The following is a 72,089-nucleotide window of genomic DNA, read 5'->3' on the forward strand; positions in this document are numbered from 1 at the left end:
CTCAAAATCATTCAATTTTTTAATGCACTTTGCTAATTAAGTAATGTTTAAATGCATTCCTGAAGAATACAGTGTCTCAATAGCTTCATCATCCAGTTGTACCCTGAAACATTTCTGCAATCGGACACTTTTTGACAAATCACCTTCATATTTTCTGGCCAATTCAATTAATTTATCATATGTAGTCGCTGCACGCCTAGTAATCTCCTTGCACAAATACATCAGCTGTTTTTCTTAGTATTGATTCCCATATTCAAAATCTAAAAGTCCTGTAATAATTTCTTCAAATTTAATCTTTAACTTTGGAACATTTAGTGGTCTCTCTTTCAGGTTGTAGGTAGATTGGCGCTATACACTCTGTCTTTTTGTTCCCTGTAGGTTCTTTAAACCAGTGGGTAAAAATTCCATCCTCCAATAAATTTGTCTCACCCTGTGTCATGGGTGTTGTCAAGACAATCCTTCTCGCTTCGCTCAATGACTGACATTTTTGTGGTGTTGTCCAGGCTACAATCTGTGAATTCTCTGATTTCGGGATAAACCCTGTCACATGTGCTCCCCCAACAGCTCTTGAACTGCAGCATTTGGGACAATATTAGTCGGAGAAGTTGCTGTGCAAATCTCTAATGGCTGTGCTATTATAACTCTAGTAAGGTTACAATAGAAGCAGTAACAGCTGGAGGTATCACTGTAGAAACATTCTCTACTCAGACAGGCACAATATTTGTTATAACAGGTTGTACAACAGACTGTGTTATCTGTAAAGGTCTTTCAAATTGAATAGTATTCGGGTCAACGGTGCTCTAGCCACTGTGACATCAAATGTTTAAGTACTATCAGTAGCAGATACCACAAAAGATGGTTGATATGCGGTTAGCAATGCATCCAAAATCTCACCCCCTGAATCACTCTCAGTGTCTGATTTCTTTCCATCTTTTTCATCATTATCTCCCTGAGTTATTTTTTGTGGTTTTTGTTTCCAGATTTTTTAGTAGTAATTGCTTAATACATTCTAGTTCCCTTGATTATGGCTTTTCCCCACCTCGGCTGTTGCTCATTTTATCTAGCATCTACATAATTGCACACTGCTTTCCTAGCCTTAATCTTATATTTTCTCTCAAGTAGCATGTACAGTTTTATCCCAAGTATTTAAAGCTTCCAACTGTGTAGGTCTAGGTGGTGTGTTAATTTCATATAACATTTCTCTCAACATTTTAATGATTCCCAATTCAAATGTTCTATATGTTTGAAAACTCAAAGGACCCTCTTTTTCAGTGAGCTTTCGCCAATGTTAAAGCCACAAACATGTATGTAATCCCACATTTGTTGCAATATAATGTGTTAGTGTACCCTCAGGTGGTGGTTCTTCCCCTTCTGGAATTCTCACATCTCCTCTCACAAAGCTTTTCAGAGCTATAAAGAATTTCATAATTTCGAATTATTCAGCAAACAATAAAAAAATGCAATTAAAGTTCTTCAATGTTTTAATTCTGTTCTGTACATGTCAATTTCTTAGTAAGCTCATTTCAAATCACAGCGAAAGTATGCCCACAGACTATCTAATCACTACTTGACGATTCACACCATCTAACCAATCTCAGTGCCCTACATGATGACGCAGCTCCTCACTCCTAACAGCAGTTCACCCTCCTTTACAAATCTCTCATACACACAATTCTACAATTTCTAAATGAACACAAAATACACAATCTTTGTCTGTTCCTCTAAAGAAAACCAGAAGCAATTCAACAATCAGAATATTAAGGTTTTGACACCCTGTTATCTTTTCCACAAAGAAATAAGTTCATCAATGTGAATGAAATCTCGACCAGCAGGAAATCACACTTGATTCCACTAACATCAATGAATATCAGCACAATCGTTATAGTCCCTAGTTCAATTTTATTAGATCAGCATATACATTCATCCGTATTAATCATTAGTTTTGTAAATAATCAATATAAAATAATAAATAAATGGAATAGAATGTATTAAGCTCATGCCTTAAAGGTAATTATTTCTATTCTAGGAATGGGTAAAGAAAAAAGGTGTCAGTTAGAAACCCTTAAAGAGTTTCAAATTTGAGAGAGTGGAATCATAAGCATAAAGCTTTGGCATCAAAGTCAAATAAGTAAATCAATAGTCAATAAAGCAGAAGTCTTGTGATGAGAGGTTCAGGAAACTCAGTAGAGTCTCAAACCAGCATATATGTGGGTAAAGTGGCAAGTGGGCACATGGTTTTTGGAATGGAGTAGCTTACTCTTGTTACATGCATTCTTAAAGACGTCACAACCTAAGATTTTGCAACATGTTGCATCTCCATCTTCAGTCAGCCAATCAACTTACAATGTGTTCATGAGAACAGGATCGCTCTCACCCTTTTCACCAAGAATACAATAGCCCACAGACAGAAAAACTGAGTGAAACATTTCATATCAAATAATATGAAATTTTCTTATACTGTCTCACAATTCCCTTCTCTTAGAAATGCTGCATCTTCATGTGTGAACCCTTCATTTCCTCACTAAAATCACTTTCTATGTCATTAGCTAACAGTGATCATTGTGTAAGTAGAAACATTTTGCAGAGTTAAATGAAAAAATGAATGCAACTATTATTCATTTGAAAGATATGTCCATAGGAAGGTCAGGAAACAATAGTTTATACTAAATCAGCATCCTTGAGCCATGTCAGCTTGTCAAACAATTTAACTTCAGCTATCCAGGCCTAGTACGATTAAATATGAATAGCTACTGCAATTTTACAATTATGTTGCACATTATTATTCAAGATGCATTATTTTGTTGATTTTGTAAAACACTCCAACAGATGTATACTTTAGATGGCATCGCTACCCATCAGATCTCACAACGCTGAAAGGCTACAGCAACAGGCATTTCAGACAACGCAGAATTTATAAGGTAGGTACTTTGACAGCAAAGTTTCCATTAAATGGTACATCATTTGCAAGCTCAGCCATCGTCCATCAGTGCTATCTCACAGGCTCAGTCTTTAGCAATAGACATAGGTCATATTTTACAAAGACCTGAAATGGAAATCTGAAGCCTTAAACAGAAAAGCTATACCTCAGGTTAACAAGACCTACATTGTCTGGAATTAGTCAGCAAACATATCTTTAGGATACACAAAACTGACTTCAAACAGATCTTTAAGACATTAATATTTTATAGAAGAGCTATCTCTCATGTTCACAGATTCTGCCGGTGTTTTCTTGTAGTTGCTGTACAACATGGCTAAAAACTTGTTGGCAAGACCTACTGTCTTTGCTAATGCTTCTTTTACGGGGCAATGTTCCTCTAGCTGGTTGTTTTAGATCGCCTCCAAATAAAAGCAAAATGGTGGTAGACAAAACCTTGTGATTTATTGTTCCTGTGTTCTAGACAGGCGCAGCTCCTCCATTAGGGCAGATGAGCATCGCCCCACTGCTTTCTCGCAGTGCGAGAAGCAGAAACATAAAATGGTATTTTATCTACCATTTTATGTTTCTGCTTCTCGCTCTGCGAAAAAGCAGAATGGTATGCCTGGTTGGGCGAGTCGGTTGGAATGGCTTGCTCAATGGAGTGGTCCCTGACTGTTTGGTCGGTGCTCCGGGGCTGACCAAACAAGTCATGCGCACTCTGAATTTTCTCTATGTAGGCTGCATGCAGCCTATATAGAGAAAATGGCCTTCCCATAGGCGCCTGGTTGGGAGATGTCTGCACCAATCACAATGCTGCTATTGCAGCATTATGATTGGCTTAGGGGAGGGGAGGGATCCTGCCTGTAGCTATTTCCCGTTCAGCAGGAAAACTCGAGACCCGGCAAGCGGCTGAAGCAGCGCGGGACCCGGCAAGGTGCGTTTTAATTTTTTCTTTTAATTTAGCTAAACACCCCCTCCTACCCTCCCCGGCAAGCCCCACCGCGCGCCCCCTCGCATGACCGCCTGGCCCCCCACCCACGAGTCATGCCAGCAACAACTGGTTCTAGAGGAAAAATATCACAAATATGCATGCTTCTATGAATCAGATTAAAATCAAGAAGGAGTGGTGTTGAATTACTAAAGGCAGTAATGGGGCTTAACAGATAACAAATGTTTCTGTTTTTCCCCACATCAAAATACTTAGATTTATGATTATAGTTTTAACATCTGGTGTCTTATACAGCAGCATTTTTTTTGCTTTTTAATAAGAAATAGTTGTCGCCACAAAGATTTATTTTATGTTCTTATTTTTGCGCATCCCCCCTCTACACATGTGAACTCTTATTTTAGTCCCAAAAGGTCACTGACATCTTGCTTCTGCATGACCGCTTTCATCAGCTTTCTCCACTGTAGCCACACCAAGCATGTGCTAGTAACAGAATTTTAAATGAGGTTATGCTTTGGTATATTCTTGCTATTCATAATTGGACTGAATATGAATTTACTTGGAAAGTTTGTGGCATGGTCAAAAAGCATCTAAGAAGCTTGCTATCTTACAGGAGGCATGTGGTACTCCTTTTCTTAAACGTATACTAGCCATTGCTTTACAAAACCCAAGATTGTTGCAGAGTCTAATTTTCCCCTTTGCATGTGCAATACAATAGAACCCATGATGACGCCCAGTTGCACATAAAGCCAAATGACTGACAAGACATACCAAGAGAAGACTAGCAGCAACCATTATGACATGACAGTGCAGACCACGTCATAGTGCTTTTTTTGTTATGGCTAGTGGAGGGGGGGACAACACGGACAATGGAAGGAAGGTGTGAGAGCAAGCAATAACATGGGGGTAGGGGACAGATGAGAGAAACAGTTGCACTCTCTCAGAGTACTTTAACAAAAAGAAAAAGTAGCTTCTATATGCAAGTAGTGGAGGAACACAAGTACTTGGCCTCTGCTGCATGGGAGGGTCAAACAGAAGAAGAGGTGTGAAGCTTACACATGCTGTCGACTTCACCCCCAGACATTCCAATGAACGCTTGCATATCCTGGTGAACTGAAATCTTGTGAGAAGGATGCCATTGGCATGTAATAGCACTCTGCTGCCCCTCCCCCTGGTCTAATCTGGAAAAACCTGTTGGCTATGGTGCTGGACAAAATGTGGCCCCTGCAACTGACCCCAACTGGACCCATGTCCCCTTACCCAACCGGTCTGTCTCAGACCTCCGTACTCTAACCTGCAGGGCTTCCCCAGTCAAAATTACATCCTCCAGGCGTATGCCCCCTTCCTTGTCTACTTTGAAACCGGTAGTAGTTTCGAAATTCTAAAGGCCCAGAAGAAGGCCAATGAGTATGCTAATCTTAGCAGTTGTGTTTCGTAAGGTGAGAAGCAGATTTGCGGCAGTACTTCCAAGATGTTGGCAAGTCTGCTAGCATCAATGGTCCTCCTATTGTCTTTTACCCCTGGGGCCAGACGCTTCCACCCTCTCATCGCTCTTTTGACTCTTGAGTCTTTTGTGGGGTCCGCAACCCCCCCAGTTGTCTCCTAACCATGGTCAGTGACTTGCCGCTCCCTTTCTGGTGAACTATAAATACGAGGACACTTTCGGGTGACAACCTCTCTCTTGCCTCTGTCCCTCCAATGATTGACAGGTATGACTGCCACGACCTCTCATACATACTCTTGGTCTTGGGGGCCAATGACGCGGTTATCAGCTCGGGGGCTGTGGGGCACCAAGCTTCCATTATCCCTCTGGGAAGTTTGTCATCTGTCTGTCTGCTTGAGGCCATTGGGTGCGAAACTCTGTCAACTTAAAATGGGACAGGGCATCAGCAACTGTGTTGTCCACCCCCGGCACATGTTTGGTAGTAAAGTATATATTACGCTGAAAACATCCCAACACTAGTTCTATCAATAAGCGCAGACTCCAGGGGCATTTTGCCCTTTGGTTGTTAATAGCCATTACCACTGACATGCTTGTTATTCAAAATGGCACCCCACAAATGCAGCGCCACAATGATTGGGAATAGTTCTAGAAAGGTAATATTGTTGGTGAGCACTGACACAACCCATTCCTCTGGCCAGTGCTGCATGCACCACTTGGTGCCCAGCACCAGCCCATATCCTACGCTGCCTGCTGCATCAGTGTACAGTTCTAACTCAACGTTTGCTTGACTAGGTTGTTGCCATATTACTGTTCCATTGAAACCTTGCAGAAATTCTTTCCAGATGCTAAGTCGTTTCTGACTTCATCAGAAAGCCTGGTATGATGATGTTTGGCCCGCAAGCCAGACATTGCCTGAGCTGTACTTCTAGAGAAGACCCTGCCCATAGGAATCACCCTGAGCGCGAAATTAAGCTGCCTCACCAGGGCTTGTAGTTGATGAAGCGTCACCTTGCGTGTTGACAAACAGGCCTCTATGGTGGCCACAAAGGCAGCTATTTTCTCCAGAGAGAGTCTGCACACTCCCTCCATGGTGTCAATTTCAAAACCTAAGAAAGTTAGCTTTGTCGCTGGCCCCTCCGTCTTTTCTTCGGCCAAGGGTACCCCCAGTGCTTTTGCCAGATGCTGGAAGCCCAGCAGGGCCTTCCTACACGCCGGCGAGCCCTGTGGTCCTAGGAACAGAAAATCGTCTAAATAATGTACCACCTCAGCTGATGTTAAGAGTTGCTGCACTGCCCATTCCAAAAACCTGCTGAACGTTTCAAACACTGCACATGCGATAGAGCAACCCATTGGCATGCAGAGATCAATGAAGACCTACCCGTCAAAAGTGAAGTCCAGAAGCCTGGTGTCGTCTGGATCGACTGGCAGGAGGCGAAAGGCGGCCACGATGTCTGATTTTGCCATTAACGCTCCCTCTTCTAGCCCCTGTAGTTTTGTATTGCCGCATCAAAGGTGGTATAACGCACCGTGCACAGTTCTGGGTCAAGTTTGTCATTAACCGACAACCCTGGTGGACTTGACATGTTATGGATCAGCTGGAATTTCCCTTTCTCTTTCTTAGGTACCAACTCCAATGGCAAACATACTAAGTCAGCCCTTGACAACTGTTAGAAGGGACCTGCCACCCTCCCCAAAGATACCTCCATCATGATCTTTTGTCTATTCACCTCTGGATTCTGCAGGATTGAGCGTTGGTTGCGCGGCGGAGTCGTGGAAGGAGTAGCAACTGATGGGATGTGAAAGCCAAATCTAAAACCCAGGTGTAGAAACTGAGCCTCTTGCGTCTTGTCGTATTTACTAAGGTGGTGAGTCAGGACATGAAGTTGGATGGGCATGGGTAAGTTTCTAGGGTGCTTGAGCGTTGCGTCTCTTGCCCTGTAATTGGGTATGTGTAGGCTGTTCTTTTGGTCTTCCCACCCTTTTGTAGCACTTACTCTCTGGGTGTCCTTGCATACCATAGAAGGAACACAAATGCTTAAACTTGCATGCTGTACCTCAGTTGCACTCATTCTTATTGAACTTCCAGCAAGCCTGTTTCTTATCCCCTGACCCTCTGTCCCTTTGAAAGGGCTGATTCATATTATTAACTGGCAGGGTTGAATAAAACACTTGCGGCCATATGTTTATCTCACGCTGATCCCAGGCTACCTCGGGGTGGAGTGCTTTCATTTGCCGGAATTTATTGTCATACTGGAGCCAACCTGTACCTGGGAATTCTGATGCTGCCCCGTGGATCATGGACATGTAACTGAGTAACTGGGCTGCCACTGTGGGATACCTTACCACCATGATTGCCGTATAGATAGAGAACCCTGTGACCCAATTCTTAATGGACCAGTCCACCCATATTCTCTTTTGTTTCATATTACCCTCCTTCCCAATCCTGCTTTTCCCTGGGACTACCCCCGTGTCGATGAGATCAAAGACATCTACAAACTCTCCTCTGAATCATTTTTCTTTTGTCTCAATTGGTACGTGCCAAGTGATCCCCGCTGATGAGGCTACCGCCAGTTATGCAGACTTGTAAATCAGTGGGCTATGTGCGAGGAGTGGCTGCCCTGTGAATACTGCCCCCATGGCTAGTGGAGGTGTTGCTAAGGGTGACCACCGGTCCTGGTGTCCCATTACTATTGGCTGTCCCATGGGACGTTGCTGCCACTACAACTGGGGATTGTGCCACACCCCCGACTGAACCCAAACTTGTGCTATCTCGCTGCCCTGGTGTGCTACCACCAGGGGAGCGACTTGTGTGGTGGGTAGTGTTGGGGCCCCTACTCCTGATGTCACTGGGAGCCCCACGGCCTCTGTTACATTGGTTATCATTGGGGTTTCTGCTGCTTGCGTAATTGGCCCACTTGACTGCACTGAGGAGGCTGAGTTTGTAGGCTGTACTGTGTCCGCAACCAATGCCGTTTGGTCCATCACCCCTGCCTCACCTGTGGTAGTGGTCTGAGAGTCCATATACTTCTTGCGCTTGTCTGGTTACGCGTCTTTAAAAAATTCTGCGTCCGCCGTGCCCGTTTGGCCCGCGTTGTGTCTTGTTGCGTGCTCGTCCAGGCCCCTTGCGACAAAGTCTGTAGCGCCCAATCGAAGCCACCTTTTTTTGCGACCTCCCTTAGTTCTGCCAGCGAGCGAAAATCGTCCTTGGTGGCTGGGGCGTCCTTACCCTTTTGGGTCCGTTTTGGAGGCATTCTGCACTAAAGGAAACAAATAACAGTTATACAATGTTCCTTTTACCCCTTGCATCCTTTGGCCCTGGCCCCGGAGATACTCACTGCCCCATTGTCCCCTCAGCAATCCCCCCCACCTCAAATAGCATGCCAGTACTTCCACTCATGCATTGCCCGGGGCGCCAACGATACTTACTACGCCAGCGTTGCCTTATTCGTCACCACATGCGAGCCTGGCAAGGTAGCACTCCATAGCTCTATACCACATGCAAGCTTGCAGCAGACATGCTACCCCACACCCCAGTAAGCATGCAGCAGCGCTGTGGATACTCACCGCCCTGGTAGAACATAAGCATAACCTATTCCCCAGCGTGCCCTGCGTGCGCCCTTAATCACTCTTAAATGCGTGCAGTTATCAACAACATAACATTGTACCCTCTGCTCACATATGAGCTGGTGAGCGCGTTAATTAAAAAATGGTGGACCAAATTGGCCCCATTGTATTGCCCGCTCTTGTAGCGGCACGCATTTTATCCCCCAAAATTAGCCACATTGTCTTCCTAGCCTGCATACGTGGCGCTCGCTTCACCTCCAGGTTCTCACCAAACTTAGCAGCATTACTTCGCCCGCCTGCACTCGCGGTGCACATTTCACATCAAAGCCCCAAAACCTTTTTAACGTGCGCTTTCACATCAAAGAACAACATTGTAACTGTGCGCTCTACCTCAAAGCACTGTCAACTCTTCCTAAAGGCCGCGCCCATTGTAAGGTCGTGTAACGCGTGCGCTTTTACATCAAAGCTGCCAACTAGCAATGTTGGATCCGTACGCTTCATAAGGCGTGCGCTTTTACATCAAAGCCTCAAAGTCGCAACATTGTATCCGTACTCTTCGTAACACGAGCGCTTTTGCATCAAAGCCTCAAAGTCGCAACATTGTATCCATACTCTTCGTAACGCGTGCACTTTTACATCAAAGTCTCAAAATTGCAACATTGTAACCGTATGCTTTTATTTCAAAGCCCGTAAACTCCTCTTGAAGGCTGCGCGTATTGATAATCGCACTGAGGGTTCTAAGCTGCATCCTCTTACTGAATTCAAAATCAAAACCCATAACCATTCGCTTGTGATTGCTACGCTCATGTGAGGCCTGCTGAACTGCTCGTGCGCCTGACATGGCTTCGCCGCTGTTCCCCTGTGGCTAACTTCTGCGACGCTCTGATCTTGTTTTTTCCTAAGGCAAGGGGACAAAGCGGGTGACTTATTGCCCCCTGGCCTTTTAAACTGACCGCCAGTTCGTGGCTTCCGATGCCCCCACATGACGATTTTCCGGTGGTTCCAAAACAAGGGAGGAAGCATAGAGGTACTGATAGAATCACCCTCCTGGCAGTATCATATAAACAATGAGAATCTATCAATGTGAAGAGGTGATAATTTTTGGTATTTTTATTCTTATGGGGTCTAGTGAGATACTAGGCTCTCTCTTAGATCTAGAAAGACAAGAGCACTGTGTGCTTTTTAAAATACCCCTCACACACTAAAAAGTCCTTTAGTGTCATGCTTCATCATAGGGGTCTTCCCATCCCTATAACGGGGCGGGGTGTGCTACGACCAAACGGGCTACGCGGGAGCACTTAAGTTGTGACAGAGGCTATGTGTAGGTGTAGGGGTGTCAGTGAAGTGTAGGGACCTAATAAGTGAGTGCAAAAATACAAAAGATTAAAAATTCCCTGGCTTAGTAGAAAAAATATATTTTATTCACTTCTCTAGCTGGGAACATTAAGAAGGGGATTGTGAGGTAGAGCAATAGCTTGCTACCTAGTCGACATGTTTCGTAAGCAGTCCCCTACTGCTTACTCATCAGGACCATATAGTGATCCCTACTACTAATAGCTCAGTTCTACAGTGGTATGCCTACTGTCCTACAAACAATGCAGCACAAATAGGCTGACTGTTTGGGCTTCAGGGCATGGGCTGGCCCAAGTGAAGCATGGTAATTTGCAATGAGTACCAAAAATATTGATCTATTGCGGTCTTTTTTTCATAAATGTTCAATGCCCCATGAGCTTGCAGGCGAAGGGTGTTCAGCGTGGTCGAATCACCGGCATAAGAACGTCTCCTTATTCCTATCCCCGTGCTGTCCTCGGAGCAGCACGGGGTAGGAATAAGGAGACGTTCCTATGCCGGTGATTCGACCGCGCTGAACACCCTTCGCCTGCAAGCTCATGGGGCATTGAACATTTATGAAAAAAAGACCGCAATAGGTCAATATTTTTGGTACTCATTGCAAATTACCATGCATCACTTGGGCCAGCTCATGCCCTGAAGCCCAAACAGTCAGCCTATTTGTGCTGCATTGTTTGTAGGACAGTAGGCATACCACTGTAGAACTGAGCTATTAGTAGTAGGGATCACTATATGGTCCTGATGAGTAAGCAGTAGGGGACTGCTTACGAAACAAACATGTCGACTAGGTTGCAAGCTATTGCTCTACCTCACAATCCCCTTCTTAATGTTCCCAGCTAGAGAAGTGAATAAAATATATTTTTTCTACTAAGCCAGGGAATTTTTAATCTTTTGTATTTTTGCACTCACTTATTAGGTCCCTACACTTCACTGACACCCCTACACCTACACATAGCCTCTGTCACAACTTAAGTGCTCCCGCGTAGTCCGTTTGGTCGTAGCACTCCCCGCCCCGTTATAGGGACGGGAAGACCCCTATGATGAAGCATGACACTAAAGGACTTTTTAGTGTGTGAGGGGTATTTTAAAAAGCACACAGTGCTCTTGTCTTTCTAGATCTAAGAGAGAGCCTAGTATCTCCCTAGACCCCATAAGAATAAAAATACCAAAAATTATCACCTCTTCACATTGATAGATTCTCATTGTTTATATGATTTTCCGGTGGTCCCTGCGTTTGAGGCGCCCGCCTTCTTCCTGGTCTCTTGACCCGGAATAGCTCCTATGTGTGTTCCTGCCTCTTGTTACCACTAAAGGCACCAAGCCCCCTAGGTGGGGTGGTGCCCGTCATTGCCTTTGTGTGTTTATTTGTTTTACCTTCTAGACATCAGGTCATATAAGCCTGGAAATCCCACATTCTCCAGAAAGAGTGAGTGGTATGGCGCATGTACTCTGGGGATGTGCACACTCACAGCTGCCATATTTGTTTACATAATTTTCCATAGCACTTCTGCACCTGGGGGGATGGTAGTGCTTTATATAGAAGAGGGATTATATAAGCAATGTTTACAAAAGTCACCATCAACAAGTCACCAATCAAGGGAGAAGGGTACGGAAGGGAAACTGAAGGGACAGAGAAGAATGGGTATGTTAGCATAGTTTCAGAGAAAACTGAAGGGAGGGGAAATTAAGAAAGGGGAAGGGTACTATGTAGCGGAGCAGAGGGAGAGAGATTTCCAGGATCTAAATAGCAGATTATTGTATTCATAAAATCCTGCCTTGGGATGAAGAACCCAAGGAGTTGTGCCAAACCATGAATGTCCGTGGAGTTAAGGAGTGATTTCACTTACTGGATCCAGGGTGTCCTTCAGATAAATGCATTGGAAATTCGTTGGCGTTGAGCTTTTTTGGGAATTTGGCTGTTTTCATGAAGTCCGCAAAGTACACAAAGACTACAGAACCTTGGAACAGCAGGAGTATGCTGTTAATTTCAGGAGACATAACATGAGAGTTGAAAACAAGTTCATCAAGGAGGCTCAGGGTCCACTGGCTGTAGTTTGATCAGTCAGACTCAACCTCAGGGAGTTCCTGCAATTTCTAACCTTCTTCCTCTCTTGACTGTGTTCTGGAGAGTGGCCATTATAGCAGCCCTCCATCTGTAGTTGTTTCTTTTAGCCTTACTCAATGCTGCAGGAGCTGATGTAAATAACGTACATGTGCATTGAAATATACGGGATAAAGGCTCCTTCTGCATTCTTGCAAATCATTCTATAGAGTATGAGCGTGCTTAATGGTATATTACTGTGGAACAGTTCTTTCTCTAATATTTTTCTCTGCTATTTTCGAACATAACATTTGGCCGCTAGATAAAGCATTGGTAATATTAGCGATATACAATACATACTGACTGCTGTGTAATTGATACTCTTTGAAAGAATCTTAAAGCGTGCCTTGCGTGCTCACTATTTTCATCCCAGTCCTCTCTCATTAGTCCAACCTTACAAGGAAGAAGTACATATACTAAATATATATTTGACGGTGCTATAGTAAATATTTTAAATACCACCTGCCAAATGTCTGACATTTAATAGTGTTTTAAGGGTTAGAAATTATGAGCTGCGGAATCTTTACGTTGGTAGAATGCACACTATAGTGTGTGAAGCGTCTAGTGGTGCTCAGATAAAAAAAAGCGTTCACTTGCACCATATCAAACAATAGCCCTTCAAAAAAACGCCAGAGGTTCACTCTAGGCCTTATACCTCATGCACGCGCATGCACGCTCTCTACAGTGTGGTTCTTGTTCTCATTCGTCAGCTTTCAAAATGTTTTCTAAAATCATCGTAATTAGGAGTTACGTCATCCTGAAACTGCAACAGAGAACACGCCGCATATGTATACAGTGCCGGTTCTCACCTTACATTGAAACTCTGCTTTTCCCAGGTGATCCATCAAGGAGGTGACCTCACTCACTGTGACATTTTTGTTAGAAATGTGTGGTGTGGTTTCCTCATGTCAGATGTGGTCTGTTCTCCAAACAATGACTGAGCAGAGAGAGGGGGGAGGTTTGCCACACGATCCTCAAGTTTCTTCGAAGTTATGAAGTTGGCGTTCTTTTGTGCGCCATTCTCTTGACCGTGGAGTAGACAACGCTAGACTGACGAAATGGCCTTTGATGGAATGATGAAGGGACACTGTACACTGGCCTCACTTCTACTGCGTCTATTTTTCTCAAAAAGTTACTTTTTACTCGATGGGTAGAAACTTTATTTAACAACAGCCAAACTTGCATAACGCATTTGCAAGGATTTCAAATGAAGCATTAAATCTTGATTCTGAGAATAACAATGTTGTAATGCTATCTGGGCAAGGGAGCGATTTCTCAGCCTACGTTTATATAGTTTTCAGCCTTGATTTCGCATTACTTGTTGCCCAAGAAGGCAAAGCATGGTAGCTGCCCCACCCCCAGGAGGCTGCTGATGCATAAGAGAGTAGACACCCACGGGCCAAGATGTGCAAACAAGCATATGTAATACTGATAGTGAACATTGGTTCGAATTCGAGGTACAACACAAAATGATGGGGGTCCTGCAGAGGGTGATGAAGGGCCCTAGAGACCCCCACTTAGTACTAAAGCCCACTGTCGATGCATAGTAATGCAAATCCTGGGGTAACTTTAATGCTTTTTGCACTAGTGCTCGCACTACAGGGAATGTCAAATACAATTTCAAACCACATTTTAAAAGTGTTAAAAAATCATAGATTCGACTTAGAAAAAGTGGAAATGTAAATTAATTATATTTAAGCCATCAAGCTATAGTGATCTGGAAACATAAAATGTAATTGGTAAAACATTTAGATTAAAGAACACCCCAAACCATACTATTAAGCAAGAGACCCTCAAAAACGAAAACACTAGCAGTAAAAAGAGACGTTGTGAAAAAAAAAACCTTAATCTTAACTGTGAAATACAATTTAAAAAAAAGTCCCGTGCTTGGTGGTCAGGGCTGTGCATCGCATTGGCGACGGAGTTCACTTTCAACCAAGCTGTCTGTCCGCACGGATAATTTTGAGTCAGTCGGACTGGCAGGTTTATGCTGCCAGATTAAAATGTACTCTGTTGATGCAAACATTTCTCGGCCCAAGGTAGTACTCGGTGGTGGAGGTAAGCATCCAGCCATCCTCCCTATTCTAATGAGAGGTCAGATGTTTTTTTTTTTTACTTTCTGTCACTGCAAGGAATATCCTAGATGTGAGAGACAGCAAAAGTGTTACCCCCACACCATTGGGCAAACACCATGGTTTTGGGGCCACTCGTTTTTACTTTCCCCCATAAACTTGCACACTAAACTTTTCAGTATGTTTGTATGAGCGGGGGGCGGGGGTGGGGGGGGGGGGGGGGGTGATTTATGGTTCAGATAAAACCATAGAGTTGACCTTAGGGCCTGAGGCATACTCTAAAATCGGAGGGAGGGGTAAAGCAGACAGGTGGACAGAAAGTACTCTGCCACCTTGATTGCCTTTACTCCGTCATCCTTTAAGTTAGGTCCCAAGTGCCCGCAACAGTGGGGTGTATTGTGTGAAGGAGGCTATAGCAAACATGCACACATTGAATTTATTATTGAACAATAGAGATAGAGGGCACTGGGAAACCATACACATTACAATAAGCAAATATGAAAACAACAGACGATAAAAACTAACATAGAAGCATTGCTAACAGAACCCATCTAACGCCCATGTATAGCATATACCATTCATTTGTGATATGGCAAAACCAGCACATTTGGCAAATAAAGATTATAAGAGAATGTGTGGCTTCACATTCACGCTGTAGTCACAGTGAGTGAATAAAGAATGCGCCACAATAAGGAATATTGTATGGAAAGGCAGAGAATGATCACCTACAGTGTCTACTTATGTCGGGTTGGCAGTCAAATTAGACACAAACTAGATGGCAACATAGAGTGAAAATTCTGAAGATAGACATTTCACAAATTTCATTGCCCATACATTTTTGAGGGGACACAATAATTATAGGATGTAGAACAAATTTGAGAAAATAATCAGAAGATACCAAACTGTTGCCATTGATAACATCAGGTACAGAAGACCCCGATATAACTAAACTGCTGAATTAAAACTCGGATGCACATTGAGACACGTCACCAACCGACCATTTCAAAGGCTTGTGGAAAGAATATATAACTTCAGCCAAGCTTAAGTCTCTGAGATGAAATAGGAAGAGAACATAGCAACTACGAAGCAGGTGATGATGCATGTACACCTGTTATGTTATGTTATGTTATAAACCGTTTTGTAGCGCGCTCTGTTACTGGTGAGTATCCTGGCGCGGGGAACCTTCTAAAGAGACTACAAGAAATCCATGAACTGAATAGGAGACTCTATAACTACAGACATACCAGTGGTGCACAACCTTAAAATTGTTGAAAAAATATAATTAGACACAAATATTGAGTCGAAAATATTGTGATGTGGAGTATTTCTTGGGACAGAATACAACTAATGGAAGAGTTTGATAACTGCAAATAACTGGAATGTATATGTCCAATGTGTATGTAGGTTTGATTTCAATGTGTGTAACACAAAGACCAGTGTTTTACACACACAGTGTAGAGTCTTTTTGGTAATGTACGCATTATGCTGCAAGGGTGATGTGGTGCCAACACTTTACAACTGACCCCGAGGATCAGCCTGACTGCTCTGTACCAAGCTGCATAGGGGTAAGCACAGGTTGTAGAACAATGGCCTTTGAGGATGAGATCAGTTCAAAAGGCCACCTTTGAAATCCACTGGCCCTCCCTAAATTGTGTCCGATCTGACATCCTACCCTGGAAGGATTGATCGGTATCATTAGTGGGGCCAGGACCCTGCCCCTTTGGAAGGCACGTGCCAATTCCTCGCCCTCTTATCCATCCCAGGGAGGACCCTCAGAGTCAGAGGTCTGCAGTTTCCCTTGAGCCCCTAGTTTATGACAGTGTATCAGAAATGCACTGATGTAACTGTCCCTGCAGCACCCAGATGTGAAGTGGAGACAGGCTGACAGGCACACAGAGCCCCAAGCATTGAAATTTTCACCTTCCTAAAAGTGGTATTTCCACTGTAGTCATGTTGAATCCTCCCGCACCACCGGAGAGGATTTGCCATTACTAACTCATTGACAGCAAACACAATACTGCCACTCTTCTGTACGTAGGAAATACAGTTCAATAGCTGTTCCACAGATCCCTCATGCCAATCCAATTGTCAATTAGATGATCGTTTATGTAATTTTATTTATTTTATTTTAAATCCTTTTAGTATTACTTAATTTCATTATGATTTGGTATTTTTTAATTAGGAATGCATTTTATATTATTATTAGTTTAACAAAAAGTTATCTAGAATTATTTTAATTTCTTTTTGTGGGTGCTGGATTTTACAGTAGTAGGGTGGGAAGTATTTTAAAAATATATATTCTTACAAATTTTTAAGTGTCAAGTGGATTATAATCCTATTTTATTTATAATCCTATTTGTTAATGTTGTAATATTAATGTTTACTTATTAACCTAAATTCAAATGTTACAAATATGTATTATTTTTTTGCATTATGTTCTATGTTTCTTTTATGTATATTTAAGTCTATATTTAGTTTGATTTTGTTTTCTTAGGTGCAGGAATGGTAACCTGTCCAAAGTGTAACACTTTCTCTATTGTTCTGTACGTTGCAGATGGAAATGGAAATTTGACTTGTCCGAATTCCAACACTTTCCACTCAGCTTTTGTCTGGACAGGCAAGAAGGTTGCTACATAAGATTATGCTCACTGGCCAGTTTAGTCCCCGGGTTTTGCTGCCACTGATGCATGCTTGGGTGATTATATTATCCTCTTGAATAAGAACTGGTGTACCTTTGAGATAGATTTAAATAGCTGCAGTGCTTGAAGCATGACCAGCCAGATACTTAATGACCAGCCTTTAATCAGAACTATAGCTATAGAGCAGAAAGATCCCCACAGGTGGCCCCCAAAGACTCTAGTGCTGGGATACATTGTTATTGTGATGTGTAGTGGGAGAATAAAAGGAACTTATTTCCTTAGCAGGCATAGCATGGGGGATCCATTCATCACTCCAGTTGTATTTAAATGGCTGAAAGAACCAGAATTGAATCTATCGAACTGTCATGTAAAGGGACTAAAACTAGTGCACAAGTTGAGCCAAACAGTGCAGAAGCAATCACTCCCATCTCTGCGTGTCTTTTTACCTCTGCATCTCGTCCTCGACTCATTACTAACTATACTCATTTGTGAGAAAAATCCTCACTACAGTCACTTAAACTTGGTAGCACACTCCACACAAAGACACTACACGCCATGCCAAATAATTCCAATCAGCATAATTTCACACAGCGCCACACAATTCAACTCTACATATTTCCATTCCACCCCACATAATTTGACAACAAACCACATATTTCAATTCAACAACACAATTACACAGCACACCACACACATCCAATCCACACCATAGAATTGCACATCATGCCACATAATTCAACAGCATACCACATAATTAAACTCCACAACTTACCACTCGAACCACACAGAATGCCATTCCACATAATTACACTCTGACACACACTCCTACACATAATTCCATTACACTCAATACCACATAATCACTATCCACAAATTTCCATTACACCCCATGCTACATAATTTCACTACATACATTCACTACTCACAATTCCACAACTAACAATTCCAATCCACATAATTCCACTCCACACCACATACATACACTACAATCCAAAACACATGGATAAAAGACATTCTCATTGATAGCACCAATACCGCTACCTCTCACTAATGCAAGAACAAATTGCATTGCAAATGCTTGTTTTTAATGTGAGAATACATCTTTTCCCTCTAGTAGAAAATACGATCTGAATTATTTATCTGTCTTCTCAGTATGATGGTATGTGCCTGCTTTGAGAACTGGCAAAGCAGGCCGTGTACAATTGTTTCCATACTCGCTTTCAAATGTACAGGAAGTGTTTGATTTGGTTGCTATGCTGTAAGCCTGTAATTAATAAATCGCATCTGCACACATATGGCCATTGACAATGGCAGTTTCTGCTCTCTTCCCAGATCTTCAGTAACACTGATGATAATTGGAGTTGCACACTATACGTAACAGCCTGGTTCTTGATCGTCATAGACAAAATAACCTTAGGCAGCAGAAGTGATTTCAATGTGAAAGCACTTAGTTTAATCGAGGTGTCCTTAGATCAATGTCTGACCCCACACCACATCTTAATAGTCCGTAAGTCGGCCCAGGTGTCTATGTGTCCTCGGAGAGTGGAAGGGGTGAAGTTCATGATGTTTGTACCCTGAGTTAAAACGTAAAAAGGTCGACCCATGTGTTAAGTGATTGCTGTTGCAGTCTGTGTTCCAACTGGCAGGGCCTAATCAACCATTTATGATGCTAAAGTCGATAAATCACATAGAATTCAACTAGGTGATGGAAACAATTGTAATTTACAGCGCCATGAAATAGCAAAGCAATGCTGTCAGACCTACCCACAAAGCAAACTATTATTATATGTATTCTATAAAAAAGCCCTATATCCATCATTTTGCAAGTTAAGCACTGATTTACAAATGTACCTTGAAACATTTAAAAACGGTGATTTCAGTTTTACATTCTTTTTGATTTATTCTGCTTAAAGGTCAATTAAAGATTATTTAAAATGTATCACAATAAGAGTTCTGCTGAATATATTCCATAATTGGCATGTAGAGACAGACTGAGGACTCAACAGCAGTATCATGTAGTGTGTGACCTGGCAAGTTAAACTCAGTAAAAAGAAGGAGGTAAGTTGGGGCAAACCATAGAATCTCAGTTAAGACGTTTAATTACCGCACACTTTGTACATAATGGCAGTGAAAAGGTGGTGAAGAGCAGTACCTGCACACTCCACTGGAGTTCACCTTGTGCTCCTAAAAGTGTTTCCACACTCCTGTTGAAGTCGCACCTATAAGTGACTTTGCATATTCATCGAATTTTGCAAATAAATGTGATACTACAATGCTGCTTACATTGTACAAACGGTGATTTGGCCCATTAAACTAGTTTTGCACTTAAAAGTGTTGTTGCACCTGAATTTGATATTTGGTTTCTATTGCCATGCTGGGTAACTTTGCATCTCAACATACTATCAGCTAACTACTGGTGCATATTTTGTACACCTAATGTGACATCTAACTTCTGCATTGCCTCCATCGAATGTGATACTGTTGCGTAGTTTCCACAAATTAGTAGGAACTGCACGTTTGTGGATGACATAAACTTAGGATCATGCCAGACTAATTCCATGCACCCCCGTTGGATATGTTGTCCCTTGGACCAGCTAGCTCACAGTGCCAAAGTTATCCCCTCATAAACATAGACAGGGAGCAAACAGTTCTGGCATCTACTGAACATAACAACCCTATTCCATCAGGAATCATGGTGACAAACCTATAACTTTTCACTCAGTCACTCGGGCTCTCTTTCGCACAGAGAAATATGCAAAGAATGCACGAAGGGACGTTTTGCAACATTTATTGCATTGTAGTGATTCTTGTATAGAAAATATATGCTGCAATGATTATTAGACAGAAGCAGACATAAGTTATAATGCACGTCAAAACAGTGAATAAAATAAAGAGTTACACCATCTTGTTGAGACACCTTATGTATGTATACCTATACAGTATCATAACAACCTAACGTACTACTACGATGCTAACCTATGTGTCTAGGGTGTGCATGTATAGTCTGCCAAGAAACCCCCTCCTGGATGGTTTAACCCCTTTACCACGTGGGTAAGAGTGTAGGAACGCGTCTTGGTAATGAACTAGACACCCCACACGGAGATGTTAGTCAACTGCTAGGTGAAAGCTTCAGCATGCAGGAACCCCTTGAAGTCAGCAGAAACGTCTCCTCTGATTTAATGCTCAGTGTTTTTAAACTGCCTATTTGCACCAATTTTTAGAAAGAATGCTCATTTGCACATTAGCTGTATAAAACTTTATTTAAAATTGTCTGTCTTCACCAGTTTTTGAGAAATACGCTGTCCTGCACTTTAGTTTTGGAAATCTCATTTACCTACCCTCATTTCCCACCAGACTTGATCCCGCATTGTTGAGCTTCCCGCCCGACACCAGCGGTACCCGGAAGTTAGACTGGACCGCCCTGCACTTGGGGTTGGTGGTCTAGTCATTCCTTTGCCAACACCATTTAAACACACGCTGGGGCGTCCGCACAGCGGACGCGTGCAGTGGGCGCGCCACTGTCGTGCCGAAGGCGCGCCTAAGGCAAGCCAGTCTGCATTCGTCCACGCCTGGTCCGTGCCTAGGGCCAGGAACCCTGGTGGCATTATGTTCTATAACTATAGTCGTGCCCAGGTCCTTGCTCTTCAGAGCAGGGTCAGCATGTCTAAAAGCTTTCGAGAGGGTCAGGATGCCGACCACTGTTCCCATCCCCTGTCAGACATCATAACTTTGTCTGTCCATAATAACAAGATAGGGATACAGGATGTGAGCGAATCAGTGGAACGGAAAAATAAGGAAGTAGGGGATAGAAAGGGAAAGGCTACCAAAGGAGGGGGGTTGTGTAAGGATCGACAAGGGACAACTCAATGCAAAGTCAAGTGCACTTTACTAAATGTTCGCTCAATGGGAAAGCATAAATATGAAATAGAGGAACTGATTCAGACATCCTCCCCAGATATACCTTTCCTGACAGAAACATGGACGGATAACACTGCTGCTCCTGATTGGAACATTGCGGTCCCTGAGGGATATGCTATCCTGTAGCAGGACAGCGATAAGGGGCGAGGTGGGGAATAGCCATCATATATCGAAAGCACCTGAAGATACGAACAGAATCCATATCAATGCTGCAGGCAGAAGCATTACGCTTCTCCATAAAATTAAATAATTTTACTTTATTTCAGGGCATCCTTCTCTATCGCCCGCCAGGAGTAAGGCTAGCTTTTACCCAGGTCTTGCAAACATTGATTGAGTCCTGTACCAACTCTCTGCCTCTCACTATTCTGAATGATTTTAACTATCACTTAGAGTTGCTAAATAACCCAGAATCTGCTAAATTGCTAGACATTATGGAGGCTTTTGGCTATGGACAATGAGTGATCGGACCGACTCATAAAGCTGGCCATACCTTAGATGGCATCTTTACAAATAATCCTGACATCGAGATGGAGGATATAACTACCTTGGCATGGACAGACCATAGGGCGGTACACTTCACTATTCGAACCGCGCAGACCATTCGAGAACCCATCACTAAACCTGGCAAAATGAGGGTCCGGGCCTGGAATAAGGTTCAGGGCATAGATTTTGTGGCAGCCCTGGATGCTGGCCCTGAAGTGCCGTCTCTGGACAATAATGCTGCTGCACTCCAGTTTAAGGAGTGGATTGAGGTGGCGGCAAGGCAGGTAGCCCCAGAGAAAGTGCTAACTGTAAGAAGACCTAGGATATCTTCCCCTTGGTATAGCCCCCAGCTTAAAGCTCTAAAAGTGGAATGCAGGAGAGCAGAAAGTCTGTGGAGACTAAACTGTAGTAGGAGCAGGAAAGTAGCTTATAATCAAGCACTGCAGCGATATAACATTGCAATAACTGTGGCCAAAGAGCAATATTTCACCACCAAAATTGGCGAGGCGGTTAACTCTAATAAGGAGATTTTTAGAGTAGTTAACCTACTGGCAAAACCACAGCAGGAAACTGCTTTTAAGGCAGATCAGGAGATATGCAATAACTTGGCCCTATTTTTTCAAAATAAGGTCCATGCAATATATGATGATCTCTTAAATATGCAGGGATCCAGTGACGCCAATGGATGTCCATAGGAGGATCTGCTGCCTATGCAGTGCAGGTTATCCTATTTCCCACAAATGACAAATGAGGAGGTGCAGAATTTACTCCTTGCTATAAAATCTGGTTCTCCTTGGGTCCCATGCCCGCCGGCTATTATGCATCTTGCTTCTAAGAAGATCTGTGAGAGGCTGACGCCTCTCATTAATCAAGTGCTGGAGACTGGATCATATCCTGCACTATGGAAACAAGTGGCTATCAGACCTTTGTTAAAAAAAAACAACCTTGATCCTCTAGTGCTAAAGAACTACGCCGATTGCGGGACTGCCTATGGTAGTGAAGGTCATTGAAAAATCAATGAACTAGGTGCTCAGTGACTATTTAAATTCTCATAACTTACTAGACCTGACACAACATGGCTTTCGGGCCTGTCACTCTACCGAATCGGCCTTGATCGTTGCATCTGAGGAAATACGGAAGGTGGTCGATGAGGGGGGCAGGGCGGTCCTTATTCTCCTGGACCTATCGGCAGCATTCAACACCGTGAATCACACGGTGTTGGTGCAGCGGCTGAAGGATCTAGGGGTTGAGGATACCGCCCTTGCCCTGCTCGCCTCCTTTCTGGAGAATAGGGAACAAAAATTGGTCTGGGATGGACTTGTATCTAAGAGCTTTTATCCTCCATGTGGGGATCCACAGGGATCTGCTTTATCCCCCTCACTCTTTAATATTTATGTCACCCCGTTAGCAAGGCTCATCAGAAGGTTCGGCTTTGCGTTGTCACTCTACCGAATCGGCCTTGATCGTTGCATCTGAGGAAATACGGAAGGTGGTCGATGAGGGGGGCAGGGCGGTCCTTATTCTCCTGGACCTATCGGCAGCATTCGACACCGTGAATCACACGGTGTTGGTGCAGCGGCTGAAGGATCTAGGGGTTGAGGATACCGCCCTTGCCCTGCTCTCCTCCTTTCTGGAGAATAGGGAACAAAATTGGTCTGGGATGGACTTGTATCTAAGAGCTTTTATCCTCCATGTGGGGATCCACAGGGATCTGCTTTATCCCCCTCACTCTTTAATATTTATGTCACCCCGTTAGCAAGGCTCATCAGAAGGTTCGGCTTTGCATTGGTATCCTATGCGGATGACTCACAGCTTGTTATTTCCATCCACAAGCAGCCTGAGGTCACAGCCGCAAAATTCCATGCTTGCCTATCTGATATCATTACCTGGATGAACCACATTTTTTTGAAGATCAATACAGATAAGACGGAAGTGATGGAATTTGGAGGGGAACCCCCTGTGTGGAATGATTCATGGGGCAAATGGAGGCTGGGAAGTGTCCAGTTCCCGTCTCCAAGATTAGAAACCTGGGGTTATCTTTGATGACAAGCTAAACTTCTCTTCCCAGGTCAATAGCCTGACCTCTTCTTGCTTCTTTCTTTTAAAAACACTAAGAAAGATTTTTCCATTTACCTCACGTGAGCTTCAGAAGACAGTAATGGTGAGTCTTTTTCTATCTAAATTACATTACTGTAATGATCTTTTTTTGGGCATAGATAAAGTACAGATGGGAAAGCTCCAATCTCTCCAGAATGCAGCAGCAAGGCCGCTCTTGGGCATACCTAGGGGCTTCTCAACATCAGCGGGTATTAAATCACTGCATTGGCTTCCAGTACAGCAGCGTGTGGAGTTCAAGGCCTTGTGTTTGGTTCATAAGGCACTGTATGGAGGTGGTGCAGACGAGATTTCTAAATAATTTACGCCTTGTACCCCCAAACGCCTTCTAAGATCGACCAATCTAGGTCTGCTTAAGATGTCTAGGGTCAAGTGGACCAGATGGGGAGGCAGGACACTATCCAATGGGGCAGCCTATCTATGGAATAGATTACCTCTGGACTTGAGATTTCAAGCTAATAGGAAGATGTTCAGGAAGAACCTGAAGACGCTTCTTTTTGTCACTTAAACTGCCGATGAATCAATTTCTGTACTCCACACACACACCAGCGCCAAGACGCCACGCCAATCGAGCACTTTATAAAATTGTATCCTATCGTATCCTATTGTATTTGGCTTCAAATGCATCCTTGCCTCAGGCCGTGATTGTGATCAGGCAGTCTATTGTTTGTATTCCACAGATAGCTGCGTTGTCACATGGACAAAATAACACATTTATGTCATGCATGTAAAAGCCTTGCACATAATGCCACAGCAAAGTGATAGTGCTCTCATGAAGTTCTAATGTGTCAACAAGGTCAGTGTTTCTTAGAAACTAACCCAAGTGTCACAAATGGAAATGTGTGTCAAAAGTTGATGTGATAAAGGGAAGGCAACTTTAGGAGAGAACCCTGTACATGTTAATTGCTACTAACACCTACTAGGCCTAACTCAGGCACATGACAATGCTGCTGTCAAAGAACACTCTGTCCCATATGTAGGTTAGTCTAAAAAGTATTTTTTGCACAAAGGAATTGTGAGCAAGTTACGGAAAAAACTTAAAAGGGGATTTCTATACACCGTTAAAGGAGATAAGGTCCCTGAAAGAAGGCAAGAGGAAAATGTTTGCCCTGTAACAGAAGTTTATAATACTGATCCCCTGACTAAATGTTCACTATTACAACAAGGAGGTGCAGAGATGATGTAGAAGTCTTCATACATGCGGACATAGACTTGTCCGAGAGAGTCAGGCTGCTGGTGCTCTCCTGCCACTACCCTACCTCTGACCCCCTGCCTCTGTGAGACATCTTACCCCGCTCTGAATGTTATAGTGAATTCAACGAGCCGGTGGAGAAGAATTCCTTGCCCTTGGTGAAAAGGCTGGCTTATCGGCATATTCTATCCTCGTGCATGGTGGTGTGGCTGGACTTCATCAGGGCTTCGCTCTCTTTGAAACTTTTGGGGCGTAATTAGACAGACTCGGATAAGGACACAATAACTTATCTTATCTCACCCTGCTATGCTGAAATGCTGAGTTTTTTCACTCTGTTCAGAGCAACCCGCCAGAAACCCCGATTCCAGCTGTTACTTACTGTCGGCTACTGGCGTGTTTGCTCTGGCCTTCTCTCAGCTGGCGATTTTGGTGGAGTAAGTGCATACGCATACGAGCAGAGCATACGAAGTAATGCTACAGGGGTGGTCTGTCTACAGCTTGGCCCTGTAAACAGAATGTTTTTTTCAGAGAGAATAACGCGATTCAGTAGAGAGTTGTTTTTTCTACCAGGGTGCACTTGGAGGGTTCCTTGCAAAATCGGGAGTGAAGTGGTGAACTACTCACAATGAGACCCAAGAATACAGGCTCTAACAAAGTATCAAAAGGCGCAACTACAAGGGCGGCGGCTGCCGCAAATACTCCTGTCTCAATCGCCTCTACTGTACATGCATTACCTGGTCTTAGAAGTTTGGATATTAATGGGTACCTGCAGAATGGAAGGAAGGCGGATAGATTAAACAATGGAGATAATGGCCGTAACGAGAGCGTGAATCATGTAACTTCCTAAGCCGGACCGTCTGGGACAGTCGATTCTAATGCCCAAAGATGATAATTCGATCCATTTTCAATAAGAAAAAAAACTTGGCATGAGAGGAAACTAATGAGCCGTTGACTGTTGCTGAACTGCCCAATACAAGTGTTGATACGTTACCTGGAAACATACTGCACTCCTTGGCCAATAATGCCCCCGGTTCACCCAGGTCTGAGTCTGCTCCCACTTATTCTGATACAAGAACAATCTCTGATGTGCTGAACCCCTCCATTGAGAAAGAATTATTAATGACCTAGACTCTTGTGATTCAGGAGGGAAATTTTATTCAATGTCTGATGTCTCTGTGCTGTCAGAGGGTGAGGCTGAAAGTGTTGACCCTGACCTTGACTGGGCAGATGACAGAAGCTGAGCAAGTTTTGCTCTTATGGAGGAAGAGGAAGATTTCTCAAATTCACCAGGTGGCGACAATACAGTATTAACTGTACAGGAGATTGGTAATACTCTACCGTTACAGGTCTCCACTGATAACGGATTTCCTCAATTAGGCCCCGGGACTGTAATGCATGGCCCTGATGTGAATGGGGAATGCAGAGAGTCAAAGACTCCTCCTTGATGAAACAGATAGCAGTATCACTCTCTCCACAATTCATCAGGCCAATATGTCACATCGGGAGGAGACGAAACACTGAGAGTCTTCGCATTCATGGTGTTGTGCGTAAGCTGCAGAATTCAGTGCGTCGCATTGCAAAAACAAGTTCTAAACTTTCTTCTAGAGTGGCTGAGGCTGAAGATAGAATCTCTACAATAGAGGATAACTTTTCTGCTTGCAAAGCCGATGTCTAAGCCTTGCTTTCAGTCCGGGACGATATACTTTGTAAATTGATCGATATGGAAAACAGGGTGAGGAGAAATAACCTTCGAATACTGGGGGTTCCCGAAGGCTTGGAGGGGAAAGATATTCATCAATTTGTTATTGAGTTGTGTATGGAAGCCTTCCCCGAGCTAAAGGAATGCCAATGGGAATGGGAGCTCCAAAGGGTTCATAGATTTCCCTTCCAGATTTGGGCGGGGTCGAGGGGAGCCGAGAATAAACCAAGGGCAATCCTCATTTGTCTTAACAATTTTGTATTACATGAGCAATTATACGATCTGGCCCGACCTGACCGTAAACGTAAGGCTAAAGGCTGTGAATTTTTTGTTTGCCCTGACTACTGTCAGGCTACGGTACAATTAAGATGGCACTTGCGCCAACTCATTTCAGCTTTCCAAGGGAAGGGAGCACAAGCATTCTTATTAAACCCTGAGAAGCTCAAGGTTATCTCCAGAGATACAACAGTGTTTTTTACATTGGAGATTAAGGCAAAGGAGTTCTTAGATACTCTATAATTAATAGCCCAATTTTTGGAATGTTTGTTTTTCTTGTAAATTGCCTGTGTCTCATTTTCTTCTATTCAGGTCACACATGATGTGTCTCTTTTTTAGTTGTAAAGCTTTCTTTGTTGTAGGATTTCTAGTTAGAGCAGGGGGGTGGGTGGCTTGGAGAGTGCTCACTTCTTTCTTTCCATCACATATAGGGACCTTCAAGTCCCTTTGCCTCACATGGGTGGGTTTGGTGGGTTGCTGGGGGCGGAAGGGGGGTTGGGGGTGGAAGGGCTTTTGGGGTGCTGGGGGGGCATGGGGGTCAGCGGGCAAGGAGCAGAAGGAACAGAGGTGTGAAATTGGGTTATTTAAATCTGCAACTGAAGCGGTGCAACAATGAATCTTTAGTGTTGTTATTTCGCTTCTTGTATGACAATGGATACATTTTCTATTTGTTCTTGGAATGTCTGTGGGCTGAACAATAGAAAAGGGGGTTTATGGCACAGATTCCTAAAACTATGGGGGTTCAGCTCCTTTGTATTCAAGAGACACATATTGTCTGGAACAACAGGGCTTGTTTGAAAGATTTGGGCTTTGAAGTTTTGGCATGTACACGACAGGGATCCACAACAAGAGGGGTGGCCATTTAAAAAAAATATGGTTGGGGAGAGTGTAAACGGGTAAAAGCAGATCAGCATGGGCGATGGGTGATTGTTGAACTTAAGGTTAATAGTTCCCCAATTACCATTTATTCCCTATACGGTCCCAATTTGGATGACCCGGACATGTTAAACGATATTAGTATCGAATTGGCTTCTTGGCCTTGAATGAATGAAGCCTGATTTATATAGCGCTACTTAGCCCAACGGGCGTCAAGGCGCCTAACCAAAGGAGTATACGGTCCGAGAGCATGCTTACTGATATGCCTTATTGAAACACCATGCTTTTAGGGCTTTTTTGAAGAGGGCCATAGAAGGTTGGGTTTTAATCTCAAGGGTCAGGGCGTTCCACAATTTTGGGGCCACAGCAGAGAAAGCCCTTCCTCCCCATCTGACCATGATTGTCCGGGGGATGGAAAGAAGGTTCTTATTAGCAGAACAAAGACATCTGCTGGGAGAGCAGGGATTCAAGAGAGAGCTTAAGGCTTCAGAGCAACCAGCAGATAAAGCACTGAATACCAGGCATAGTATTTTGAAGGTGATCCTTGAATGGATCGGGAGCCTTCATCCCTTGTGATTTGTGGAGATTTTATGCTGCATTTACCCGGAGATTTTGATATTCGTAACAATTTTCGTTATGCTGGTAGAAAGCACAAGATCTTTAGAGCTACTAAGGGTATTATCAATAAGTTTGGGTTAATGGATGCTTGGTGGTTTAGAAATTCTGGAGTCCCTGGTTATACGTTTTTCTCTGCTCCACACCAAAAGCACGTTCGTATTGATTATTTTTTTGCCCCTTCAGAATTATTAACCAATGCCAAAATTGATATTTTCCCTAAAATTATATCAGACCACAATCCAATCATCCTTGAACTAGTATTAGATTTTGTCTCGTTCCAATAGGAGCTCATGGACTTTGAGCATTAGCTACTGGTTGATCAGTTTTACTCACAACATATGGCCAATTGGGTACCCAAGTTTTTTTTGTTCAATTCTGGCTCCGCTTCAGTTGGCATAGTTTGGGACGCTTTTAAAGAAGGAGTCCGTGGAGAAACACTAAGCTTCTCTATAAATAAGCAGTGCAAGATTAGGGCTAAACAAGATAAGGAATTTACCAAATTGCGTGATTTAGAGATTGGACTGATGCAAACAGACAGCGCTAATCAAGAATATGAACCGAAGGTTCATGATCTTGCTATTCAAAAAATGAAAATATACAAATGTTTTGCTGATAAATCAGTTTCCCAAATAGCGATTTATCGTGCTGACATGTAGGAGGTGGGTGAAAACTCGGGACGACTATTAGCCAAAAGGTTAAGGCAGAAGGCAGTCACTAGGGAAGTAGATGCCATACAAGATGCAAAGGGTCTAATACATACTGATCCGGAAAAAATCTTGGGAACATTTAAGGAGTTTTATAGTAATCTTTACTTACTAGGATTCTCCTGATACTGTAGATAAGCTTGCTGAGTTTTTGGGTGATCAGGAGTTCCCTAAGCTTACCTTCACCCAGAGTGAAGCTTTAGAGGCTTATTTTACAGCACAGGAACTTGAGTCTGCGATCTTATCTTTAGCGCCAGGGAAAGCGGTTGGTCCTGATGGGATTCCTTTGGAATTTTTCTGAACTTTTTTACCAATTCTGAAGGAACAACTGCTGAAAGTCTTTGTAACTGCACAAAGAGGCTCACCTCCGGCTTTCTGGCAGAAATCAATATTAACTATGTTCCTAAAAAAGGATACACCCTCCCTATATCTATCCTTGTACAAGCCAATCTCATTGATTAATGCTGATAGTAAGTTCTACTCCAAAATTTTAGCCACTCGACTCTCTTCAATGATCTCCTCTCTGGTATCACATTTACAACATGGTTTTATTCCAGGTCATGATACGACAGATCATGTGCGGCGAGTCATTGCTTTGATGGATTGGGCTGAGCCTACTAAAACCCCTATAGGCGTTACCCTGTTGGATGTCGAGAAGGCATTCGACAGGGTTGCCTAGCCTTATTTATGGGAGGTGTTACGTTTGAAGGGGTTTGGGTCAGAAATCCTCCAGGCAATTAGAACTTTGTATCTGGCTCTTAAGGCATCAATTCGCTTAGCTGGAAGAGACTCTGATTTTTTCCCGATCATACGCTACACAAGGCAAGGTTGTCCTACGTCACCATTATTATTTGCGTTATATATTGATTTTTATTGGCAAAATTAACCAAATCTATATATATCAAACCAGTAAACATATGTGATGTTGAATATAGAGCTCTCGCCTATGCAGATGATATTGTTGTCATAACCACCGATCTACCGCTGGCCTTATTAACTATAGAAGATCTGGCTGGGCAGTTCGGTCAATTCTCCGGGTACAAGTTAAATATAAATAAGACTCAGATCCTGTATGTGGGGTGTGATCCCCGGGGGATATAACAGTTGTAATAGAAGCAACATATTTTGGGATCAAAATCACCTCACCAGTTAATAAGATTCCTGATATCAATATTAATCCAGTTTTAGATAAAGTCAATTCCACCTTAGAGCGCCTTAATCATCTTCATTTATCATTATATGGAAGGGCAAACGTTTTAAAAATGATGGTTCTTCCCAAATTTCTTTATTTATTTAGATCTGTCCCATTAGAATTTCCTTTAACTTGTCTTGAACGACTGGAAAATATTTCCTCTAGATTTCTGTTGGGTTATAAACGACATAGAAGGGCTCTCAAAAAAATAGCACTTCCAAGAGCTAGTGGGGGTTGGGGTATTCCTTATTTTTTATTCTATTATTGGGCATCTGTGTTGCAATTTATTTCTCCTTTAGTCGTAGGTGAAAAAACCAAATTATTGCCATGCCATAACACCTCAATATACAAATTTGCTATTGGTGAATAGGCTAACAGTTGTCTCTTGAAAATTTTGGAACCTAGTTATTATAAAAAAACTAAGTTTAAAGTCTTGATTGCTGCCTTCTCGGTTTGGAGACAAATTAAGCGTCATCTAGGGCTTCCTTATAAATGGCTATACTCTTTTTGAAGCAGTCGGAATCCTCCCCATTATTTTCGAAGATGTAACAACCAGGAACTGGCGTCAGCTAGGTATTAGCAGTTTAGGGGATATGTTCCAAGATCTCCAACCACTGTCTTTCATTGAGATACAACATAAATTTGGTTTGTAAAAGAAGGATTTTTTTTAATTTTTACAAATTTGTAGCTATTATAGTTCTCTGGGGCAATATAATTCTCGGTTTATGAAATTTCCTTTGATAGAGGGGATTGGAAAAGGGATGTCCATTGGTTTTTTCTATTCTAACCTAATACAGATATTGCCAGAAGATTTAGAGCAATGCCAAGATAAATGGAGAACTAATTGAAATGTAGGGACAATTTACCTCTATCCCTCCAATACTCTGAATAATGAAGTTCTGATTTCTGGCAGGATGCGGGCACCACACTATATGGTTTTGTATGATTTATATTACTCTCCCAGGAAAGTTTCCAAATGGTGTACTGGAGCTGGAGCCAGTAGTAATAGTTGTGGCTGCTGTGCTGCCGGCGCGCAGCATATGTTCTTTTTATGTCCTAAGCTTTCAGTTCTTTTAATGTCCATTCAACAGTTTCTGATAGAAATACTTGACTCCCCAATATGTATCTCAGCAGAGTTGGTGATGTTAGGTATTGACTCTAATGTGCAAACCAGACCGGAGGCAGGTGTTGCCTTTCTTTTTATTTGTATGGCTGTCCTGCGTGCCTGTTTTACCAAGGATTGGATATCTCCAGATCTCCCATTATTTTCTTCATGGAGGGCCCAGTTATTATCCATGTACAATATTGAAGTTGCTATATTTAAAACTAAGAACATTCACAAGAGGATAAGAGGGTTAAAAATATGGGCCCCTATAACGGAATGGATTTAATGGATTGTAGAATTGCTACTATTTTTTTTTTTTTTTTTTTTTGGGGTTCAAATCTGCTTTATTGAGAAAAAAGAGGCATAGTAAAATACACAGCTTGGATCGCCTACAACCCGGAGGCCGGCAGCGAGATAGGAGATGCAATACACAGCCTGTTTGTCGGCATCCCGGGGGCCCGACGGCACATTACAGATTGAAACATCATAGTCTCCGAGTCCGATGATGTGGGCCAAGCTAGGATGAGCAGCAGTCGAACAGGTTTTTTTGAGCGAGAGAAATCTCTCGCTGCTGTTTTGTAGATTGCATAACAGGAACCAAGAAACTCCCCAACCAGGTTACAACTAAGAGGCAGTGTATGACTGCGTAGTGGAAATGTGTGTCAATGGTGTATTTCGGTGGTCGCAGCAGGAGGCGCGGTGTGGGTAGTGATGTGTCCAGTGCTAATGCTCAAGGGCCGTTGGCATCCGTGGGGTGTCAGTGTTAGAAGCCATGGGGCACGAAAGCCACAGCTCGCCAGAGGAGGTGAGTTCGCGTCGTGGTGGCGATGGGGACGTGTAGGCACGGAGAGGGGAGACAAGGCACTCCCGCCCAGGCGGGGCAGCTCTCTCCACGGGGACTTTGTGGGGGCAGTGCCTTATGTCTAATGAGGGAAGGCTAGGAAGCCATCCCAAGATCACAGGTTATGTTTGGGAAGAATGTCAGTGGCGCTAGGTGGGGGCAGGCACGTCATCTGACTGCACATCGTCGTTCGAGTGTTTAAGCAAGTAGTGTACCAGTGGATCCCAAACGTCCCTGGGTCGGCACGAAAGAGGCAGCAGTTCAGCAAAGGTGGTATGCTGGTCCTGGCAGTATGTTAAATCAGACAACCAGTCCTTGAACTTGGGCGCTCTGCCCCTGCTCCAACGGCAAGCAACACGACGCTTGGCCAGAAGCAACGCTATGTCAATGAATTTTCTGTATTCTCTGGGCAACTGCTTGGTGTATCCGAGGACGGCTACCAGTGGGTCAGCAGGAATTTCCTCGTCTACCATCTCCGTAACGGCTTCGATGACCTGTCGCCAGTAGTCAGCGATCTGGGGGCAGGACCACGCCAGGTGAAGAAAACCAGCATGTTCTGCACGACAACGCTCACAGCGATCATTATCGGCCAGCCCAAATCTGTGCTTCCGAACCGGCGTGTAATATATTCTCTGAAGAAATTTGTAATGTATAATTTTTAACCTGCAGCTGGCAGAAATGCGGGAGGTTAATGCACAGCAGTGCTTCCATTGTTCGTCCGAAAGCTCCAGTCCAAGCTCCGTAGACCAGTGCAGGCGGGCAGCAGCGGCCTGCAATGGGGCAGCACTCCGGATTTGGCGGTAGAGCCCAGAGACCAAATGGGTCCCATCCTGAGACCCTAAAAGGAAGTGCAGTGGCGGCAGGGTCGCTGGCTCATCAGGGTAGTCGGGTAGGATGTCCCGCATCCCGGCTCGTAGCCGAACATAGTAGAAGAGTTCAAGGGGTGTATGTTCGTGCGTTCTAAAGAAAAGGTCAGCCGATTTAAAATGCCCGTCTTGGAACAGATCTCCCCAGCGGGTGATAAGAAGCTTGCCACAGAGCCGCTGGAACCCCAGCTCCGACAATAGGGAAAGCCGCGGGTGATAGGTAAGCGGCAGCCTGGGGGAGTAGGGCAGTATGCATAGTAATCGCCGAGCGATGCGGCGCCATGCATCCAATGTGCAGGATACCGAGGTATCTGCAGTGTCGATGGAAGTCTCGGGACAGTGTAGCAGGCCATTCAGCGGGAGCGGGTGTACTATCCAGTCTTCCACCGCTATATGTGGCATGAAGGGAGTGGGAGCCATCCAGTGATAGGCAAAATGCGCCTGTGCACTCAAATAGTATGTTTCAAAGTCGGGGACATCAAACCCTCCCTGGTCATAGGGAAGGGTCAGCGTTGACCACTTTAATCGGGGAGATTTGCCACCCCAAAAGAGTCTGCGCAGTTCTGTGTGGAGTGTCTTGAAGAAGAAGGCACCGGGGTAATATGGGATGTTTAGGAAAAGGTACAGGAAACGGGGCAATATCACCATTTTTATGAGGGAGGCCCTTCCAGCCATGGAGAGTGGCAACGTGATCCACCTATCGACGGAGGCAGTCAATTTGGTCATGGCTACTCCATAGTTAGATCGGAGTGTCTCGTCCTTGTCCCAAGCAATACGGATCCCAAGATAGCGGAGATCATCTCGGCACCATACCAGTGGATAATCAAGGGGGAAGTCGTGCACCGCGTCTGTAAGAGGAAAGAATTGCGATTTGGACCAATTGATGTGGACACCAGACAGCCCCCCGAACAGGACGAATTCACGAAGCAGGGGATTGAGGTGTAGGGACGGGTATTTAACGTACAGCGTGATGTCGTCCGCATAGAGGGACACGTCAATTTGCGCTGCAGGCATTGTACCGCTCCAGCTCGGTGTAGTTGACGCAGGCGACAGGCCAGAGGCTCGACCGCGATAGCAAATAGTAGAGGCGAGAGCGGGCATCCTTGACGGGTGCCTCTTGTAAGGTTAATTGTCTGTGACAGTTTTCCATTTATTAGTACTTTTGCCGTAGGGTCCGTATACAGGAGGCGCACCCAGGCCAAGAACATCTTAGGGAATCCCATACTGGCCAAGACCGAGAAGAGGTAGGGCCATTCAACAGAGTCGAACGCCTTGGTGGCGTCTAGGAACACCGCCGCCACTGGGACGTCAGGGTGGACCGTACGGAGCAGGGAGAAAAGGGTGCGGAGATTATGGGACGTGGATCTGCCCGCTACAAATCCAGACTGGTCGGGTAGGACAATTCTGGCCATGAGCAGCGAGAGACGTGTAGCTAGAATCTTGGCAAGGATCTTGACGTCGCAGTTTAGAAGGGAAAGTGGACGGTAGGAGTCACAGGAGGTGGGCTCCTTACCTGGCTTCAGGAGGGAGGTGACAACTACCTCGCGCATGGAGCAGGGCAGTCTCCCATCAGTGAGGGATTCGGTAAAGACTTCATTAAGCACGGGCGCCATTATATCGATATAGGCTTTGTAAAATTCAGCCGGAATGCCATCAAGCCCCGGAGCCTTACCGTTTTTGAGGGACATGATGGCCTCACGAACCTCGTCCAGCTCGAAAGGTGCCGCTAGGAACTCCCTATCCCCGTCGCTAAGCCAGCAAAGTGCCACGTCGTTTAGATATTCGGCATATGGTGCATCCGCTTCTGCTGTGGATGTGTATAGTGTCGAGTAGTGTGCTGTGAAAGCAGTGAGTATCGCATCTGTGTCTCTAATGGCGGCACCAGTCTCATCGGTAAGTTCTAATATAGTGTTGTGTCCTCGTGGTACACGTGTGAGTGCAGCTAGTACTTTTCCAGGCCTATCCCCCTCACAATATCTCCGTGCCACCCAGTGTTTGCCCCGGTACTTTGCTTCCCTGGCAGCCTCTTCCTCGTATCTGGACAATGTCTCCCGAAAGGTTACCTGTAGGCGTGGGTCAGTATTCTCCGCCATTTGTAGCTCTAGGTCCCGCAGCTCCCCCTCTAGTGTGGTGATGGTACGCAAGATGTCTCGTAGTACCCCGTGGCTTTTGGAAATGCAAAACCCCCTGATAGTGACCTTGAAGGCCTCCCATATGTGCTCAACCGACTCGACCGAGCCCTTATTCCTAGGGAAGAAGTCCCTGATTTCCTCTCCCAACTCAGTGCGGAAGAGATCGTCAAGGAGCACCTCGGGGCCTAACCTCCACTGTGGTCTCGGACTGTCCCACCCAGGGGTCCGGAACTGCAACCTAACAGGGCTGTGGTCTGAGTAGGTTCTGGGCAAGTGGTCAACTCCTAACAGTCCTCTGGTAATATCTCGGGTGACCAGAAAATAATCTAAGCGCGCCCATGTCCCGGTGTGTGATGTGAAATGTGTGCCTTCTCGTCCTAAGGGATGCAGGTGTCTCCAGGCATCGAGAAGTCCACCCTCCTCTACCACACCCTCCAAGGCTTCCCTGGCACGAGGCTTGTAGGAACTGACACCATCAGCTCTGTCAAGGTGGGGAGCCAGCGCCAGATTAAAATCACCACCTCAGACGATGTGCCGCGCCCCAACGGAGACAATCCTACCCCACAGTGTGGAAAAAAAGGCAGGTGAGTCAACATTCGGTGCATACAATGAGACAAATAAATAGGTGTCATGCCCCACCCTACCCCACAGCAAAACATACCGCCCCTCCCCATCCACCTCCTCCCCAAAGCGGTGGAAAGGTACGCCACGGGCAATGAGAATCGCCACACCCCTCGCATAAGACGAATAGGAGGAAAACAGTCGGGTACCAGCCCATTTCGATGCAAATGACGTGTCCCTGCCCATGGGCATATGTGTCTCCTGCAGCATGGCAATTTGTACATGATGTCTGTTTAAGTAGGCAATAACATTCCTGCATTTTTTGGCATCGTTCAGCCCCCGGACATTCCACGACAAACATGTCAGTCGCGCAGTTGTGTTCATAGCAGCCATGGACATGTCGACAGTAGAGGCGGAAATGCCCCAAGGGGCCCAATCTTGAAACCACATCCGCCTCCGCAGGCCCAAACCATACACCAAGTTTGCAAATAAGTACACAGTCTATGCAGTTGCAACCTCTCGAAATCCAACCCCCCCCACCCACCCCAGCATCCCAAACATGCCAGTAGCCATGGATCCCCCTAACGTGACTCCCCCCCATCCCCCCCACCCCCCCCCAACTGTAGTGTGGCAAACAGCCAACCAAACGACAAGTCAATGGGGAACACCCGACAGGGGCACATCAGAAAGTACGCACTGCCACTATCCGGCCCATAGCTCCAGAACTATACCGCCCTCGGTGGAGTCTAGGGCCGAAAGAGTGGTCCTTGGTATACGTTACCACTGGGGTGCAAGGTCCAGACGGTTCGCCGCTTCTGTATCTCCCCAGCCCACAGGTGGTGAGCCGTTGCCAGCTTGTAGGTTGGTATGATGCTTATGTAGTTCAAAGTACGATAGGTCCATCAGTCTTCACGGTGCTCCGGAGGTAGATCAGCATTCTCTTGTTTGTCCGCGGGCACATGATCATCCCTGCGCGCTCTTCGGATCGACTTCAGGAAGTCTTCAGCTTTTTGCGGGTTGGTGAAGAAGCGCTGTTTGCCTTGGTGGGTAACTCTAAGCTTCGCAGGATATAAAAGGGCATAGTCTATTTGGGCTTCCCGCAGTTTTTTTTTCACTGGAAGGAACTTGCGCCGCTCATCCTGGACCATCGGCGTGAAGTCGGGATAAATGGAGAATGTGATACCTTCATACCGCAGTGATTTCTGAGTCCGGGCAGCTCTGAGGGCCGTATCGCGATCGCGATAATTCAGAAGTCGAGCAATTATAGGTCTCGGTGGCAGGCCAGGCTGGGGCATAGGTGCCAGGGAGCGGTGGGCCCTCTCCACTATGAACTGGGACGAGAAAGCTTCCTCTCCAATTGAGCCCTTGAGCAATTTTTCCACATATAACTCCATCCTGCCCGTGGCAGTGGACTCTGGCACATTGGTAATGCGAATGTTATTCCGGCGGCTGCGCGCTTCCAAGTCCTCGTTCTTTGCCGCTATGATGCGGAGGAGATTGTCCATCCTTGCCAGCTGCGTCGTGTGGGCCGTGGCAGCATCGGTGTTGTCGGAGATTCTCTGTTCCGCAGTTGTAAGATGCTCCTCATGGCGATCCACCTTGTGAACCAGGGCGTCCAGTCGAGCCGTGACGCCATCTACCTTCTCCACTACAGTGGCGAAGCCTTGACGCATCTCCTGTATCAGGCTGGTAAGGTCTGTAGCAGGAGCAGAAGGTGGTGCAGGCTGCGGAGGCGGTACACTGGGTCCCGGGTTCATCTGTGTCGACGTGGCGCTTTTGCGGGTATTGTCGAAGCTCAGCTTAGGCTGGCGAGTCTCAGGTCGCCCCATGGCAGTGACCGGAGTCAGGTGAGACTGAGGGACGGCAGCGCACTGCAGGTATGCACCAGCCAGCAGCAGGCAGGTAAGTGTCGAGCTTGGTGCGTCCCCAGGTATTGCAAGATGGTCGTGGTCAACAGTGGCGCTGCGTGGTGAAAACCCGCTTAGTGGCAATGGCAGTATGTCCAGGCCTGGACAACCGGCTGCAATGTCATGCACACGCTGCGTGGATGCCAAGCAATATACGGGTCGAAGTACCGGCAGTCAGGGCCGGCCGCAGGGTCAAATCCAAGGGAGCAGAGTACCAGCACAGCGGTGGGGCTTCACGACTCACCGGTCGGCGCCACTCGGGATGGCGGCTGTGTTGCGCGTGCGTGGCCCCCAGCGCACTCAGCTCCCAATCGTGCACAGCACTTCCCAGCACTTCCCAGGCGGGTGCTGCGGGTGGCGACAGCGGGACTCCGCACACCAGGGGGCAATCCCAGCCCCCAGTCGATATTCCTGGCGGACAGCGCTGTGCAAGCCCAGGTCCGCAGCGCTATGGGCAGCAGGTATGGTGGACTTGAGGAGCGGTGGCAGCAGGCGCCACAACAGTAGTAGTCCTCACACGGACCCAGCAAGGTGACGGCTGGGGGGAGAGGGGGGGGAGACCCAAGGCGAGTGTCCGCAGCGTCCGCCTACCTTCTCATCCCCCTCCGCACGCCGTCCCAGCAAGGATCAGGGTGGCAAGGTCTCGGTGCTGCCTGGGAGCCTCGTGGCAGGCCTCGGGATCGCGTAGAGGCAGTGTCCGTGTGGCCGCCTCAGAGAGCTCCAGAGCAGGTACCGGGCACTTTTCAGCAGCCTGTAACTTCCGCGCTAAGGCTCGCAGGCACTCCAAACTTGGAACGAGTGCAGAGGGCACCCCTCCGATGCAGATCCGGTCGTCTGGGATCGATGTGGCACCCTGTGGCGAAGGATCTAAGCAGGATCGATGACCAAGGAGCGGGAGCTGCGGATTCAGGCAGCCATTCCGCAAGCGCGCCCTCTAGCGCCCCCTTGCTACTATTTTTTTTTGCATATTTTGGTGAAATATTAATTGTACTTCCTTTTTTAAATTATTTATTTATTTTTATTTATGATTTTGTATTCGTCATATACCGATGATGGGTATTCTAGGTAGGGTATCTCCTCCTCTCCATATTGCGATGTACCGGCCTCAAGTATTCAATCCGAGGGATTTGATCCAAAATAGGAGAGGAAAGGGAAAACCCCTCTAGGCGTAACTTTTTGCTAGGTCCGCTCCATACCATTTAGACTGGAAGACCCTTGGTTGGGTTGGAGACCAAGCGCCAACAGTACCAGGTGAATTCATAGGAATACTCTCATCTGTTCCGCCAAGCCACTAGGGCCGCCCAGATCTTATCAAGGCTAGAGCTATTGCATGCTCTGTCAGATTCACTAATATATATGATATATTTTAGGCAGTCAGCAAAGATGGGAGCATTCTCTGACTTCCAGCTCTTACAAATTTCCCGTCTAGCTAAAATCATTACAAAAAATATAAATTTAGTCCTCATATCATTAAGCTGGTACTCTACCCCTAGGCCAAAAAGAATAATCTTAGGGGTGATGGCAAAATGTATACCCAAAACTTCTGTTATAAATTTTTCAATTTTAGACCAAAAGAGCGACAGTCTTGGACACTCAACAAACATATGTAAGTCATCCGCAGAGGAAGCCTTGCAACGTGGGCAACAAAATTCAAGATTCGTGATCTTAACCAATTTTTTAGGAGATATGTACCCTCTATACAAGGTGAACAGATGATTTCGTTTTAAGGGAGCTGGTTTCACCACTATATTTAGCAATTTAAAGGAATATCCCCATAGAGCTGGTAGATTATAACATTGCAAATATTCTGCTTCTCCCCACAGTTTATTTAGTTCTAGTTCTGTAACATCATCTTTCTCATTTAGTGCTTCATACCAAAAGGAAATCTCTTTTTTCCAGCTCCCTTTTTTCTTTACCAGTTCAAACTTCGGGTTAGTTGTTAAATCCCAAGGTATGGTAGTCCACCAGCTAGATAACTGATAAAATTTGAAACTGGTGAGAGTTCCATTTGTCAGTCTAGAGAGTGTATCCCACCTCAATTACTCTGAGTCATCAAGAAGATCCTGCCACTGCATGATACCAGCTGTTTTAAGGGGAAGCGATAATTGGTCTCTGAGGCATTCAGGTGTTCCAGGGGAATCCCATATAGGGGCAAGAGGTGTGTAATAGGGGATGCCTAGATTTTTTCTGACAAGCACCCAGTTTCTCAGAGCCGTGTCCAAAACCTTCAATCTAACCTTCTTGTAGAATTTTGGGTCTCCAAATTTAAATAAGAAAGATTTGTGCCCTAGAGGAATACCATATAGTAACGCCTGAAATAGCCGACCCATGCAAGATGTATCAGCTTTATCGGCCATTGGTCTAAAATTTTTAAAATGAAGAGAGTGACAGTAGTCGAGAATGTCTGGCATAGCGAGTCCACCTGTTTTCATTTTTCTTCTCAATTTTTTCAGGGAAATTCTGGGCGATTTAGAGTTCCATATGAAAGATCCTATTCTTCCCTGTAATTTGGCAATGTCCTTGGGATTGAATGACAAGGGTATTGAGTTAAAGAGGAAAGTGATCTTTGGCAAAATAACCATTTTTATGAGGTTTACCCTCCCAAAGATGTTTAATGGCAGTCCCGACCAGCAATGCAAGAGTCCACTGATGTCCTTGTAGACTCTATCCAAGTTTACTTTGGATGTCTCAGAGATGTTCTGAACCAGATGTATTCCTAGATATCTCATCCGGGGCTTCGTTTCGGGGAGTTGGTCCTCCTGATTCCACTGCATGACCTCTGTTTTTTCTTTATTGATTCTATATCCCGTGGCCTCTCCGAAGGCTTCTGCCTGATGAAATAGTCGACGGATTGATACCTCGGGATTAGAAGTATACATTAAAAGATCATCCGCATATAGAGCGAATTTTAGATGTAGTTCATTCATGCGGAAAGGCTTAATTAAAGCATTGGATCTTAACTGGATTACTAGGGGCTCTATATATAAGTTGAACAATAAGGGAGAGAGGGGACATACCTGTCTGGTACCGCGTGTTATTTGGACCCAGTCTGTAAGTAAGCTGTTCACAAGAAACTTGGCCTTGGGATGGAGATACAATGCTTTCACAGATGCTATAAAATTAGTTGGAATACCAAACTTTGACAAAGCTTCCCACAAATACAGCCAGCTAACCTGGTCAAAGGCCCTGGCTGCGTCGATTACTACGATAGTTAATGGAATTTTTTCCTCTGTAGCAAAGTCAATTGCCGTAATAGCCTGGAAAGTCAGCTCGTTCAGCTGCCTGCCAGGCATGAAACCCCTCTGATCCTCGTGGACCACAGACTTAATTACTTTGGCCAATCTCGCTGCCAAAACACCCACAAAGATTTTATAGTCTGTATTTAGCAGTGAGATCGGCCTGTAGGACTCAACGCTCATGGGGTCCTTATTCGGTTTCAGAACTAACGTGACCGTAGCCTCTAACCAGGTCGGAGGGATAGACTCTCCTACCTGATGTATTTTATTAAATAAAGACATAAGGATGGGAACTATAATATCAGAACCTATTTGGTATACTTCTACGGGAAGCCCGTCTGGGCCGGCTGCTTTTCCCCTGGCCATTCTTTTCAGTTGATCATGTACCTCCCCCTCTTTGATCAGAGAACCCAAGAACAGGCTATCTGTCTCAGTTAAATATGGAAGGCATAACCCCTCTAACCAATGAACTGCACCTTCGGTTGATGTTTTATCGTTATTTCCCAAGTATAGATTCTGCATATATGTTTTAACTTCTCCCAAAATCTCATCATTATCAGATATGTCCCCAGAGCTCTGTATCTTTAGTCTACTTATCTGGTTCCTAGTTCGATCGGATCTAGCCTTCCAAGCCATGAAATGACCACATTTCTCCCCATAGGAGAAGTTCTGTAATCTGCTAGCATCCCATCTTTCTTTGATGATTTTATCCAGGTTAGCCTGATATTTAGCTTTTAAGCTCTCCAACTCCTTCTGTATGGAAATCAAGTTAGTCTGCTGTTCTAGGGAGGCTTTTTGTAGCTCTTGCTCTTTTTGTTTTATTTTAGATAAAGAATCATCCTCTGCCTTCTTCCTAATTTTATTTCTCCGTATCATTATGGTTGTAAATGTCCCTCTTAAATAAAACTTGAATGCTTCCCATATTATTTGATCAGATGCAGTGGCTTTATTAAACTTAAAGTACTCCGCTGTATGCTTCAATAAATCATTTTTTAGCCCTTCCTGTAATAATAGAGATCTATCCAAGGTCCACCGTCTGACTTGAGTACCTTGTGGACATTTGACTATTAATTCTACCATAGAATGGTCAGATAATATGGCCGGAATATAAGAGGTAGACACAGTCTCAGAAAGTAGGTCTTAGTCAATGAGGAAGAAGTCAATACGTGAATGATTTCTGTATCTATGGCTGTAAAATGAGTACTCTCTGTTTTTCTGATTTCCTAACCCTCCAGACATGTAGTAAATTGAAATCCCTCATCATATTTCTAAGCTCTCTTTTAGATTTAGGTAAAGGGGGCGGAGCAACCTTAGATGTACGGTCCAACCTAGGATCAAATACAAGATTAAAATCACCACCTAAAATAATAGGAGCATTTAGTTAAAAAAAACTAGTTTTTAGGCTAATCAGAGCTTCTGGGGAGTCCTGATTTGGACCTTAATATATTGCACATGTCAGCTTTATATTTTTTATGGCTAACGATGCAGTCAGCCATCTGCCTGTATGATCAGTTTCGTACTTCTCGACTCTTATCCCACTATTAGTTCTGATAATTATTGCCAATCCTCTGGTGTTACCACTCTGTTCAGAGCAGAGGAGGTCCTGTATCCACTTTTGATTTTTAAAGGCTGCCTTACATTCCTGCTGTTCAAGGTGGGTTTCTTCTAGGAGAAGAATATGGGCCTCAGACTTATTCAAAAATTTGCAGATTCTATTAAATTTACTACTTTCCCTCAATACGTTGACATTCCAACTTATTTTTTTTATTTTATTCTCCATATTTCATATTTATCATATAAGAAAGGGAATACAGGTATAAATGTTGCTTCAATGTCTACTCTATTTAAGAGTTGAATCGTGCTTATCTCATCTTTTCTAGGTATATGAGGAACATTTTTTCCCTTTAGCACACCACCCCCCCACCACCACCCTCCTCCCCCCTTGAGGAAACCCCCCTTATGACCTTTGGCGATTGTATCGCCATTTGGGGGCCCCACCCCCGATCTGGATTCTGGCCCCAGTTACGTCAGCTATGTAAAATAATGTACCTACACCCATTTTTTATCTTAAATTTTGTGTTTTTTCTTTTTTTGGTATGTTTTTCTTCTTTTTTTTCTACACCCTTATATTTTGTGTATTATCTATGTATGTATCAATATATACTATACATACTGTGCTCCAATTATTTAAGCCCCGTATATTCTTGCCGTCAAAGTTTTGTGATATCTACTCCTCACATAGGGTTAATTATAATGTATAGCTAACTCTGAGCTTCTTTCAGACTAATGAGAAAACTGTCGATTTCCTGAGGGGATGTAAAGTTATACGTTTTATTATTCCATACCACCCGCAATGAGGCCGGGAACTTCATCATGACCAGTGCACCTAACCCTATTAATTCCTGCATCCGGGTCCCCAACTCCCACTGCCTCTGCGCTGTCACTCTGCCAACATCAGAGCGGATTAAGTACTTAGAGGAATCAATCTGAAGTGTGGGGTCAATGAGAGCCCTAACTAGTATCAGTTCCTTTACTGAATATGAAAGGAAATTTACCAACATTTTTCTGGGGGCATTCCTGTCCGGATGGCGCCTAAAGGGATCTCTATGTGCCCACTGTATTTCATTCTCAATATTGATATCAAGTCTGTCCTTCAAAACTCCTTCTCTTAACAGCTTACAGACCAGGGACTTTACGTCTCCATTTTCAGCTCCCTCTGGAATTTTCAGAAATTTCAGAATATTACGTCTCGCATGTATCTCCAAACGTTCCATATCTTGCTGCAGAGTCTGATTCTGAGCTTTCAATTCAGATATTGTTTTCGAATGTGCTTGTGAGACTCTCGTAAGAACTGCTACCTCTCCTTCTAAGACGTCTGTTCTTGTGCAGATATCATCCAGTTTACTTTCAAGGTTAGTACACTTCTCGGTAATTTCTTTCTGATTTCTTTCAGATATTTCGTATTTGGGTAGTAGTTTTGCCAGAAGGTCTTCACGTAGAGATCTAAATAAGCCTTCCATATTCTCAGCTTTCTGTTGTTGTTGCTGTTCCGCTCTTTGGTGTTCTCCCCAAAGGGGTCAGCTACCTCAGATGAGAAATTGCCAGCAATACCAACAGCTGCTTGTAGGGTAATACCTGATAGAGGCTCAGCGGAGGTCTGAAAACTAGAGTTCTCTCTGCTACCATCCTGTATATCAGTACTGAAGATACAATCTCCCAGGTCTGTCTCTGGTTCTGAGAGCAGAGGGGCATACTTATTTTGAGACATCACAGCGGAACTAGGGCTAGGGCTGGGCGTAGTGGCATTAGTAGACACCTGAGATTCGATCTGCGGCATCGTCTGCTTAGCGGCTGTATCTAAACTAGATACTGTTTTCTCCATTATTTTAAAGTACGATTTTAGAGAGGGGGCAGGTTTTAGTACCGTAGAGATTTTTTCTGTTTTTTTCACCTCTTCTATTTTATTTCTCCCTCTCCTTTCCCTTTCGTTTTGCCGCGGAGTCACAGGGGCTGGAAACAAGCCAAGAGCTTGATTCGAAGAAGAATGCAGATAATCCGTCTCTGGTAGGGAAGGAGATATCTACTCTTTATAACTGGACGAGCCGCAAGAGCGACTTCTGATGCTCGTAATGTTTCCTTGATCTCTAAGTTGCTATTACTCTCCTTTTGGCACCCTTGTTGCGGAAAAAGTTCTTTCAGGGTTACAAAAGGGGTCCGAATAGTCTTGGTATTTATGTCAATATCAGAGTCCATCCCCTTGAGACCTGTGGAAATGTCGCAGGAAGCCTGTGTCGATATCTGTAGCCTAAAACAACTCCCGAGTGTAACACTATGCCTCTCTCCAAGCCCCCTATCTGTAAAAGGCACACTGCAAACGCCGGACAATTCTCCTCCCACCTGTCCGACCCAGGAACGGTACCCGCTCACCACCGTGGTCCTGCGTCTTCGTGGGTAAACTCTTGCCGCTGCTCCCTGAATCCTGCTCCATACACTCGATCGGCTTGCTATGCCGGTCTCTCTTCGCCCGCCTCGGCTCCCGGCCTCCCGGCGTCCGACGTTGAGCTCTGCGTCTACGCCCATCGAATCTCCGGGTCCTAGTGCACACTCGGCTCGGCTCGGCTTGCTCTCGGCGGGATTGCGGGTGAAAATAAAGATACAAAACATTAGTAAGAGATAGTATTCAGAAAGGGAAAATGGTCTTCCTATGCTCACCGCATAATTGTCATTCGTGCAGCTTGCTATGAAGGTACAGGTACCGCCGGTAAAACCGGACTTCTCCCGATTGGGGACGCCGCCATCTTCCTCAGCCTCATTCTTACTTTTTTTTAAATATTTTGGCGAAATATTAATTGTATTTCTTTATATAAACTTTTCTCTTTCTTTCTCCTTTCGTTGTCATAAAGTTTAGGATCATGTAAATCCTCTATTTTGTTATCCTACGATTTGTCTATATGTTTCGTTTGTATCTCTGATGTTGCATCTCTATGGTTCATTGTCTCTGTAAGTCTTCTGTTCCTTGCACAAAAAATAAAATAAAATAAAAAAAAAAAGTCTTCATACATAGCAACAATGAACATCACTATGGGGCAGCCACTATATCTGCGAAATTAAGAACTCCAGCACCAAGGTGCATCTAGTCATGCCTCAGAAATGGGCACATCTGCTAAACAGAGTTAGCATGAGCAGGAAAACATGGTTGCTAAGAGTTACTACAGTCAAGGATTTGCTTCCTAATTTCACACTACGCTCCTGCTGGCTTTAAAAATTATGTAATTTTTTACCTAAAAGTTTGTGTGTCGACCCAAATTTGTTATTTGTTTCTATACATGATTATACATTCCTGTTGATGCTGCCCCAATATTGGTTTTGATCCAAAAGTTATATTCAGCCTAATTGTATTTGTGCACCTACATGTGATATTGTTTCTCCTATAAGTTTTCTCAAACTCTCATTGATGTTGAACAAAGGAAGATTCATCACCTTAAGGTATGATGGTCCTAAAAGTGATTTGTGCTCACTAAGTGTTCCATACTCATACTGTTGTTGCTTTAAGGAGGATTTTGCAACTCAATGTGTTGTTAACCAATTGTTATGTTACACTGATGCACACCTTTTAAACCTAATTGAAATCCTACTAAACATATATCTATATACTGAGTGATTGTGCTCATTAATGTAATACCACAGACCCATACCTGCCTGCTTTGAAGAAACAACACTTTTGTACGTTACTGTGTTCATGCATCTGAGATTATTTTTTGCTCCTTAATGTCTTTAGCACTAAAAATGTGTTTTCACACTGATGCTTATGCTTCACCAAGGATGATCCTGCAACTAAATACCCTTTTGTACCAAAAGGTGTTCTGTACTCAATGCTATTGCGCCTTTTCCTCCCACAAATCTATTCATATATATTGATATTTTACGAAGGGTAGTTTTGCAACTGAATGTGTATGTGTTCCTACACATGATTTGTGCCATCAGAGGTATTTCTAGACTCCCTTTGTTTGCACTAAGTATGAGGTGGCTCCTAAATGTGATTGTGCATCTAAATGCGTAATTCTCTGTTTTCCCCCACACTTGCTGAAATTCAATCAAAAGGCATTTTGCATCTATGTTTGATATTGTTCCCACTTATGATACCAATCTGCTTACTTTACACTGAGGATTTTTGACCTAAAAGTAATTTTTCACCAATTTATGATATCAGCATGAATGTGATGTGTACTAGTAAAGGTTGTACACACTGATATTGCATCAAGGGTGATTTGCACCTCAGTGATGTCAACCAAATGCACACTTGTTACACATAATGTCACTTTTTACTACCCGTTTTTATCTCCATATTGAGTGATACAACACAATTATAATATTACAGGCTTCACATACAGAATGCTCCTTTGAAAATTAATTGGCTATATTTTTTGTGTTATCCTATTATGGTTACTAAACACAAAGCGTAGTAAAATATATGGCAGATCAGACACCAAGATGTCTGTAACAACTACTCAGATATACTTCTCCCCATCTACAAATATTAGCGTAAAATACTACAAATATTGCACCTCGGCGGCAAACACAAAAAGCCAAGGTCACAGACTAGCTTCCATTCAAAATTGCCTATTCTTTTCATTACAGAGGATATTCTCTATACTTTTCTTGTCTTAGTCCTAATTAAACAAAAATTACTCATGGGAAAACATACTCTCTCAGGTCAAGAAAGAGTGTATTTTTACATGGTCACCCCCATTTTTGGGTGGACTGATACTGCTGATTTTGTGACTTTGTGCACTAGCATTCTGCTAACCAGGCCCCAGTGCATGTGCTCTGTTCCCTGAAACATGTTGACATTGGTTATACTCTAATTGACATATTTAACCTATCTATAAATCCCTAGTATGTGCTATAAAGTGTACATAAGGCCTGTAAGTGAAATGTCGTTAGTGGACTGCAGCACTTCTTGTGCCCTTTACTGCAGTGATAGGGTAAGCTTGTCTTAGTTTTTAAAATGAGGGCATGTAGAAAATGAATGTAGCACATTTCCTTACAGTGACTACCACCTATAAGCTATTTTCCCTATAGGACAGTTGGCTGTTCCATTGAAAAACAGTGGGATGCACTTTAAAATGTAATAATGCTATCTTTACCTAGGGAACATCTAGATATTTCATACCTTTTGTAATATTTAGTAAAATACCAATTTACTACTTAATAAATATTACGCAAAGTTAACTTTTTCCTGTCTAAAGTCTCTGAGGCTAATTTTCATTAGCCTCCAGCTGTAGTTCTCTGAATGCTCAAGCCCTGATTTTGGTGTGAAAGCTTCTTCCAGAACATGGACAAAGGCATGGCGAGGTGTTTCTGTTCCTCTAGAAGGATGACCATCTGAGCAGTGCACTTGAACTTGATAAACTTCAAAGAAGCCTCCCCTGTCACAAGCAAATGTTGGCTAACACTTGGGCAGGCCCTTTTCTTTGTTTTCCCAGCTAGGTAGGCTCCAATCCCAGTGGGAAAGGGACTGACCCCTGAACTGGTTTGAAGTGGCCACAGAGGAGGAGTTGCTCATTACCACAGCAACATAGCTGGGGGGGGGGCACGCAGGCTCTGCACAAAGAGAGAAAGGTATAACCATCTTGTATTTGGGCAGAGAGGGTTATTGTGTTTTTTCAGTAAGGCACACAGGAACTGCTGCAAATGTGCATAGGTATATCTATGGGAAGTTTTTTACCTATTGGTAAGGGAGAAGCCAGGAGTCACCTACATCCACAGGCTACTGCCAGACATCCCTGGAAACCTTCTTTAGAACATTCTGGACCTGTGGAAGGAGAGTAAAAACACTGTGCCTGTTGCCTAAGCCCTGTGGGGAGATCTGGTGGTTGAATGTGCTCCCATGTGTCCTCCAGGTAAAAAATATGGACTACAAGTGTCAGTTGGCTGACCTCCTGTAAAGCTACAGGCCACGACAAGCTGCAACAAGCCTATACCTGAAGAGCCCAGCCGACCTGTTTGATCTTAACCAGCCCTTTGCCCTGTTGGTGGCTCCTGCTGGAGTGAGGCTTGACCCCCTAGTGCTGTTACTGAGGTCCTGGGACTCTTGGCTTTGGTACTTCTACTAACATCCTGAAAAACATTGGACTAAGAAACATTTTGTCTCAAAAGACCTCCAAAGGACCAGGATAAACCTGCCATGTCAAGCTGACAAGAATGTGTTGCCACTGGCTGAAAATTCAGGTTTCTCCCACTTGCCTGTCTACAGCAGCAAATTCATGTTAGCAGGATATCATTGAAAAGGCATCCAACTTCTTGGAAGCCTCTTTCTTGTCCGCCTGAAGAAATCCAAGGTGCAAAAAGTGACTAAGGGGCTGATTAGGAGATTGTCAATCCAACCGCCTGAACGCCGCGTCTGCCAGAAGACCACAGTGCTGGCGGTCTTCTGACCACCGGGTTATAAGTTTACCACTGTGCCAGCAGTGTGGCTCTGGAGATCCTGCGGCAATGGTGATCAGCTTTCCATATGTATTGATACCTGTGTGAGCATTTTGATTTCATATGTGTCGAATGCACACATATGCATGATACATGTGGGAAAATACCACCTACCCATTGCAGATTCTGACCCATATGTGAGTATTCCAGGCAAGGGGTATATGGTACAAACAAGACTCACCTGTATATCCCTGCAAACAGGGTTGAGATGCTCTTGGTGACGAAGCTTCTGTAACGGGGGGACCAGAATAATGGGATCCACGTTGAACTCTGACCAAAATAACAGGAAACTGGTAAATACACACCCAAAACCCTTCGTTTCCGCCAACTTGAAGCTGGCTGTCCTACTGCCACATGTTGGCTCGTCGGAAATCCAGCTCATAATATGAATGGCAGTGAAGTTCTTCCGGACCTCCCTATGACAACTGCTTTTCCCTGACTGTGACCCCAACGGAGTTCTGGCAGTGACAGCGGTTCAGCCATAGTCTTGCGACAGTTGGACAGCAGGTATGGCAGTTCATTAACCAACAAACTTGTAATAAGGCCCTAACTTTATATGTAGAAAAATTGATTGTTCGAAGGTGCCAAAAAGTACTCAGCCGGTGAGAGGACTTCCCTACTGTACATTTTTAATTTTCCCACTCTGAGCTTCGTATCAAAGAAACAAGCAGCTTCACCAGGACCTCATTCAATGTCTATCTGATGTTGTGGAGCCTTTCTCAAATACAGCCTGGTGGCTTGCCCCACTAAAGAAATTTGACTTCACTTTCAAGATTAAGGCGCCCATTAGGATGGCCGGCAGATTGCCCCGCCAGGCTGGCAGTAGCCCCCGCCAGCCTGGTGGGGACAATCCACCCGCATCCGCACCTAAATTCCTCCCGCCATATTAGGATGGCAGGGGGGACCGTAGTGGACGGAAAGACCGTCCGCCGCTTTTCCGCCCCGGCCGCAAGGCGACCGGTGCAGAAAAGGATTAATATGGTGGCGGTGTCTATTAGACACCGCCAGCAATATTATGATAGGGAGATGCCTTTCCGCGGCGGTGATGCGGTCTTCACTCTGTGGGCCCCCTGCGGGCCCCCAGAGTGAAGGAGAGGTGGGGGCTGCACACAGGGGTAACTGTGGTACCCCCCTTCATTTGCATAAACAAAGCGGTGCCTGCCGCTTTGTTTATGCAAATGCAATAATGCATTTATAGCATTGTGGTGGGCAGAGTTTACCTCCCGCCACAATGCTATAAATGCAGGATGTGCCCGCCACTGTGGTGGGCACATCCTGATACCCCCCACGGGACCCCCGCACTAATGGCGGGCGGTCCCGAATTCCGACAGGATGGCGGGCGGACAAAGTCCACCCCTCATCCTGATGAGCCCCTAAGTTTGAAGGTAAAATCTTGAATTGGGATATACGCGGTTACTGTATCCATTCCAAGCTCCATGCCAGCTAGCTGAAAATCGCACCTTGGTCCTGGTCAACTTTGACCTGTTGAAATACATTTTGTTCATTGCTTTTCAGTTCAATCTTTGTTTAAAATTTCAAAATTCATATCTCCAGTTTCCCTTATTGGATTTTGTAACTTTGGTATCATTTTGTTCATTAAATTATCCTCTAATTTAAATTTTATAAATGGGAGTCAGATTTCTATTGTGTGGTGTTTTCAACTTTTTAATTGTTTTGATACTTTTAAATACTTTACATATTTTCTTTAAGTTAAGCCTGTCTGCTCGGTGCCATAGCTACCAGGGGTTGAACTCAGGTCTAAATTACAGAAAACTATACTAGACCTCCCATCCACTTCAACTGATAATCAGAAACAAAAAATGTGCACTAGGACTGCCTTTATGAAAATGGGAAGATCATAATCCAATTCTTGGATGTCAACATCTCTTTACGTTCCTCACATTGTTTGATACCTAAGGCTCTTAGTGCTTCATATACGAATAGGAATGTTAACACTAATATCCTGAATATCTTTTCCACTGATTGCGACATAGCTAGCTAACCAACTCATCTCCCTATTGCTCAGAGAATGAAAATAGACAAGTAAGTAAAGTTTGTGGGGACCATGACCTGGAACAAAAATGCTCCTTCTCTGATATAGAACAAAATACTATAAAAAGGGACCAAAAAAACCCTATAAATCGGTGGTATATATATATATATATATATATATATATATATATATATATATATATGTATGTATGTATGTATGTATGTGTATATATATATTACCTACTGGCGTTCGCCAGTAGGTATATATAGTTAGGATTTTTTCCCTATGGGATTTTTGAAAATTCTATGTCTAATAACTTTGGAGTTTGTGGACGGAATCGGCTGAAATTTTCAGGAAAATGGCACATTTTGTTTCTGAGCAGCCCCTGAAAATTTGGTGGGGTTTCGTCAAGGGGGGGCCGAGAAAAAAGGGGGGTCCCAAAACGCGTTTTTCCCATTCATTTTTCCATAGGGCGGTTGGACTCACTTTTAGCTCGAACGGCTGAATGGATTTGCACGAAACTTGGCAAAATTGTAGGGACTGTTAGCCCGATGTGCCTTTGCTAGGTCTCAATATATGTGCTCCAGTAGTTTTTGAGAAATTAACGTTCAAAACAAGATATATATCTGTAACAGCGCTCCGGGCAGCGATCCGGTCCGCTTACTTTTCGCGAAACGGAACTTTGCGCGCAGAAAGCTGATTGGCTCTCCGGTGTCTGTCAACATTCTAAACAGTCCGGAGCGGCCGCCATCTTATCTCTCGGTAGGATCGAGAGAGAAGAAGAGGTGAAAAACGAAGGGGGAATTTATTGAAAGGGGGCAAGGTATACCCCTCTTGACCCCCTAGGAATGTTGTTGGGGTTATTAAAGGGTCCCGTGGGGAAAATAAAAAAAAATGATTTTTCACGGTAGAAGCGCTTCACGGGCCGCGAACTGGGTCGCAAACTGGTAGCGAAACGAGAATTCGCCATTTTGTGCTTCGTTTTAATTGTTTAGAGACAAAAATTATCGCCGCACATCGGCCACAATGCATGAATATCGCTGAAAAGTCAGCAATATTCATGCATTATCCAGCAAATGCTCTTAGCCATGTTATCCACCTTCCATTGGATAACATGGCTCAAACTGCTCTGTGCGTGAGCTTTTTTTTTCTTTTTTTTTGCTGCGTGACGTGTGTTAACGTTCGATTCGATGGAAATCAGGAAGTGTTGACCACCATTTTGTCACTGCGAGTAAATATTTTGTTATAAATGAATCCTTATTGATAAACATTGTCTGCGCCATCTTGCGTTTTTGTCCAATGCCACAATTTTGTCGTGCACGGCAGCCATTTTAGATGCCTTGACCAGGGCCACTCTCTGCACGCCGCCGATCCTCAGCATGGCTCCCCACCCTCGCAAGCATCTCCCCCACGCACTGGTCACCCCCGCTCTTTCTCTCATGCATGGGCCATATACTTCCCCCCATCTGCGCTGCTCTTCTCTGAGAATCACACCCTGTGCCCGCCCGACACCTCCCTTTCACCCTATTCACTACCGCACCCTCTGACACTCCTCTTCCTCTGTGTCCGATTGTCCAGGCCGGACCTAGGCTATCACCTAGCCCTGCGGATGTAGTTTATGGCCCCAGCTGTAGAGTATCCAGACATGACAACCCTCCCGATTCAGGCGTGAGACTACTGATTTCAGTGCTAGTCTCCCGCCTCCCGATTCCTGCAAGCAAAAACCCGGGGGCATATTACCAACAACTAGCGATAATTTTTGTCTCTAACTTGTTTAGAGACAAAAATTATCGCCGCACATCGGCAAATTTTATCGCACATAAACCTTGCTATTAGCAAGGTTTATCGCAAATGCGATAAAAAACGGCCGCAATGCATGAATATCGTTGAAAAGTCAGCGATATTCATGCATTATCAAGCAAATGCTCTTAGCCATGTTATCCACTTCCCATTGGATAACATGGCTAAAACTGCTTAGGGCAGGTGTTAGGTTTTGGAGATATTCGCGCTTAGCGCGAATATCTCCAAAAGTTGGTAATAGGAGATAGCGATGGTTAGGGACTGTTTCCAGTCGCTAAAATCTTGGCACGCCCACTTTGCATGTCATTAGTGATAAATATCACTGATATGCAAAGCGGGGCCCAAGATGGTCGCTATCTCCTTTTAGCTGTCACTAACTGGTGTTAGCGACAGCTTGGTAATAGGGAGATCATTTTATCTCTTTTTTTTTGGCTTTTAAAGCCCAAAAAGCGGAAATAAACCCCCTTGATAATATGCCCCATGATTTCTCGGGGGTTTCAGCTGACAGGGCTTGGTATTGTGTTACGTGCTAATTTTTCCAGGAAACGTCAGAGGGTCGATGCAGGGGTTCTAGAAGGGGTGATAAACCATTTAAGCCTCATGAACAAGCGCATGGTCTTTTAAAGATTTGTGAAGTACTCGGGGCGGCGGTGTGTGTGTGCCCTCTTTCAGGAGCGGGCGGGGGGGGCACTGCCAGCAACTTGCCAGGCCAGGCAGTGTTCAACACGTGCATCACCCTTTCTCTGCCTGCTATTGCGCTCCATGCTTCGGAAAGGTAAGAAAAAGAACGTGCATTTGAGTTTGAAATGTCCGATCTTGTAGCAGTACACTTGCAAAGCCCACACATGACAATAACCCGATTCAAGGCCCCATTCACCCGATTTTTTAAACATATATAGCACTCCAACAAAGTTAGATTTTAAAACTTTATTAACATTTAACTATAATGAACGGAACAAAAACTGTAAAAACATTTAAACATTTTTCACCCAAAAAAGCAACAATGGTCAGAAGCTGTCTTTTGTGCGAATAGTCCCAAGGCAGCACAACGTGCAGAGTTCTGGACGGCACCCAGGTGATGTCGCCTGGGTGCCGCACTGGTTTTGGGATCCTACAATGCTGCTCCGAAAATTGGCGTGGGGCGTCCCGGGTGGTGCGGGGGGAGGCCTCGTCAGTAGCGGTCTGTTGTGCGAATAGTCCCAAGGCAGCAGAACGCGCTGAGATGTTGATGGCACCCAGGTGATGTCCAGTAAACTGCCGCACTGGTTTTGGTATCCTACAATGCTGCTCCGAAAATTGGCGTGCGGCGGCCCGGGGGAGGGGGGGGCGTGGGGGAGGCGGCGTGAACGGGCCTCCCCAGGTGGCGGCCATCCAGCTGAGTTGCGCCCGCTCTTGCGGCTACAGCGTCTCGCTCACCATGTTGTTGAGTTGCTCCCACTCTTGCAGTGCAGCGATAGGCGGCTGCCACATGACTCTTAAAATGGCGGACGGCTCTTCGGTTTTGGGCCTGGTCCACTGAAATGGCCCTGGGACACCTTGGAACTCGGACGCTTGCCTGCTAGGGCTTGGGCTCCATTCTCGAAAAGCGTCCCCTCAGCCGTGAAGATTCTACAAAAGTCTTGGGGGCCCCCGACTCCCGCATGCTTCCGGTGGGGAGCGGCTGCCATGATTGCTCGTGGAATGACCACGACGGAGCCACGAGATGGTGGTGCTCTCATGCTGACGCCAGCTTCAGTCTGAATGATCCAGAAACAAGGTGGGGCTTTCATCGTTTGGGAAAAAAAAATGTTCTAAACCAATGAAAAGTGTTATTTTTAGGTCATATGACCAAGCCTTCCATCTTTAGGAAACCAAAAGTAAAATGAACCAATGAAAAGTTTTATAAACAAGTCACATGACCTGTTCTGCGGCATAGGGCTACAAAAAGCGTAGAAAATCCGTTGGCACGTGAGGCGGCGTCAGTAGCGGACCGATGTGCGAATAGGCCGAAGGCAGCACAACGCGCCGAGATCCGGATGGCACCGAGGTGGTGTCCAGCAAATTGCCGCACTGGTGTGGCCATCCTACAATGCTGCGCCGAAAGACGGCGTGTCCAGCTGAGTTCCGGTCACTTTTGCGGTACAGTGACTCGAACGCGCCGAGATCCGGATGGCACCGAGGTGGTGTCCAGCAAGTTGCCGCACTGGTGTGGCCATCCTACAATGCTGCGCCGAAAGTCGGCGTGGGGTGCCCCGTTGGCTTATGAGGTGATGTCAGTAGTGGACCGATGTGTGAATAGGTCGGAACCAGCACAAGGCGCCAAGATCCGAATGGCAAGTCCTGGATGTTGAGTGCCATAGTTGAGAGTTCTGAGCAGTGCTTGTAAGACTGTCTGAAGCTTATTTGCACCTGCTGCAGCTTCACTATTGCCCTGGTGTGGCCAAAGGTCGCACATGACATAGGCGGCCGGCTCCCGAGGTCCGGCGGAACTTTTTGCCTTTTCCTTTCTGCTTCTTTTCCTACAATCCGTTTCATCTGAAGACACGACCAGGTCCCTGAATGTGTGCAGGGGGACGCTATTGATTGAATGAAAATGGCGGCTTGACACAAAGCTGACTCAAGCGTTGCTGTTGATGCTATACAGACAAAAATTGGTTTTCAGTTTGTACATTCTTCAGGATTTTTTTTCCATCCAAGTCTGATTGAGAGTTTGTAGAAAAATGGCTTCAGATTTTCCACATACTATTCTTCAACATTCTTCCTAAATGTAACAATGTGAAACTCACTAGGAGAACGGCTGTTTCTGTTTCCTTTCAAAATGCTGCCAACAATATTTTCTGAATGGAAGACACCATCTTGTAGCATAAAGGGCCGAAAGGGGTTCTGGGCTGGCCGATGGTTGGTGGAGACATTTTGACTATATCTTGGACCTGCCCGGACTCGCCCAAAATGGCGCCGGTATAAATGGGACTCGTAACTCCTTGCCCGCAAATGTATATCTAGAAAATGTTATTGTAAGTGGCCCTGTCTTATTTTAATTACAAAATGTACGTCCACCGATTCCGCAACTGTTAGACACCTTAGTTCTTGCAACCTAATGGCCCGCTCGTTACGTTCCTCTACAGTGTAAATGTCTCCTCATCATATACGATTTCAGTTTGCTCCGTGGCCGGCCCACGTGGTTATAGGCCCGTATTTGTATACTGACATTTTCACAATAAAGGTTTTTAAAACAAAACACGGTAGTAGTATTTACATTGGTAAAGTTTTTACTTTTAGTCACTGTTTTCGAATCAGTAAAAGGCAAGTGAAATAAAGCAGTCCAATTACATGACGGATAAAAGGTATAATATGTAGGAACGCAGTAAAGATAAATGGTCAAGGGCAGTTGTGTTTTCCACTCCTGCAACATAAAGTGATCGATAAGAATCTGATAATCAGGCGTATCGGCGACTAAGACAGCAGGCCGAGTATCTTTTACTCAACGGCTCCGTCATGGAACGAAGAAACGCCCTTTTTCTCGAAAAAGGAATATATTTTACTTGCAGGACAGTTGTACATTTTCCGGGAAAGTACATTAGCCTGGAATATTATAACATATGTTTTAAAAAAAATAATGTTCGAAAACAATAAAAAGCGTAATTTTTAGGTCATATGACCAAGCTTTTCATCATTAAAATAACAAAAGTAAAATGAACCAATGAAAAGTTTTATTAACAAGTCACATGACCTGTTATGCTTACGTTACGCGCTGCGCGCCGCGCCTCGGATCACTTCCGGGTGCGCTAACGCGGCGTGTCATATAACGCATTACGCGACAACGTAGGTCAAGAATATAGTCAAAATGTCTCCACCAACCAGCGTTCGGAACACAACCCCTTTCAGTAGTCCAAAAAGTTCTGTTAAATGACAACAGAGGGGACAGGCAACAAGAACCATCAGTCAAAGAGGGGAGGGCAAGTTCTTCTCTTCCGGGTCATGTTGGGGCGCTACCGGAACTGATCGAATTGGTAGTCTACGGTGTTTCTGGATGTTTCAGACTAAAGCTGGCGTCAGCATGAGAGCACTTCCATCTCGTAGCTCCGTCGTGGCCATTCCACGAGCAGACATGGCAGCCGCTCCCCACCAGAAGCCTGCGGGAGTCGGAGGCCCCCAAGACTTTTGTAGAATCTTCACGGCTGAGGGGACGCTTTCGAGAATGGGACCCAAGCCCTAGCAGACAAGCGTCCGAGTTCAAAGGTGTCCCAGGGCCATTTCAGTGGACCAGGCCCAAAACCGAAGAGCCGGCCGCCATTTTGAGAGTCCTGTGGCAGCCGCCTATCGCTGCACCGCAAGAGTGGGAGCAACTCAACTACATGATGAGCGAGACGCTGTAGTCGCAAGAGCGGGCGGTAAACAGCTGAATGGCGGAAGAGGCACAGTGTAGCAAAAGCGGGCGGGATGGCAACTGAAACGGTAAAGGGGCGCCCCACTACAGCTTGTCTTCAGGTCAAACGGATTGTGGGACAAGGTCCAGAATTGAAGAGTCATCAAAAGGCAAAAAGTTCCGCCGGACCCCGGGAGCCGGCCGCCTATGTCGGGGCCATCTCAGGCTATACCAGTGCTATAAGACTTGGGGAGGGTGTCGGAGCCAAGCGTCTTCTCCGAGTCCATGCCATCACACCGTCCCTCGGGGGCCTCCGTCAAGCGGTTTAGGGAGGTACCATATAACATTGTTTTCAAATGCAGTCAGGTCCACAAACGACCCTCACTTACTTTGAGAATAGTGAAGCTGCAGTAGGTGGAAATAAGCTTCAGACAGTCTTACGAACACTGCTTTTGTAAACATTTTTTGTTTTTTTTGTATTTTTGCACAGTTTTATATATTTTTTTTGTTTTTGATGGAGGGGAAACAACAAAGCACAGGCATTGAAAAAGGCTCAAACTCAGAACTCTGAACTATGGCACCCAACATCCAGGAGCTTGCCATCCGGATCTTGGAGCCTTGTGCTGCTTTCGACCTATTCACACATCGGTCCACTACTGACATCATCTTATAAACCAACGTTATGTAAATAGTTTTTTAATAAAATGTTTTACCCTGTTTCTTTGCTGGTGTGTTGTCTATATTTTTAATATTTGCATAGGGTTTGTCGTTATTTTGTGCGGGATGGGTGATGGAGCCGAGCTGTCTTGCAGCCCTCATGGTGTGGAGCTCAGTTCATCTCACTATTTTCGTATTTCTCATGAAGGGTTGTTTATAATATTTCTATTTTAGCGAGGTCAAAAAAAGATACAATTAGTGGCGTACTGATTTTGCTCGATTACTTTTATTTTTTTACACGATTTTTCCCGATCTGCAAAGACTAAACAGAGTATTGCGACTTTGTGCTTGTTTGTAAATAGAGAATGAACCAAAGAGAATCAATTGTAAAACAGTAAATGCTTGGATAATAATCAATCAAATGGAGAGACAAGCAGGCACGACGGATTACAACGGGGGCAAAGGCCTGCGTTAACTACCGTTCACTATCTGCAAAGAGAGAGTACTACTAAGAGAAAAGAGGGGAGGGGGGGGGGGGCAGCGTTCAAAGCACATCAGCGTGCATAAATACGAAAATGTTTTTATCTATCACGTACTTGACATTTTAAAGCTTTTCATATTTGCTATTAAAAAACCAATGAAATTCACAGAAAAAACCATAGGTTATAGTGGATATATAGTTAGGAATTTGCATTTACAAAACCTTGAAAATTCAATGAAAAAACCATTGGTTTTAGGCCATATATAGTTAGGGATTTGCATTTACAAAACCTTATTTTACTCGCATAAAACCATTGAAATTCCATATATAGTTATAAGCGCTAACTATATATCGCGCACCCGCAATCCACTGCTGATGATGTCACATATTACATCATTCATGACATGGTTAGTGACATCACTGATGACATCACTGATGACATCTCAAATGACATCACTGATGACATCACTGAAAACATCTCATTTGACATGACTGATAACATCACTGATGATATCATTCATGTGATAATACCATGAACCTCTTCAGACTCTAACATAACCTTAGATACAATCAGTGTAAACAGACAGTCACAGACTGTCACTCATCCATGGAGTTACTCACACACCTAGTCAGTTATGCCAAAAATCAATCACACCTCCATTTTCTCAACTATACAGTTATACACACCTTACTTATTCAAACATATACTAACACATATTTACTTTACTCTCTTATACAATCTCTGATACATGTTCACAATGATCCATACAGCCACTCACACATTTACTGGCTCTTATGCACAGTTATTTATAGATGTCAACTCTCACATGTACTGTGTTTTACATATGTACTTAATTTGACATGTAGCACTGAGATATCCATTCACTCACTAATACACTCATGCACAGTCAACCGCCCATACAGCTGTTTGCACATGCACTTTTGAATCTATACATATAGTGAATCAACTACTCACACATCTATGTACAGAGTCACACACCTCCCAGCCACCCATACACACACACTCAGTTTCCCATACAAATACTTGGACAACCAATCAATAACCCATACAGTTACTCATATAGCTACTGATCAACATATGCAGCAGTTTGTAGAACAACAGATATAATGATGCACAAATTAAAACAGTTTAGTCACTAACCCATGCACTCAGTGAGACACATTTAATCACTCACTCAATCAGTCAGTCATGCACCTAGTAAATCCTTCATCCAGACACTTATATATCCACTCATTCTTCAATATGTAAAACATATTTTAACTTTACAGAAACATACAGTCACTGGATGTTGTCATCAGTGATGTCATCAGTGATGTCATTTGAGATGTCATCAGTGATGTCATCAGTGATGTCACTAACCATGTCATGAATGATGTAATATGTGACATCATCAGCAGTGGATTGCGGGTGCGCGATATATAGTTAGCGCTTATAACTATATATGGAATTTCAATGGTTTTATGCGAGTAAAATAAGGTTTTGTAAATGCAAATCCCTAACTATATATGGCCTAAAACCAATGGTTTTTTCATTGAATTTTCAAGGTTTTGTAAATGCAAATTCCTAACTATATATCCACTATAACCTATGGTTTTTTCTGTGAATATATATATATATATATATATATATATATATATATATATATATTCACTGAAAAAAACCATAGGTTTCACACCAGTTATTATAGTTAGGAATTAGCATTTAAAAAACCTATAAAATTCACTGAAAAAACTATAGGTTTCACCCCAGTTATAGTTAGCTGGAAATTTTACTGACATAAAACCATTGAAATTCCCACATTATAGTTAGTTGGACTCACTATAACTAGCGCGCCTGCAATGCACTGCTGATGACGTCACATATTACATCACTCATGACATGGTCAGTGACATCACTCATGACATCACTGATGACACCATCCAGTGAATGTGTGTCTTTCTGAAAAATAAATATGTTTTATATATGTATATGTAAAGGTCGATGGAAGAATAAATGTTTAAATAAGTGTCTAAAAGGATGTTTTAAAAAAAAATTTGATTGGTTAACTGGCTTATTAAGTGTATCTTAGTGAATACATATATTAGCGAGTAATGTTTAAATATTTAAATATATGTATCAGTGTTTCCCTTTGTGTATAAGTGGCTGCATGGGTTGGTGAGTAGCTACATGTGTGTGTATATGGGTTATTAGATTTTTTTTAGTATCAGTATGAGTGTCTGTATGGTTTGGTGGGGATATTACTTAGCACATAGATGCATCAATGACTGACTCACTGTTTGTATGTGTTTTGAAGACAGCATATGTGCAGGACTGTATGGGTGAATGAGTGTGTATATGTGTGTGTTAGTGAGTGAATTACTGTCTCACTAGTGTCTTTATCAGTAACGACATATGTTTTAATCTAGTATATGTGAGTATTGATGTATATAAGTGAGTATATGTGAGAGTGAGAGATTGTAAGAGTTCCTGTTTAAATAAGTATGTGTTTCTATAAGTGATTGTTTAAGAGAGTAAGTATGTGTACGTTTCCTTAGAAGTAAGGTGGTAGTGTGTGTATAGTTGTATATGGAAATAAATGGATGTTCAATAGTTTATTTTCATGTGTGAGTATGTGTGGAGTAACTTTTGGATGACTGTCGGTGTGTAACAGGATGTATAGGTGTATCACTACATATGATGAGTGAGTATATGTATGAGTGACTATATAGAACTGTTGGTGAAGGAATGGATGTGTATATAGATAGTGGAATGACTGAATTGGTTGTTATAACTGGTATGGCTATCTCCATTTTTTTGAAAATGTTAGTTTCTATTTTTGAATATGTGTTTCAAGGGTTACATTACACTGAAAGGAGGTCTGTCACTCTGTCACAAGGATGGTGTCATCAGTGATGTCATGAGTATTGTCACTGACCATGTCATGAGTGATGTAATATGTGACGTCATCAGCAGTGCATTGCAGGCGCGCAAGTTATAGTGAGTCCAACTAACTATAACGTGGGAAATTCAATGGTTTTATGTCAGTAAAATTTCCAGCTAACTATAACTGGTTTCAAACCTATGATTTTTTCAGTGAATTTAATAGGTTTTTTAAATGCTAATTCCTAACTATAACTGGTGTGAAACCTATGGTTTTTTCAGTGAATTTTAAAGGTTTTTAAATGATAATTCCTAACTATAACTGGTGTGAAACCTATGGTTTTTGCAGTGAATTTCAGATGTTTTTTAAATGCTAATTCCTAACTATATATAGGGCCTCAAACCTATGTTTTTTTCAGTGAATTTCAAAGGTTTTTTATTAGCAAATTTCTATAGCTATGAAATGTAATATTTTTTATAATGAATCCTATATTGTATATTTATGTAATACTATTTTTTTAAGTATATTGTTCATGGTTTTAAATTTTTTTAATTTTTTTTGCCCTGGAGCGCTCCCGGTGCACGTACCGGTGAGCGTCCCATTAGCGCTATTGCCGCGGACGAAAACATCATCGTGACGTATCGCGTAGCCGCGTCCGAGTGATAAGCACGGCGTAAGCGCACCCGGAAGCACTCGAGCGCATACGATCGCGCTACGTAAGTGCGTCGGGTCATGTGACCTGAAATAACACTTTTCATTGGTTCAGGATAGTTTTGGTTTCCAAATGATAAAGCCAGTGTCATGTGACCTGAAAATAACACTTTTCATTGGTTCAGGACAGTTTTGTTTTCCAAAAGATGAAAGCCCCCACCTTTTTTCCTCATTCTCACTTTTTACTTTGACTGAGGAAGACCTGTTTGCAGACCTATTTGTACCTATTTGTACTGAGAAACGGCTACACTAGCAGCAGCAGCAGGAGCATCTCTCTGCAACGCAGGCCACTGGCGAGTTTGCAGAGGGGGGACTAATTCCCCTTGCATACTGGGGGTCCCTGGGTCATATCTGCCCAAACACCGATATTCCGAACGATTGAAAATGACTTTTCTTGAGAAACATTCGGATTTGGATTATCAAGTCCTATACTTTGGAATTTTTGAAAGACTGACTTTGAGGATGCTATAAATTACTCAAGTCTGCCCGAATTGTGTGGGTAAAATTGATACCTAGTCACTTTGAATAAGAATGTACTTACGTCTCGTCTAACATTTGGAAGAAATATCTAGTTATATGACAACAGGATACCGACATAACTTTAAGGAAATAAGAACGCCCTGAAGAAGTTCTGTTGTACAGAACGAAATGTTTCGGCTGGCTGTGGTACATAAACTTAAGGAAAATAAAAGCATTTGAATATACACCAAGATTCAGCGCTTCAATAAGGACTCTAAGTGATATGATTTGATTGGACTTATTGTGCAAGTGGTGCTGTGCCAAACTTTGGAATATTCTCCACTACTCTCTACAACTTACTCTCTCCTACTCCACTACTCTCAAATACTCACTCTCTACTACTCATTCTCTACTACTCTACTACTCTCTCTCTACTACTCACTCCCTACTACTATCTACTACTCTCTACTACTCACTCTCTACTACTCTCTCTCTACTACTCACTCTTTACTACTCACACTCTACTACTCTCTACTACTCACTCTCTACTACTCTCTACTACTCACTCTCTACTACTCTCTCTCTACTACTCACTCTCTACTACTCACTATACTACTCACTCTCTACTACTTTCTACTACTCAATCTCTACTACTCTCTCTCTCTACTAGTCTCTACTACTCACTCTCTACTACTCTCTACTATTCTCTCTCTCTGCTACTCACTCTCTACTACTCACTACTACTCTCTACTACTCACTCTCTACTACTCTCTCTCTCTACTACTTACTCTTTACTACTCACTCTCTACTATTCTCTACTACTCATTCTCTACTTCTCACTCGCTACTACTCTCTACTACTCACTTTCTACTACTCTCTCTCTACTGCTCACTCTCTACTACTCACTCCACTACTCACTCTCTACTACTTTCTACTACTCACTCTCTACTACTCTCTCTCTCTCTACTAGTCTCTACTACTCACTCTACTACTCACTCTCTACTACTCTCTACTACTCACTCTTTACTACTCACTCTCTACTACTCTCTACTACTCACTCTTTGCTACTCTCTACTACTTACTCTCTACTGCTCTCTACTACTCACTCTACTACTTACTCTCTACTACTCACTCCCTACTACTCACTCTCTACTACTCTCTACTACTCACTCTACTATTCACTCTACTACTCTCTACTACTCACTCTCTGCTACTCTCTCTACTGCTCTCTACTACTCTCTACTACTCACTCTCTACTCTCTATTACTCACTCTCTACTCTCTACCTCTCTACTTCTCTCTACTTCTCTCTCTACTAGTCTCTACCTCTCTACCGCTACCTCTCTACCTCTACCTCTCTACCTCTACACCTCTACCTCTCTACCTCTCTCTACACGCACACATATACACATATACATATTCATATACAGCTGTATCCAATCAAGCAGGGTCAGCTGTGCTTCCTACATAGGGCGCACCGTAGAACTTTCAAGGAGGTAGAAGGCACCTTACCTGTTGTGAGCGGCGTCTGAGGAAGGCGGAAACACCGAAATGCATCATGCTGCGCAACCTTCAGTGAATAAAAGGCTCCCTCAATAATCCCTGCTGTGTCCTTGGATCACTGAGTACTGGGTGATCTTTTCGTCATATATATATATATATATATATATATATATATATATATATATATATATATATATATATATATATATATATATATATATATATATATCCTACTGGCGGTCGCCAGTAGGTAAATATAGTTAGGATTTTTTCCCTATGGGATTTCTGAAAATTCTATGTCTAATAACTTTGGCGTTTGTGGACGGAATTGGCTGAAATTTTCAGGAAAATTGCACATTTTGTTTCTGAGCAGCCCCTGAAAATTTGGGGAGTGATCGGCAAGGGGGTGCTGAGATAAAAGGGGGGTCCCAAAACGCATTTTTCCCATGTTAATTTCCATAGGGCGGTTGGCCTCACTTTTAGCTCGAACGGCTGAATGGATTTGCACGAAACTTGGCAAAATTGTAGGGACTGTTAGCCCGATGTGCCTTTGCTAGGTCTCAATATATGTGCTCCAGTGGATTTTGAGAAATTAACGTTCAAAGTAAGATATATATCTGTGACAGCGCTCCGGGCTGCGCTCCGGTTCGCGTACTTTTCGCGTAACGGAACTTTGCGCGCAGAAAGCTGATTGGCTCTTCGGTGTCTGTCAACATTCTAAACAGTCCGGAGCGGCCGCCATCTTGTCTATCGGTAGGATCGAGAGACAAGAGGAGGCCAAAACAAAGGGGGAAATTACCATAAGGGGGCATAGTAGATCCTTGTTGACCCCCTAGGTTTAATGTGGCGGTTTTAAAAGGGCCCAGCAGGGTCAAAAAAAAAAAATTGTTTGTTTTTTTTGCATGGTGAGCGCCAAGTTCGCGAACCGGGAAGCGTTCTGGGGAGCGTACTATAAGGATAAAAGAATGATAGACTTTTCTAATACTGCATGTTAATTGTTTGTTGTTTTTGTTGTTTTTTTTTGTTTTCTTTATTTTTAAAGTATTTTTTTTTATTTTGATTGTTTTTCATAATTTATTAAACTTTCTAACATTTCAGTGTCTGAAATGTCATTATTTTCTAGGAATATTGTTTGCAATCTGTGAGGTTGTAAAATGTCCTCATTTTCAAGGAGGTCATCTACTGCTTGGACACATTGCAGCAGTTCTTTATCCAAAGTTTCATCCATAAATTCAATGTCAATTTGATCAATTGTATCAATCAATTCTTGGCTGCTCTCTTCCAGGTCCATTTCAAAAGAAACTTGGTTTTCGCCTTCCATTTTGCCTGAAATTTGGATTAAAAAAATATATATTAGTAGAGATAGGGCACTGTTGGGAATTATTTTAGATAGGCATTTTTTATCAGTGAATTTATCTTTGGGCAGTGTATAGTATCAGAGTGGAAGTAGGAATATAAAAAAGTGTATGTGATTTAACGTAAGTAAATTTATAATTATACAAGAGAAGTCTAAGTCCATCCATAACTATAACAGAGAAGTCTATCTAAATCTATAACTACTACAGAGGGATAGTATATAACTATCTGAAAAAGTTTACCATATTTACTTATAGTGCACAATATACTTCAGTTTTAAAAATAACAACTTACCTTTAGAAACAAGTTGAAGTGATTACTGATATTCCAAATGATATATACAACAAGAAGTAGTAGTCAAAATGGCTGTGTTTCCTTTATATATATTCAGGTATATAACCAATCAAATGTCAGGTAATAAAAGTAGAAAATGAAAGTAACATTTTCATTGGTTGTCAATTCCAACACTTCAGATGTGTTTTGTTAAGTAATTTACCTCACGGTACTTAGAGAGGTCTACAGGCTAAATGGCTAAATGGAATTTCAATCAAATTTGTGAAAATGAAAGGGATTGTTATGTAGTATGAGCTAATCTATATTTGGTGAGAGTGTCTCTAGTCGTTTTTCTGTAAATTACTTGCCCACCTTTTTTTTGGACCGCTTAACGGGAAGCGGCTCGGTTCGCGAACCTTAAGCGTCACGGGAGTCCACCATTTTGTGTTTCGGTCGCATTAAGATACAAGATGGAGGGCAAATAATGTTTAGAATGGGTAGAAGGGGTCATGGTAGACTTATCTTGACCCCCTAGGTTTTCTGAGGGTGGCTGAGGAGGCTTATATGTGCGGAAAAAAACATTTATTTTTTAAATTCCGCAAGGTTAGCTTCCGGTTCGCGAACCGGGTAGCGCCCCGGGGAGCGTATTTTGTGGAAAATTAGTGAGAAAAGTTAGAAAAAAATAATAATTGTGAGTGATCAGATGAAGGGTAGCTCTGAGAAGAGCTTTTGGGTTTATGGTACATTTAGGTACTTATAAGTAGGTACCAATGCACAGTCTTAAATTCAGAATGAAAATTCTGTTGCCCTCATCTGAGAAGTGAACTCCATCTCTTCTGTAGATATCTTGCATGTAGTAACGCAAGTTATTGTTGTACAAGGAGCCCATTCCATGGTCTCTCATGTAAGCTGAAACAGATTTGTTTACATGCTTCCTCGCTTCTCAATTTGTGGACAAAATTGGTTGGACCACCTCCATTTCTGTCTTTGGCATATATTGGAATATACCAAGGCAGTTTGAGGAAAAAGTGCCATTAATTGCTCAAAGGTGTCCTTTAAAAGCATTTCCAGACCTACCCCAGTCAAAGTGCCCAAATCATTACCTCCACAGTGCACAATTAACAGGTCAGGTTTTGGCAAATGCATAAAGGTTTTCACCAATGGTATCAATTGGTGACATTTTAATCCTCTTTGGCCCAACCACTTAATTTCCACATCTTGTAAATTGAGGTTAGGTAAATTTCTGTTCTCAGCATACCTTTGAGCCCAGTGGATGTAACTATGTCCAACAATCCAGACTTTAAACATGGTGAGAGAAGGTTGTGCTGCAGTCAGTCAGATGAAGTGTGGTAATGAAAGGGCAGTTGAAACAGTAGGAGTTTGTAAAGAAAAAAAACTGTGGAGTTTCAGTGCTAATGATTCATTAGCAGTGATTGGTGGATTTCCATTTCTGAAAACAGAAAGTTAGGGTGCATGGATGTGTTCTTTGAAAGATGTAATTTGAATGGTCAAGGAAAAAACATTTAATGAAAGATTGCACTGGATACGCAGGTGCACTGAGAGTTCAGAGTTCAATTGAAACATTGTTGTGTGAACTTGCAAACATGAGAGGTCTTTCAGGAGGTGGTTGCTAAGCAAAAAAGGCAGAGAGGGCAGAGGGGGGAAGGGTTTTGATTTGAAAAAAGTGAGGGAAGAGTTATGATTGGCTAATATGAGAGATATGTGTAATGAATATCTGTATTTCTGTGCTTTCAATAGCTGCAGCCTCTGGAGTGCATCCTCTTTGTTCTGCTGAAGACAATTTGGTGTATTTCTGAGACTGTTTTGAAACTCAAAAAGTATTTGCTAAGGTGAGAAAAGATTTATTTAATTTAGATAGAGAATAGTATGATTTAAGGAGAAAATGATGATGAAAGCTGTGTTTTTAAAATGTGGCTTTGTCTCAAGTGATATACAAATAGATTTTGTTTCTTTGAGAAATTTTAATTGCATATTTTGTGTAGCAATCTGGCATGCAGTAACACAAGTTATTGTTGTACATGGAGCCCATTCCATGGTCTCTCATGTAAGCTGAAACAGATATGTTGTGTTTATAAACGATTTTTTAAAACAATTACATTTCTGGATATGTTCTGCTAGAGCTTCATAGGTTGTTTGGGTCATATTTATAAGGCATTTGAGTGTCTATGATGTTATTTTTCCCTTTTTAAATGGAAAGCGTTCCTCATGGGGCAAGTTTCTTGTAAATACGCTCCCACCTGTGCTTGGCAAATTTAGATTTTGATTATGGGAGTTACATAGCCATGTTAATAATGTCCCAAAAATGGTGCAAGGGCATTCAATAAAACGCTTTCATGTGTCTCAAGGACATTTTCATTCATTTCCTCTTGAATGCAGGTATACAATTGATTTATATGCTGTGTTTAAAAACGATTTTTTGAAATCAATTACATTTCTGGATATGTACTGCTAGAGCTTCATAGGTTGTTTTGGGTCATATTTATAAGGCATTTGAGTGTCTATGATGTTATTTTTCCCTTTTTAAATGGAAAGCGTTCCTCATGGGGCAAGTTTGTTGTAAATACGCTCCCACCTGTGCTTGGCAAATTTAGATTTTGATTATGGGAGTTACATAGCCATGTTAATAATGTCCCAAAAATGGTGCAAGGGCATTCAATAAAACGCTTTCATGTGTCTCAAGGACATTTTCAGTCATTTCCTCTTGAATGCAGGTATACAATTGATTTATATACTGTGTTTAAAAACGATTTTTTGAAATCAATTACATTTCTGGATATGTACTGCTAGAGCTTCATAGGTTGTTTTGGGTCATATTTATAAGGCATTTGAGTGTCTATGATGTTATTTTTCCCTTTTTAAATGGAAAGCGTTCCTCATGGGGCAAGTTTCTTGTAAATACGCTTCCACCTGTGGTTGGCAAATTTAGATTTTGATTATGGGAGTTACATAGTCATGTTAAAAATGTCCCAAAAATGGTGCAAGGGCATTCCTAAAAACGCTTTCATGTGTTTCAAGGACATTTTTAATCATTTCCTCTTGAATGTAGGTATACAATTGATTTATTTGCTGTGTTTAAAAACGATTTTTTGAAATCTATTACATTTCTGGATATGTACTGCTAGAGCTTCATAGGTTGTTTGGGTCATATTTATAAGGCATTTGAGTGTCTATGATGTTATTTTTCCCTTTTTAAATGGAAAGCGTTCTTCATGGGGCAAGTTTGTTGTAAATACGCTCCCACCTGTGCTTGGCAAATTTAGATTTTGATTATGGGAGTTACATAGCCATGTTAATAATGTCCCAAAAATGGTGCAAGGGCATTCAATAAAACGCTTTCATGTGTCTCAAGGACATTTTCAGTCATTTCCTCTTGAATGCAGGTATACAATTGATTTATATGCTGTGTTTAAAAACGATTTTTTGAAATCAATTACATTTCTAGATATGTACTGCTAGAGCTTCATAGGTTGTTTTGGGTCATATTTATAAGGCATTTGAGTGTCTATGATGTTATTTTTCCCTTTTTAAATGGAAAGCGTTCCTCATGGGGCAAGTTTGTTGTAAATACGCTCCCACCTGTGCTTGGCAAATTTAGATTTTGATTATGGGAGTTACATAGCCATGTTAATAATGTCCCAAAAATGGTGCAAGGGCATTCAATAAAACGCTTTCATGTGTCTCAAGGACATTTTCAGTCATTTCCTCTTGAATGCAGGTATACAATTGATTTATATGCTGTGTTTAAAAACGATTTTTTGAAATCAATTACATTTCTGGATATGTACTGCAAGAGCTTCATAGGTTGTTTTGGGTCATATTTATAAGGCATTTGAGTGTCTATGATGTTATTTTTCCCTTTTTAAATGGAAAGCGTTCCTCATGGGGCAAGTTTCTTGTAAATACGCTTCCACCTGTGGTTGGCAAATTTAGATTTTGATTATGGGAGTTACATAGTCATGTTAAAAATGTCCCAAAAATGGTGCAAGGGCATTCCTAAAAACGCTTTCATGTGTTTCAAGGACATTTTTAATCATTTCCTCTTGAATGTAGGTATACAATTGATTTATTTGCTGTGTTTAAAAACGATTTTTTGAAATCTATTACATTTCTGGATATGTACTGCTAGAGCTTCATAGGTTGTTTGGGTCATATTTATAAGGCATTTGAGTGTCTATGATGTTATTTTTCCCTTTTTAAATGGAAAGCGTTCTTCATGGGGCAAGTTTGTTGTAAATACGCTCCCACCTGTGCTTGGCAAATTTAGATTTTGATTATGGGAGTTACATAGCCATGTTAATAATGTCCCAAAAATGGTGCAAGGGCATTCAATAAAACGCTTTCATGTGTCTCAAGGACATTTTCAGTCATTTCCTCTTGAATGCAGGTATACAATTGATTTATATGCTGTGTTTAAAAACGATTTTTTGAAATCAATTACATTTCTAGATATGTACTGCTAGAGCTTCATAGGTTGTTTTGGGTCATATTTATAAGGCATTTGAGTGTCTATGATGTTATTTTTCCCTTTTTAAATGGAAAGCGTTCCTCATGGGGCAAGTTTCTTGCAAATTCGCTCCCACCGGTGGTTGGCAAATTTAGATTTTGATTATGGGAGTAACATAGCCATGTTCAAAATGACCCAAAAATGGTGCAAGGGCAATCTAAAAAACGTTTTCATGTGCATTAAGGACATTTTAAGTCAATGAGGAAACACAGGTGATGTAATTCTGAAATGAGGAAAAGAAACTTCACATTTTTCAATTACATCACTAGTGTTTCCTAAGTTTACGAATGACATTGTGCTTTTTCTGTTATTTTTTCTTTTCTGTTTTCTATTTTTTCTCTCTGTTATTCCACATGTTTTAATCTTATTTTGAACATTCACTCACATTCTCCAAGAAACTCTTCTTTGTTATTGTTCTACTCTCTTTTTTTTCTTTCACTTCCTTATCCATTTTGTTTTTCGCAATTATACCCTCTTCCATCTTTTCTTCGGTAAATAGATCTATTAAACAGTATCTCTGGTTTACTCCCTATAGCTGTCTTTCTTTTAACATTACTCTCTGTTTACTTCCCTTATACTAACTCTTCTTTTTTTAAAAAAAAAAATTTTTGGTTCGCTTCTAGTTCGTGAACCGGGCAGCGAACGGGAAAGCGAACCAAAAGAAATAGAGCTTGCCAGAGTGCTAAACATTCTAGCAATTTTATTTGAAAGGGGAGGTAGTTCTGAAAAGAACTTTTTTTAAATGTTTTTGTTGTTTTATTTATTTATTTATTTTTTCTAAACATTTTTTGTTTTTTTTGTATTTTTTGAACAGTTTTATGTTTTTTTTTTGTTTTTGATGGAGGGGAAACAACAAAAAACTGGCATTGAAAAGGGCTCAACAGGAGCAAAAAAAAATTACTGTCTGGGTCGGTTAGGGCAATTGTGATTTTCATAAGCCATGTTCACTAACGATATGCTCATGTTACCACATGACAGCAATGCACCGCAATACAAACAGGTTATTTTCATATGTAAAAAGTTCTCCTGAATGTTTGGTATGGTTTCCCGTGCCTCTCCTCCTGTCAACGATATTTGCGAAGTTGACCTGGCCACAGGAGTTGTGGGTGGATTATCCTGCAGGTCACGCAACTCTGCACGGCTGTAGTTCAGTGGATGCCACCTGCTCATATGGCGATGCATGGTATAGTTTCCCATGCTATACTTTTTTTCAGTGCCTCTTGATAACCTTTATTTGCAAATGAGGCAGGTGGCATACTTTGCATTCACTTTCTTCTCCCCTCGAGGGATTGAAAAAAACTGCCAAATAAAACTGGTTTTCCGACGGGAAACACGGGGCAACTCTTGTATGAACTGTGGTTCTTCTGTCTCCTCTTCCTCTAGTTCATCCTCTTCCTCCTCTGTGTTGGTGATGAAATGGAATGGTGGTCCTTTCTTCCCATGAGGAGGTGGAGGTGGTGGCGGGGGTGCACCAGCTGATGCAACTACTGAAGCCATTCTTCACTGTTCAGAAAGGGTCTTTCTCTCACCAAGATGAAAGTCAGAGTGAGGAAAGAAGGAGGGGTTTTCATCATTTGGGAAAAGCAAAAGTTCTAAACCAATGAAAAGTGTTATTTTTAGGTCATATGACCTAGTCTTACATCATTTGGAAACCAAAAGTGAAATGAACCAATGAAAAGTTTTATAAACAAGTCACATGACTTGTTCCGCTCACGTTACGCGGTGCGCGCCGCGTCCCGGATCGCTTCCGGTTCGCTGTCCGGAGCACTTCCGGGAGCGCTAACGTGGCGCGTCATAAGACGCATTACGCGACAAAGTGATACGTCGCGCTTCCGCGACGCGTCACAGTTGCGCAAACGAAACGTTTACCGGTTCGCGGACTAGGTCGCGGCATCAAGATGAGCTAACGGGAAGCTTTCCGGTTCGCGAACCGGAAGCGAAGAAAAAAAATATTTAAAAAAAATTATTAATAAACATCTAAAATATATTTTTGGATTTAAAGAAGAATACATTTTACAGCTACAGATGTTAGCTTTTAAAAAACCAATGAAATTCACTGAAAAAACCATAGGTTATAGACCATATATAGTTAGGAATTAGCATTTACAAAACCTTGAAAATTCACTGAAAAAACCATAGGTTATAGACCATATTTTGGGGCCGATTAGGATGGCGGACGGAAACGTGGTCCGTCCGCCGTGGAAGGTGTCAAGATACTCCGGACCTGGCCGCGGAAAAACCGCATTAGCGATTAGGATCAAATGTGACCGAAACGCCGACCGCGGCGGACGGAGCACAACAATCCCCGTCCGCGGCGGTCGAAGTACACCTGATTCCGCGGCATGCGGACGGAACCCACAAAACA

This window comes from Lissotriton vulgaris, chromosome 4_1 (genome assembly GCF_964263255.1).
Source record: "Lissotriton vulgaris chromosome 4_1, aLisVul1.2, whole genome shotgun sequence".
NCBI lineage: Eukaryota > Metazoa > Chordata > Amphibia > Caudata > Salamandridae > Lissotriton > Lissotriton vulgaris.